Source organism: Medicago sativa, chromosome 7 (assembly GCF_051527215.1).
Source record: "Medicago sativa cultivar Bolivia chromosome 7, Bolivia_mono, whole genome shotgun sequence".
NCBI lineage: Eukaryota > Viridiplantae > Streptophyta > Magnoliopsida > Fabales > Fabaceae > Medicago > Medicago sativa.
This window is the reverse complement of record NC_140755.1, coordinates 63,052,666-63,116,231: the sequence shown is the minus strand read 5'-3', so window position 1 is coordinate 63,116,231 and position 63,566 is coordinate 63,052,666. Positions and strand designations below refer to the sequence as shown.

At 34.1% G+C, this 63,566-nt stretch overlaps 2 protein-coding genes and 1 long non-coding RNA gene across 7 annotated transcripts; 2 read left to right on the top strand and 1 right to left on the bottom strand.

The window, feature by feature from the left end:
- The first annotated feature begins 8,566 nt into the window (after positions 1–8,566).
- On the top strand, positions 8,567–10,943 carry LOC146907532 (DEAD-box ATP-dependent RNA helicase 20-like). 4 transcript variants are annotated; one of them, XR_015020697.1, is made up of 5 exons: positions 8,567–8,825; positions 8,942–9,010; positions 9,466–9,540; positions 9,940–10,101; positions 10,597–10,943. XR_015020697.1 is itself a non-coding variant. In XM_085731076.1 (4 exons), the coding sequence occupies exons 1-4, from the start codon at positions 8,793–8,795 to the stop codon at positions 10,741–10,743; spliced, it is 417 nt and encodes a 138-aa protein (XP_085587202.1). In that variant the 5' UTR covers positions 8,567–8,792; the 3' UTR covers positions 10,744–10,943. The 4 variants fall into 4 exon arrangements, 2 of the variants coding, with proteins under 2 accessions (XP_085587202.1, XP_085587203.1); XR_015020696.1 differs by having other exon boundaries at positions 10,584–10,943; XM_085731076.1 differs by lacking the exon at positions 8,942–9,010.
- Positions 10,944–11,357: 414 nt separating this feature from the next.
- Positions 11,358–29,735, top strand: LOC146907531 (uncharacterized). 2 transcript variants are annotated; one of them, XR_015020695.1, is made up of 2 exons: positions 11,358–11,536; positions 27,498–29,735. It is a non-coding gene; the product is annotated as an uncharacterized LOC146907531 (long non-coding RNA). The 2 variants fall into 2 exon arrangements; XR_015020694.1 differs by lacking the exon at positions 27,498–29,735 and adding an exon at positions 27,266–27,493.
- Positions 29,736–35,408: 5,673 nt separating this feature from the next.
- LOC146907530 (histone H3.2-like) lies at positions 35,409–36,015 on the bottom strand. The gene has a single exon (XM_085726361.1). It carries the CDS (start codon positions 35,956–35,958, stop codon positions 35,518–35,520), a length of 441 nt encoding a protein of 146 aa, XP_085582487.1. The 5' UTR covers positions 35,959–36,015; the 3' UTR covers positions 35,409–35,517.
- Positions 36,016–63,566: the final 27,551 nt, after the last annotated feature.

The following is a 63,566-nucleotide window of genomic DNA, read 5'->3' as shown; positions in this document are numbered from 1 at the left end:
CACTCTCATAATTGGCAAAAAGAGTTGCTTGAATGTCAGGTCTATGCGGGCAGTGTTATTATTATTTGAGGACATTTCTGGTTTAAAGGTGAATTTCAACAAGAGTATGCTGACAGGTGTTAATATATCTGATACTTGGTTAGCGGAGGCGGCTTTAGTGATGCATTGTAGAAGAGGCTCCATTCCTTTTGTTTATTTGTGGCTTCCTATTGGTGGGGATTCACGAAAATTGAGTTTTTGGAAACCCGTGGTTGATAGTATTACGACTCGCCTGTCCTTGTGGCATAATAAATTTTTGTCTATTGGAGGTCGCTTGATATTACTGAAATATGTCCTGTCTTTGCTCCCGGTTTACTTTCTTTCCTTCTTCAGGGCTCCCACAGGTATAATCTCCTCTATTGAATCAATTTTTAAATCATTTTTTTGGGGGGGTGCTGGGGATTGTAGAAAAATTGCTTGGATAAAATGGGATTCTATTTGTGTCCCAAAGGAGGATGGAGGGTTGGGGGTTAGGAGGATGGGTGCTTTTAATTTATCTTTGCTAGGTAAATGTTGTTGGAGAATGTTGTTAGATAAGGAGGGCCTTTGGTACCGCGTTTTAAAGGCCCGTTATGGTGAGGTAGGAGGGCGGCTGCAGGAGGGTGGGAGATGGGGGTCTTCGTGGTGGAGGAATTTGTGTCTGTTGCGTAGTGGGGTGGGTGCTGGAGTGGGTAACTGGTTTGAAGAGAACACTCGCCGTGTTGTTGGTGATGGTCGTACTACTTTATTCTGGCTTGATAGATGGGTTGGGGACAGGCCTTTATGCCTTCAATTTCCTCGGCTCTCTAATCTTGCGGTGAATAAGGATTGTTCGGTGGAGGAAATGGCGACAAGGGGTTGGGAGGATGGAGGGAGTGCCTGCGTGTGGAGGCGGCGTCTATTAGCATGGGAGGAGGATAGTGTGAGGGAGTGTATTTTATTATTACATAACATTGTTTTGCAGGAAAATGTTTCTGATACGTGGAGATGGCAGTTAGATCCTGTTCACGGTTATACAGTTCGTGAAGCATACCGTCTGTTAACTACTAATGATCAAGTAGATAGAAGCATGGTTGATGATGTTTGGCACAGATTCATTCCGACAAAAGTGTCTCTGTTTGTGTGGCGTTTGCTTCTCAACCGTCTCCCCACGAAGGACAATCTGTTGCGGCGAAGAATTGTTCAGGTTGAGGATACTGTGTGTGCTTATGGGTGCGGAGAACCAGAGTCAGCTAGCCATCTATTTTTAGAGTGTCACGTGCCCAATACGGTGTGGTTATATGTGCGTCAATGGATAGGCATACCGACGGTGCTTCCTTGTCAGGTGAGGGAGCATCATACTCAATTCTCGTTATTACCAGGTATTCCTCGAAGCTTTCAGTGTGTCTTCAAAGTAATTTGGTTTGCTTGTGTCTGGGTGATTTGGAAGGATTGTAATGTCCGGGTCTTCAAAAATACGGGGTCACATCCCTCCGTCCTCATTGAGAAAATCAAATTGCATTCTTTTTTGTGGCTGAAAGCTAAATGGCCGTCATTTCATTTATGTTATCATGATTGGTGGCAACACCCGCTTCGTTGTATGGGTGTTAGCTTGTAATTATTTTTTCAGCTTGTAATTTTTTCGTTGGTGTTTTTGCTTTTTTGGCATCATCTTGTTGTAAACTTTTGAGCGTTGCTTTTCCTTAGCACACCTTGTGCGGGGAAGTGTAACGTCTTTGTTAATATATATATCATTTTGATTTGTTCAAAAAAAAATTATTTCCTCGTATGACAACAATCTTTTTGTTTGATTTCTGTTTTTGTAAACTCTACCTAGTTAAATGTTAGCAATGTAGAGTACGTTAGTAAAGACAAGAGGTGTTATGCGCGTAAGTGTGACTTAATTGATATCTACCAATGATATTATATGTAGGAGTTGGAATTTGAACCCTGAATTCTCTATTTCTTCACACTTAATGTGTGAATTTAATCACTATGCTCCTAAAAAAATTAACTGATACACTTGGTCATTTCACACATATTAAAAAAAATTATATAAAGCAAAGAGAAAAAAATTGTATTTTTTTACTAAAGTACTCTTATCAAGTATTGATATCATTGATGTATTGTTCAAGTGGTTCATATAGGTTATTTAATACGATTTGACTCTAGATCGCTCATCGGCTCGAAATATTCTTTGCTTGAAACATAGGTTAAAATTTAAGTGTAACAATTGATGATACTTAGCCTATCTCTACCATATTCCCACAAATCGCAACCACTTAACAAGTTTAACTTTTTATAAGGGAATAAATTATTCTTTTGTTTGATGCATTCCCGACCATCCTTTCTTAACTGATTTTCAATCATCGTCATTGGGTGTAACTGCCATGATTGTGAAAACCATATCTAATGATATCATCTTTACTTGGTCGACATCTACAGATTCCCTTGTTCAGTAAACCATAACTAGATTTTAGGAACAATTAACAAACTAGATCTGTGAATAAAGAAATTAAGTAAAAAAGGAAATAATTTCTTTTTTCTTTTTATAAATGTGATCGGAGGGAGTAAATCATAACTAGTTTTTACGAACAAGTAGTGAACTAATAGATCGGATGGCAAGCCAGCTAGCTAATGAAAAGACAAACAAAGCATAAAACATCCAAGTTCAAGACTACTCAGACGAGTCAGAAATGGGAGACAAAAATCCACGCATAACTGTTGGAGATTATGAAAGACTAGACAACTTATATGAAGTTTTGCTTAGGTACCAACCGGAGAACTCTGTTGTATTTGATATCAAAAACACTGATAAACTCTTTTAAAAGATAATGATTTTCCAGATAATGAGTTGGAAGACTATAACGCTCGTCTCAAACACTTCCTAAATACTATTGCGACACTATCAACACGCCTAGTGTATCCGAGTCTGACAAACGATTATGTTTGTTTGGATACTCTTTAAGGGGACAAGCGAAGGACTGGCTCAATGCACTTCTAGGATGTACGATCACCACTTCAGACCAATAATGAGAGAATAGTTGGATTTCAACTTCCAAACAGCTAAGCGCTTGGGACGAAAAAAGAGAATTTCCAACTTCAAGCAATAAGAAGGTGAAGCACTTTATGACGCATAAAAGAGGTTCAAGCTGCTTCTGATGAGGTGTCCTGGCCATAAGTTTACAGAGATGGACATTGTGCAAGCTTTCACATAGGTTTGAAACCAGATACTCGTATACTGCTAGATGCATCAACCGGAGGGACCATGAAGATTAAGATGGCTAACGAAGCCATAGTGTTGGTGACCAAAAAATATTAAAGGCTTGGAGCTTGACCCTTGTAATGTCAAGTTTGGCCTTGCTGCGGCACTAGTAAGATCGTGGAAGGAGTAGTGGAATATGTGATTATTGAATTAGATAGTTTCACTTCTCCTATAGAGATAGCTGAAAAGGAAACAACAATATTAAAATAATTATGTGGTCAAAGAATAGAATATGAAATTAATTTTATAATAAAAAAATATTTTTTTAGGCTATAAAAGAAAATCACGTTGTCTCTGTGAGCATAGCTCAGTTGGCAAAGACATGAATTGTTATATGCAGAGGTCGGGGTTCGAATCCCGAACACCTCACTTATTCACCTTGAAAAATGTGAATTCTAACCACTAAACTACTTGACAAAAAAAATCAAAAATCACGTTGATGGAAACGATACAGGCACATCTTGTGTACTCTTGGCCTATAATAAATTTGCTGATTTAAAAAAATGGTGTATTTTGCTGCATTACGCGTACGGGTGATGCTTTTGTTTTGTTTCATTTGCCATCTATGTCGCATCTTATGTGGCGCTTTTATCTTCTTTTTTTCCAGTTCAATCCTTTATCTTTTTAAATGTTAACACTCTTATCCTTTTCTTACAAAAATCTAGCAAATTCATAACAAAAACCATTTTTTTAACAAGAAACTCATATCTTCATAAAAAAATTCAGAATCAGATATCTTCTTAAAACCCCCCTTCACCATTTCAACTTTTGTATATCAGATTTGTGCTCTCTATCATTGTTTCATGCTGAAAATGAATCCCAATCTCAACCTCTTATACAAACCTACACCAATTAACCTCTTTAAATGGGAAAAAAATAAGATAAAGGACCAAAACGTTACCCGAAATTATGTTAAGGAACTATTAATGTAATTTTGCCTGCTTTTTTATTATAAGCAAGTTCTTTTTTGTATTCATTGTATTATATATTAATTTTTATCATGTCAATAAATTTTAAGAGAATGCATGAACAAAAATAAAATTAGAAAATGTTGAAATATTAATTTATTTATTTAAATAAAAAATGAAACAAATATTGGGTAAAAGTTATTCTTCTTCTGGAGAAGAAATGGTAGAGAAATATGCATGGTCCGTGCAAATCACAAGCATGACCGTGTGTTTTTGTAACTTGGAATCTGGAAGGTCTAGAACTTGCACAACGTGGAGCATGACCTAACAAGCACGACTGTGCACTATGTGCAGTCAGTAATGGTTGTTGCAAAACTTTTGCAATTCCTAGTTGTAAATCAAATTTAATGCATTGTTTGAGGCCTTAGGCTATAAATAGGCATCCTATTAGAGAAAAGGGATTATCTTTCACACTTGCAAACTTACTACAAAGTAGAAATCAAAGTTCTTAGAATTTCATTAAGTTTCTTGTTCTTTACTTTTTGTTGCACTTTACAGTTTCTTTCTACTACCCTAGTGAATTATTGTTAATGGTGTCACTTTTGATACATCATAAATCCATTTTGCTGTGGTTTTTCCCACATACCCAATTGTGTACAATTGTAGTACGTTGGATAATGTTAACCTTCATAGGACCAAGTTCATATTGAATTATCTAGGAAATATGTATGTATACTGCACATAACTACTCACTATTCTGTTCACCAAAGAAAAATAAAAATACTCATTACTGATATTGATAATTTCACCTCATGGCATAATTAATTGAAAAAACTCAACCTTCATAGATTAAATATATGATTTGAAATGAGTTTATAAGGAGTGACACTCCAATTTGATGTCTTACTAAATGTAATATGAGAGGAATAAATTGTCTATTGAGATGTATGGACACCTGTTCAAGACTTGTATGGTAAAAAATGCAATCGGATTTAGAGTAGTGATATTTGTACAACTATTTGTGACAATTTTTATGACAATCTTCTTGTTCTCTCTTCTTATTGGTCAACAACAATATAGAGAGAAAATTGAAGAGAGAGAATAAGATCATAATGTGAGTATGGGAGAGTGACAATCTTCTTTTTCTCTCTTCTTATTGGTCAACAACAATATAGAGAGAAAATTGAAGAGAGAGAATAAGATCATAATGTGAGTATGGGAGAGAAGATTGTTGAAAAGTTATCATAAAATGGATGTTCAAATATCATTTCTCTAGGATTTAAGTACACTCACAGATGATAAAAATAGAAGAGAATATAATTAATGTATTTATTATTATAACTATTATTAGTATTTTTTTTTGAGGTATAACTATTATTAGTATTGACTTGATAATATTTCATTTTTTTACTTTTAATCATTTATGTCATGTGGCGCCTAAATTTATAACATTTCTTGTGACAACACAAGTTTTGCTCTTAGATGTATTTGGGATAGAGTATCCGAAGAACTCCCTTAATAAAATATTTTCTTATCTATAAAAAGGAGTGTCACCCTTCACTTACAAAATAGTTTTGGAAGGATGAATTATATCATTATAAAAATCTGATAGGATATCAAGATGAATGTTGTTTGCCTCCCCAGGTTGCTCATCTTCAGAAAAATGTTGATTGAAAAGTAGGTTATGAGAGATTTTATCGGTAAAAATGTCGATTGGAGCTTATGTTTCTACATATTTTCTCCATTGAAAACAAACTTCCGATAAATGGATGACTTTTCCAACAAATTCGGAGGATTAAACAACAATTATCTGATAATAGAACTTGTTGATTCAGACCATCAACTATTTGTATCCACGCACCCAGGGTCGGTGCAACAAGGCCATTGGCACAGGGCCACAACCTAAGACAGGTCTTAAAATCTGTTTAAAAAAAAACTTTTACCTACGGACAAATCCATCACTAAATGTCATTTTTCCGTAGGTAAAAGTCTGGAAGACAACAATTTTGCTGTAAATTATAGATTGTCTATAGGTAAATGTCTACTTGTCTAGAAGTAAAAGTCATGTTTGAACCATTGATCATATATGTTTAAGGCTTAAAGATGTTGATAGTCCTTGCAAATAGCGCTCGTTTGAATTTTTGTCCTTATACAATTACTAATCCTTTCAAAATTTCCCTGCAATTCTTCTGTTTTTTTTAAGGACAATTTCTAATCATTTGAATTTTGATCCTAAACCCATTTGATTACGGATGTGGCATTTGATTACTGAGGTGGCAATGATGTGGCATAAGCTCACTGGTAAAAGACCATGATGAATCAACAAATACCACATGAATTTGACCTTTTTGCCCTTAATGGAATCAGAAATCTACTAATTGCCGTCTTCTCTTTAACCTTCTTCTTCTTCGATATCTCGTCCTCTTCTCTATCTGCAACACCACCGTCGCAGCCACCACCGCCTCCGCCAATCGAAAACAACCACATAACACAATGGACTTCGATAATTTACAGAAAATACTATTCAAAATCCAAACCCATTGTAGCAAAATGTTCCAGTATCTCACCATCAACGCCACGAAGGTGAAGGTTTCTCAGCGTCATTTTCTAAAGAGGCTACGTCATGTTTGTCCACAACCTCAAGTGCGTGAAACGAAGATAAAAGAGAGGGAAACAAAAAATCTAAGAATCGTATTCAGTAAAAGGAAGTAAGAGGGAAACAGATAGATCAAAGGGAAGAAGGTCAAAGAGGAACAACAATATACTTTCTTCCCAATTCCCCATTCCCTCTTGTATGGATGCATTAAGGGGAAAATGGTCATTTCAAGTATAAAATGTTGAGTCACCAAGGTCCTGTCCCAATCCCGTTGTGCCACGTCATTGACACGTCAGTAATTACGGGCCACATAAGCATTTAGATGTAATTAGGATCAAAACTCAAGTGATTAGAAATTGCAGAGAAATTTTGGAAGGATTAGTAAGTACAGGGACGAAAATTCAAACGAACCCTATTTGCAAGGACTATAGAAATATTTAAGCCTATATTTAATTACAACCAAGTTTTTTGTCCTTATATGTGGTGTTGGATTTTTTTTCACCGATTCTTTTTAAATGAAACTTGTCAAGATTATAGCAGTGCCTCTTAATTGTCAACGACGGCCCTGCACGTACCAAGCCAACAACAATTTGAATTCTTGTAAAGATGAATTTAATACAACAATATGTTTAACATTTACAAGATGTTAAAATAAAATAGTAGTGTTTTATTTTTAATTACTTATCATTCATTTCTTTGATTTTTTTATCACAGATATTATTTAACAATTATTAGACCTTTGATTTTATAAGTATGCAAGAGTGTTTGTGTTGATTTTTCCCATTTTTGAAAAAAAATTATATTATAAATTATTTAACCGCATCTCAAATGTGGTTTGGTTATTATTTTTGTTTGTGCTGAATGAATGATTATTCAAAGGCAAAAGATTCTTATTCAGAGAATGTTTTATTGTATTAAGAAAAAAAGAGAGAATGTTTTATTGTTGCACTTTTATTTTAAAAAATTGTGTCCATAATCTTTGTTTATCCTGAAATCTTAGTACATTCTTTTTATGCTTTAAATGGGAACGAAAGGTTTTAAATTCACCCTCTTGATTTTGTTTTCTCTCTCTCATTCCAAGAAGTTGCCAAATGTTTCACGTAGAAATCTCACCTTTCTATAGTAAAAATATATATATTGTAGAGGATATTTTTTTAGATTTTTTTGTAAGAATGTCGTTGTAGTAGTTGATTAAAAATTAATTATTAGGATTTAAATTATATTCTTTTATAGTTTTGAGGGGAGATCAAATTAAATTAGTATATTGGCCCAATGGATACTTAAATTAAACATACATATCACTATGTGAGCCAGTTGGCAGTTAATGGTTTGTGCACATCATCATACATCTTTTTAATAATAATAATAATAAATGTGTATATATACAACTTAATTACATAATTATCCTACCTCTTTCAATGTAATTACATGTTGACTTTTCCACTTGTGTTCTCACTCTCATTTATATATACACATTTCACCTCCACCTTCTCTATAATTATTTCCATCTTCAAAATTTCTCACTTGTGAAGTTTGAACTTGTTTATTTCCCAGCTATCACTACAAAAAATGCGCTCGTTTGTGGGGGTTTTTTAGTGGAGGTTTCTCGAAACTCCCACAAATTGAGGGGAAAATTTGCGGAGTGTTAAAAACTTCAGTTAAACTAAAGGGGTTTTAAAACCCCCGAAAATTGGCAAAAAAAACCCCCACAATTATACAAAAATTGAGTTTGATAAAAAAAAAAAAACAAAAATTGAGTGATCACTCGTTACTTTGGTATTCCCTCTGTTTTCGTTTCACACATCTTCAATAAAAGAAAATTAGATATCTCTCTCTCTCTCTCTCTCATGGCTCAACTCTTCAGAGATCTATCCTCATCATCATCTAAAATCATCATCACTTCCAAAATAATCACCTATCGTCGCCGTTCGATTCAGATCTTCGTCGCCTCACTTCGCAAAACTTCCTTGTTCAATCGATCCGAGAAGCTAAATCGGTCTTTCATCTAACCTAAAATTCAAGATTGATGAATCTTCATGTTTATTTTCTTCATTATAAGGTTATATTTTTCACTCTATCAACTGCTACTTCGTTTTTAGGGTTCTTACTTCAAAGTTTGAACCCTAGATCACCGTTCTTACTTTTATGCTTCTTCTGTGCTTGTTTTTGTTTCAGATCCAGCTGAATCTCTACCTGACATATTTGATTCGAAATCTCAACTCAACGAATTCAAAATCTTATTAGGTTTTACTAATTTTTATGCTTGTTAATTTTGTTGCTACGATTTGTTCTAGATTTGGTACGGTTTCGAGATTTGAACGATTTGTTGGAAGAGTCTTGGGGAGTTTAGACATTGTTATTGATAGTTCTGATCATTGTTGGTATTACCTTTGATAGAATTATATTTGTTTTTACTTCATTATTGAATGTCTTCTCCTAATGGGAAAGAGAGTAACTTAAATGTTCTTGCATGGTTAGTGAATCACAATAACCATATGTATACATAAATAATTTGACATGGGTACAAAATTCTTGCTATATTATTTGAATTATCTGCTGTTTAAATTAACATATTTTCTTTTTATGCCTGAAACTATGATTCACACCAATGCATTTCGTTCTATCTTTTTTCCCTTTCTATGAATCATCCCTTTTGATGTTGTTCTTTTAAATATCTATGTTGTTTTGACTTTTGGCAGGTCCAAGCTTTTAGCAGTTCTCTTGAGTCATTTAAAACTGCCATAGTTGTCGGTGGAACTAACATCGAAAAGCAGGTAATTAAATGTAACACAATATTTTTCTTTTCTTGTGATAGCTTGGTCAAAAAACAATGATGTCTATTCCTTGACTTGTTGGCATTACAAAATTCTGTTAAATATGGTCAAAGAGCATCCATGATATAAGTCTTTGTGTGTTAAATATGTTTAAGCTATCGTAAATCCTTGATTTCAATTCTTTGTTGCCTTGGACATGGGATCAATTTGTGTTTTTAGTTTAAAGACAGCTAGTTCTCCCAATAGGCTGATAGTGTTATATGTCCAGCCTAGTTTGTAGACAGATGCTGAACACTGATATTATTTCAACAAGTAAAAGTTTTGGATACAAGGATTTTGTGTATACTTTCTTTCTAGCAACATGATTATGTTTATATTTCTTTCTGGTCTCTATGGCAGAGGTCTGAACTGAGAGCGGGAGTTGAAATAGCAGTTGCCACCCCTGGAAGGTTCATTGACCACTTACAACAAGGCAACACTTCCCTCTCTAGAATTTCTTATGTTGTTCTAGACGAGGAAGATAGAATGCTTGATATGGGTTTTGAACCGCAGATAAGAGAGGTTAGTGTTGGAGTTATTCTCTATTGTGTTGGGGTTTTCCTTTATTTTGAAGACAATTATATTCCTAATTTAATATAAATAATGCAACTTCTTCACTGTAGTTCAACTTCTTTCCCATCTCTTTCTATGTTATGTAGCTCACTGGTGTTAGTATTGGTGGTTTGCATAGAATAATTAGAAATAGATCAGGTTGCCTTATCAATGCTTATATTGAACAGCTGCATGGTATTTTAGTCTTTACTGGGCGCCCAATTCCCAATAGTTTGAGATGGAAATTGTGGATGTGGATTGTGAAATAATGTCTTGCTATTAAAATATATATGCTTTTGTAACCAAAAAAATATATATATGCTTTAGGTGAATTAATGTCTCTTTTGATGGCCCCTGATTCTAGTTTTTATTGTAGTTTAGGTGCACTATAGCCTAACATCTCTTGACTTTCCTGCAATATTTTTGATAGTGATTGTTGGTTCTTTTTCAAGTTTTCTGCAACAGGTTTCCTCTGTTGAGGCATTAAGTTATCTGGTCCGTCGCATGACTGGAAATGGAAGTTTTCTTGGGTGTTGCTGCCTCTGTTTTTCTGCACTAGTTCACTATTGTTCACTTATTCTGGTTAACTTGACTCAGCAGCCAAGGATGTAGTATATTTTCTTTAATGGATGAAATATACACTTTGTTGGATGTCGAAGTCGTTGTTTATGAGGTTGAACAAGAGTAATATTGATTGTTTGTATGTATAGTTGTGATGATTTTCTTTAGAGGAAGACATATTTTATGTAATTATGCATTTTGTGTTGTATTGTTACATTTGATATTATATTATATATGGATATTTTTAACTACATTTATGTTATTATGGTTATTTATTATTATGTAATTTTGAGTGCAATAATATAATTTATCGGATATTTACAATTCCTTTAAATTAGAAGAAGAAAAAGCTTCATCTCAAAAAAAGAAGAAAAAAGTATAAAAAATAAATGTCCACAAAAGTATCAAAATGTTGAATTAAATTAAAAAAAATATTACTACGGAGTTTGAGGAGGTTAAAAACCCCCTCAAAATGGTCCTGACATATTGCGGGGGTTTCTGGAATGCAATACCAGCAGTTGGCCAAAACCCCCACAAATAATTTGTGGGATTAGAATAAACGGGGGTTTTGAAAACTCCCGCAAAACATCTTGTGGAGGTTAAAAACCGCCGCAAAATAACTTAAAAACCCCCGCAAATCATGCGCGTTTTTTGTAGTGTATATCTTTGTTAGAAAAAAAAATGAGCAACATAAGCATGGTTGAGGCAAAGCTACCACCAGAGTTCAGATGTCATGCTAGAGATGAAGAGCTTGTGTGTGATTGCTTGATGAAGGTGACACATAGTGATTCCTTTCTCATGATTGATGTTGTCTTAAACAAATGTGAGCCATTTGATATTCCTGGTTAGTATTAATGCTATGAATCTATAATTTGTCCCATCGTTATCATGCATTCCTTTACATATGGTTATTAGTGCCTCATATATACACACACACACATGACATGTTTCATTGTATACATTGTTGTGAAAGTGACTCAAAATTGGAGTTTGGAGGCCAAAAATTGATGTTTGCTGAAAGTACAAATCGGGGCCCGAATGGCAAAAATCGGGGGCCGATTTTGGCTGTCTTTGGGAGCAGTTTGGTACTGGAAAAATCGGCGCCCGAATGGTAAAAATCGGGGCCCGATTTTGCGTGCTGTTTTTTTTCAGAAACGTATTTTTTGGGCCAGATTTGGTACAATTTTATGGGAGTTTCTTTTACTATAAATATAGGCATTGTATCAGTGTAAACCTTGAGATAGAGGGGGCTGAAACAAGGGTTTAGAAAGGCAACAACAAAACTAGGGTTTGTATAGAGTTTGTCTCTTTGGAACAAACACTAGGTTTTGAGGGTTGATTCACCTTGGGAAACACTATTAGGATTGAGTCTCTTCGTTACGGGAAGAGGCTGGGATTTGGGCAGAATTAGGCGGGAGACTTATTCTTGTAATCCATCTCTTTTGTAACGTTACTCATCATATAGTGGAACGGAGGGCTGCTCTCTCCCCCAGACTAGGTCAATTTGGACCGAACAAGGTAAACAGATTCTTTGTGTTCTCTCTTCTTCTTTTCTCTTGCTGTGTTGTTTTCTACTTTTGGCTTGTGATTATAACTGTTCTATTCACTTTGATTATTGGTTGCTTTATTATCCCTTGCTCCACACATCAAGTTGTTATTGGTGTGAGTTTTTCATCGAATTCCCAACAATTGGCGCCCACCGTGGGGCAAGGTCAAAGGATAATCTAGTACCATGGGTTCGAAGTGGGATATTGAGAAGTTTACCGGAGATAACGATTTTGGGTTATGGAAGGTAAAGATGGAAGCGGTGTTAATACAGCAAAAGTGTGAGAAAGCTTTGAAGGGTGAAGGTGCGTTACCGGTCACCATGTCACGTGCGGAGAAGACCGAGATGGTGGACAAGGCCAGGAGTGCCATTGTCTTGTGCCTCAGAGATAAAGTTTTGAGAGAAGTAGCAAAGGAACCAACCGCGGCATCAATGTGGGCAAAGTTGGAATCTTTGTATATGACAAAGTCTTTGGCTCATCGGCAATTCCTTAAGCAACAACTCTACTCATTCAAGATGGTGGAGTCAAAGGCCATCATGGAGCAACTTACGGAGTTCAACAAAATCCTTGATGACTTGGAGAATATTGAGGTGCAACTTGAGGATGAAGATAAAGCTATACTCTTGTTGTGTGCTCTACCGAAATCTTATGAATCGTTCAAAGATACCATGCTCTATGGCAAATAAGGCACTGTTACCTTGGAAGAAGTTCAATCGGCTTTGAGAACCAAGGAGTTGACCAAGTCCAAGGACTTGAGAGTTCATGAAAACGGTGAAGGCCTAAGTGTCACAAGAGGGAATGGTGGAGGTAGAGGTAACCGGAGAAAGAGTGGTAAAAAGTCAAAATCTGAATGCTTTAACTGTCACAAGATGGGTCACTTCATGAAGGATTGTCCGGAGATTAATGGTAACTCCGCACAAATTGTCACTGAGGGTTATGAGGATGCAGGTGCTCTGATGGTGTGGTGTTGTTTGGAGGATGAAGGTGATGTTGGTCACCTTGGGATTGATGCCTAGTGGAGCGGTGTTCGTCTGGAGAGACGTTAAACACTCAACATCAGCCTGGAGAGGCGGTGGTAAGAATACTCATGATCAGTCTGGAGAGGCGGAGGCAACAATACTCATGATCTACCTGTTGAGGTGGAGTTTCAAGGTTGAAGACATAATGGGATGTACGCATTTGCTAGTTGAGGTAAAGTACGCTCAGCTTGAGGTGGAGTTGAACACACCGGTAATGGTACGGCTATGGAGGACCTTGGGTGCTATGCTCTATGGTGAGCAAGGGATTTCTTCATAAGGTTGAAGAATGTACTGCACAGCTTGCGGGATTACCCTAAAAAAAGGCCAAGGGTGATTGGATGCAAGGAGACTTTCAAGGAAGCGGGAGATGTCCTGTGTTGAAGATGTCATGGTGAATGCTTGTGGGACTACCTAAAATACCTAGCGTAGTTAGACTGCAAGGACCTTCGAGAAGGCGGAAGACATTCCGAGGGCTGAAGGGATGGGAGGTGTATACTTGTGGATTACTCTAAAAGCCAAGGGTGATTGGGAACAAGTAGATCTTCAAGGAAGCGGGAGATGTCTCGTGTTGAAGAGGTTATGGTAAAGGCTTGTGGAACTACCTAAAATTCCTGGCGTAGTTAGACTGCAAGTACCTTCGAGAAGGCGGAAGACATTCCGATGGCTGAAGGGATTAGGGTGTAAACTTGTGGAGCTACTTGGTGTAGTGGGAACAAGGGAAAGAGCAGCAAGGTGTTGATGTTAAATGGGCATCATCACTAATTTGGAGTCAAGGTGGAGATTGTTGTGAAAGTGACTCAAAATTGGAGTTTGGAGGCCAAAAATTGATGTTTGCTGAAAGTACAAATCGGGGCCCGAATGGCAAAAATCGGGGGCCGATTTTGGCTGTCTTTGGGAGCAGTTTGGTACTGGAAAAATCGGCGCCCGAATGGTAAAAATCGGGGCCCGATTTTGCGTGCTGTTATTTTTCAGAAACGTATTTTTTGGGCCAGATTTGGTACAATTTTATGGGAGTTTCTTTTACTATAAATATAGGCATTGTATCAGTGTAAACCTTGAGATAGAGGGGGCTGAAACAAGGGTTTAGAAAGGCAACAACAAAACTAGGGTTTGTATAGAGTTTGTCTCTTTGGAACAAACACTAGGTTTTGAGGGTTGATTCACCTTGGGAAACACTATTAGGATTGAGTCTCTTGGTTACGGGAAGAGGCTGGGATTTGGGTAGAATTAGGCGGGAGACTTATTCTTGTAATCCATCTCTTTTGTAACGTTACTCATCATATAGTGGAACGGAGGGCTGCTCTCTCCCCCAGACTAGGTCAATTTGGACCGAACTGGGTAAACAGATTCTTTGTGTTCTCTCTTCTTCTTTTCTCTTGCTGTGTTGTTTTCTACTTTTGGCTTGTGATTATAACTGTTCTATTCACTTTGATTATTGGTTGCTTTATTATCCCTTGCTCCACACATCAAGTTGTTATTGGTGTGAGTTTTTCATCGAATTCCCAACATACATATTTATTAGAGCTTCGCTTAAATTCTAAGTTCAAATTTTCTCATAAAGAAATAGGATTATGTTGTTAATTGTGTAAGATTCTTTGAATTTATGCTCGATCCATCAATTTTTCAACTTTTTAACAATAAAGAGAACCTTTATCTTTTTCATCGTTTTAAAACCAGGCTTTTCAAAGCATACTTTAAACACCGAAACAGCAGGGAAAAGAATATTTCTTTGATCTCACACTAAAATTGGTACGCTTACAAACAATAAACTGGTATAATCCATTTAGAACTTCCATGCACTTGCCACAATCACATAATGGATTCCACGATTGGTCCACATGAAAACACCTAACAATTCTAGCACAAACAACAGAAAGCCCAGTCTCAAGTGACTTAATAAGCTCGTAAATTGTTTATGAAGGATAAATACAATTGAACTCAAGTTGATCTGCAATGACAAAACTCATTGGATTTTGAGCAACACCTATGTGAAGACAACCACTGCAGAAAACCAACCTGTGGAAATATAATTAACACCACTAAACTATCAAATAGAAACCTTTTACAAATAACGAATACACAAAGAACTAAAATCCTGCAAAATAGCAAACAACTACAACCGGCAAACCTTGATAAGGTTCCTTCAACAGTTCTTTGAATTCGCTAACAAACTTATCTTTGAGTTCGCATTCAAGCCTTCCCCTGCACCATGGAAAACAGAGATATAAAAACATGGAACAAACCAAGCATCGATGAGAATTCACATAGCAGAAAAAAAAGGTACCTTTCATCAGTTAACTCAAGCTTGGCAAACAGTCATCATCCATTCAACATCATCACAAACACACTCATAATGCAAAGCAATCAACAACCCAATAAAATCTACAAAGACATCAAATAAGACGATAAAAAACACAAGTTATATCTACCACGAAGCCAAAAAATTAGACAGGGAGAAAAATAAAAAGACAAACTTAGTTAGTCCAGTCAAGTCTTGGCTTGTTGATCTTATGAGACATAACCAAAGTCAACCCATATTGATGAATAAAAAAGCCATTATCTAACATAACATTTGTATTTAAATGGAATTTTAACCGGTTTTTGTTTCCAGTAGCTATTTAACCACTCATACTCTCCAGGTAGTGATGACATAAACTGAATGCTCAACAAATATATGGCTTAAATGATCAAGACAATAGGAGGGAATCATCGCCTGCATCTTGTTATCCTACAAAGACAAATAAAAACACAACAAAAAAATTGAGAAAAAAAAAAAATCTTAACATAAAAACTAAGAAAATGGTAAAAAATACAACAAATAACATAGACAAAATAAATATGTTGCATGTGTTGCATAAACTTACATCAATATCAAGAAGGATTAGTTCAATGCTATCAAGCATGCCACGAGAAAAACTGATCTCAACATGCCACATTCTAATAACCCTGACCATAACTCTCCAATCAACCTACCAGACATAAAGGATAACAAACTACTCAACGATATTAACATTTTCTTTTCTTTACAAAATATTATAAAACTTTAGAGATAAATATCTTTATAGACATGAAACAAGTTTAAATATAAGTTGATATAAGGAGATGTGATGGTGACAATAAGGATTTAGGAGACATAAAAATAAACAAAAATCTAAAGCTACGACGGATATATATAAGGAGATGTGATGGTGACAATAAGGATTTTGGTGTCTTATAAGAGATGCAATGGGCACATATATAGGGAAAACCAAGATAGATATAGCTACAACGGACTTAAATCTAAAGCTCGGTTCAAGAAAATAACATGATATAATATAATACTAAAGAAAGATACATTGAAGTAAAGTTAAAATGACCGCATTTAATTTACAAACTGTAGCAAGGTAAGGTAAGAAAAAGGAAATGACTCAGATTTATTATGGTTAATATAATTGTGGGGTTAATTGTGGATATAATGGTTGATACATTGAGACATTTTCCTTGCATCATCATCTTTAATTATTATTTTATGTTAATTGATTAAATATAATATCATCGAATATGTTGGTAAGTCCATTTTGAATCCTATATATAATAAAAAATTCATTTTAAATTGTCCAAACATAACAAATAAGCTCTTTAATTATATAACTTTTTTAAACAACTTTTATTTTTATTAATAAAACAGACATAAAAATTAATAAAACAGACAAAAATTTAGAAAACAAGAGTGGAAATATAAAAATTCAAAAAATATACAAAAAATAAGACATTAACAAATTTAACATGGATGAAAAATTATTTTTTAACTTATTGCATCCAATAATGTAAATGAAGAGGTTTATCCAATTATCCATTCCAAATGAACGAAACATTAATGAATGGTCTAATCACTACTTGTAAGAGTAAAAATATATTAAATCTAATAGGCTTTAGTCAATAAAACAAGAGTGAAAATATGTACCTTTGAAAATTATAAAAAAATATACATTAGAAAATTATAAAAAAAAGGCATTTTAACAAATTTAACACATAAGAAAAATTATATTTTAACTTATTGCATCCATTAATGTAAGTGAAAGGGTTCATCCAATTACCCATTCCAAGCGAATGTGACGTTAATGAGTGGTCTAAACACTAGTTGTATGAATAAATGTATATTAAATATTTTTTTTTTGAACAAACCAAAATGAGATATATTAACAAAAAGTTTTGATCCCCAGCACAAGAAGTGTCATAGGGAACAAAACAAGATTACAAAGAGTTCCGATCAAACCACAAAAGACAACAAGGAAAATTTACATCAGCCAATCCCCAAACAAGCAAGGGGACGCTGCCACCACATATGGTAACCAAAATGAAAGCACACATTTTTTGCTCCCAACCATTTAAGAGATGTAATCTTAACCTTCTCAAGTAATTGTGCAGTTGTTTTTGCTGTATTGACAAATAGTCTCTGATTTCTTTCATGCTAAAAGAACCCAAATACCACAAAGCCAAACCAAATTATCCTTTGTTGGCCATCTATTGCGGAAGAGATGCCATCCGAAACGACGTCGTGGTTGTGCATCTCCTGCCGCATGAGCATTTGATACACACAACGAACGGTGTAACCATCACCAGGTCGCCAAAGCCAAACATCTAATTGAGTATCCTGCAATATAACGTTAGGGTGCGTTTGTTTCAAGTTATATTCGTAGATTACCAGAAATAAAAAGATAGAAATATGTATGCATATGTTTGTTACAAGTTTACTAAATTTTATTCACGGGTATAAAACATTCCTGGGAATAGAAAAAAACTTCTCAAAGAAAAGGGTGGGAATAAAGTTCCCATGAAGATGGGAATAATTTCATATGTAATTCCTATTATATTTCCTATTTTTATGGTTCCTGGGAATATTATAATGTTAAACAAACATCTTTTTTCTATAAACCTTGGAATAAAATTCTCATCTTAAAGTTCCAAGGAATGTTGCTCCTAGGAATAAATTTAGTAAACTTGAAACAAACACACCCTTAGTAAGCAAGTTCCTAATCTCCACTACCAACTCCTCCTCCCAAGCAACCAAACGACGTCTCCACCTCCAAGCCTCCCCGTGTTCTTCCCAACCTAATGCGTACATCTCTCCCACTGACAAGTCCTTATGAATCGATAAGTCAAAAAGTCTCCTAAATCTCTCCATAAAAGACTTCGTCCCCACCCAACAATCCGACCAAAAGAAAGAATTTAATCCATTGCCTAAATGTTTTGTAATACTTTCTTCAAACCAACTCCCACCCTCCACACCTATTCCATTTTGAATTTTTACTATCTCCCTCCACCAAGTTGACCCCGTCGCACCACCCTCCCTTAACCGCCCTCTGTGTTCCCCAAAACGGGAATACAACACCTTATACCATAAGCCCTCCCTATCCATTAAACACCTCCAACACTATTTGCCCAGAAGAGCAATTTTAAACTCTTGTAATCTCCTTACCCCTAAACCGCCAACCCCTTTATTCATACAAATAGTGTTCCAGTCTACCCAAGCAATTTTTCTCTGATCCTCACCCCCACCCCAAAAAAATTTAATTAAAATAGATTCAATGCAGGAGATTATACATGCGGGAGCTCTGAAAAAAGAAAGGGCGTAGACAGGCAGTGAATACAGGACAGACTTAAGGAGAATCAAGCGACCACCATAAGACAAGTTTCTACGTTTCCAATCCGACAATCTAGATTTTATGCGCTCTAAAACCAGATTCCAAAAAATCAAGCATCTAGCATCACCACCAATGGGCAGCCCCAGATACATAAAAGCAATTTTACCAATTTTGCAAGACAAAATATGAGTAGCTTCTTGTAACCAGGATTCAGCAATATTAATACCCACAACCAAACTCTTGTGATATTTCACCTTCAAACCAGACATATTCTCAAAAAGAACCAAGATTGCCCTCAAATCACGAACATTTGCCCAACTTTTAACACCTAACAAAAGCGTGTCGTCCGCAAATTGCAAATGGGAAAGCATAGTAGGGTTGTGCGAACCTCATTAGCTATTAGAACACCATCAAGGATTTGTCGATCTTTTACAAATGCTGACAGTGTGTCTGAGATTACCGTTCCCATTACATTACGTAAACGGTTTGCCAACAACTTTGCCAAAATTTTATATAAGCATCCCACCAAAGCAATGGGGCGAAAATCATTTAGACGGTGCGGTTTGTCAATCTTTGGAATGAGAACGATGAAAGTGTTATTGATTCCTTTAGAGAAACGACCGTTGCGATGAAATTCCAACACAAACCGCAGAATATCACCTTTCATATCCTGCCAAAAGTCTTTAATAAAACACAAAGGAATGCCATCCGGACCCAGACTTTTGTAACCATCACAGTCCCACACTGCAGCCTTAACTTCCGCCTCTGAAAACGGGCATGTGAGAGCATTACCTTCCAACACGGATGATTGTCGAAAGTTCATACCATCCACCCTAGGCCTATTCATATTAGACGCCTGATAATGATGATGAAAGTGACTAAAAACTGCTTCCCTGACTTCGGATACACCCTCCATAACATTCCCTTCAACTGAAATAGAAGAGATCGTATTTCTTCGACGTCTGCTAGACATAATTGCATGAAAATATTTAGAATTTGCATCTCCTTCCCGAAGCCATAGTAATCGCGATTGTTGCCACGAGATACTAGTGTTTTCCCTAGACAAAGAATGTAAATCAGTTGACATGTCATATAAGTCCGCCATATCCTCCTCAGACAAGTCGTTCACCTCACCCCTAGCCTCCAAAACGTCAATTTGGGTTTTAAGAGAGAGAATCTTGCCTGCAAGTTGTGTGAATGAGTTAAATGCCAATCCTTAAGAGCAATCTTGACATGTTTCAATTTTTCCTTTAAAACAAAACCTCCCCAACCCTCCAAGTGAAAAGATTGTAACTTCGAACGGACAAATTGATTATACCCAGGAAATTCGGACCAACACTTCAACATGCGCACCAGTTTCTGTTCCTAATTAAAATCGTCAACCGATAACACTAACGGACAATGATCTGACAAACCACGCATACAGGAGACTTGCATACAAGTCGGCCATCTATTACACCACTCTTCTAATAACAAAAAACGATCAATACGACTCATTGAAGTACCATCTCTCTTGTACCAAGTAAAGTTGCGTCCTTGAAGTGGAAGATCCACTAACACATTACAATCGATAAAGTTATTGAAGGGGTCACAATCAAAAGAGCGAATTGCAACCCCTCTCGATTTTCGTTCATCCATACTCCTGACAGCATTAAAATCACCGCATAAACAAATGTTTTTCCCCACCAGCCTTTGGAGATGCTCCGTCAAAGAATTCCCCACAAGGCGCATAAATAGTGAACAGATAAAATTCATCATTCGAATCAATGAAACGCCCATGAATTATTAAAACATGATCCAAACTAAAAGAAGACCACACCTCCACAACCGATGAATCCCACATAATTAATAGACCACCAGACGTCCCGACAGCCGGGCGGAAAGAATGAGAATGAGTCAAAATACCCCACAAAGATGCACAAAAAGTGTCATCAATAACAGCCAATTCCGTCTCCTGAATACAAACAATGGACGAATTCTTTTCAGTTAATAATTTACGCACTTCCGGCCTTTTATCACCACCTCCAAACCCCCTAACATTCCAGGAAAGGATCTTCATTATACCCTCTTCCTCCCCTTCTCAACCCTCCCCCACAACTCACTCCTTCTGCGTCCCCTCATCAACCACCTCCCCACTCTTTTTCTTTTGTTTCCGACCACTTGACAACACTCTAAATTGATTAGCTTTATCATTATAAAATTTTACCCCTAAGGACCTTCCAAAGCAATTGATATCCCCTTTGACAACTTCATCCTTGTCTCGCAATACCACCCAATTCTTCCAGTCGTTATTAACTGAAGCTGAGGAAGAAGACTCTGGCACAAGTGACCCTTTACTGATAGCATCATTCAACGCCTTTGAACTCGTCATCCTTCTGCGCCTATGCACCTTCTTCATAAGTAATTTTAGAACTTGTTTACGGTCATCAACAGGTAGTCGAGCAATTTTCTTTAAATTCCGTGCAGAACGTTTCAACTTGTGACAAGGTGCGGTTTTCTGTGGTAAAGTATCATCCGTCACAATTTTAGACGACTTGGCCTTTGTGTTCAACATGATTTTTGAAGGTTGTTTGGACGAAGATACCACTCCCACGTCCCCATGCACATGATCTTGTAACCACTATATACTCCATGGTCCTGAGTTGATTGAACGTGCTGCACATGGAGGGCAAGAATTTTATCGTCTCCGTCGAACACACTTTTCTTTATTATCACCATCATGCTCAATTTGCAAATGCGGAGCCGATGCTTGCATGGCTGGAACCGAACTTTGCTTTTCTCCCTGAGCATGAATATCTTCTTTATGTGAGACATTGAAATCCGAAATCTGAATAGGTACATGATTCATATCAATTTTAGAAACAACATTCTTGCCACAGACAACTTTGGTCACCTCTTGTATGTTATTCACCAAACATTGATCAACATCTACATCAGTAGCCCAATCATCAACCATACTATCAACAAGATCATCCACATGTTCAACATTTTTCAGGTGCCACGTTATCATAAAATTTATCATGTATTGAAGCCCTAGAGTTAGCATCATCATCCAAGAGACACGCATCCTCCCCAATAGTATAACCCCATTCTTCTACAATTTTTATTTCCACCAACCCTCCATCTATTAAAATGATTTCCGTTAAATTTAGTACTTCTAATGATGACGTTGCCAAGAGAACCCTTGCGTAATCAAACCGGTCTTTTGCAATAGTACTCTCATCCAGCCGTAAAAATCTACCATTTTCAAAGATTGCCAACTTGAAAAGCTCCGTATTCAAAGCATGAATAGGTATACCATAAATATGCACCCAAGCTCCTCGCTCAAATTTAATTACATCCTGAGTCCAGCGTACCGGGTTTGTAAAAAATAAATTGAAAAAATCCTGAGCCTCAGCCATCACCATCATAACATCCGTATTCGACACACACCGGATATAGACTTTATTGGCGCCAACCGGAATAAAATCTAAGTCATCGAAACCTGCGTCCGCAATACGAGTCTAAATTATCGGAATAGCTTCCCCATTTAAAACTGTAGCAATCACACCTTTGCGTGCCCACAATAAATCATCAGCTTTAGATTTATATGACCGCACCAATTTACAACCACTCACATTGTTGTTGATTTCTCCCTTACCACCTTGAACAGCTGCTACAAATGATTTTGGAACCACACACTGCTGTACCCCCTTCAGTCCTATCTCCCTCGGTCTCACTCCCTCAACACCTCTCACACCACCTCCTTGACCTCCTTCTTCCCTCACCTTCACGTTGCCCAACTTCACATCCTTCCTTACCTGATCAACATCTCCCCCACCTTCTTTAATTTTTACCCCATGCTCACTTTTATCTCCCTCACAATCTTTTTTCAACTCCTCCTACTTCTTCCTCAAACCACTCACTCCCCGAACACCCTCATTCCCTCTCGGCTCAATCTGCTCCAAAGGCTTACGATCAAAGTCAGCAAATTTTGCCCATACACAAAACTGACCAAAAGTGATGTTATTCAAAGCTTTTAACAATTTCTCCGCATCCCTAACATTCGCAAATAGAACAAAACCATAAATATGTCCCTGTTTGTTCCTTTTCCTTGACAAAAATAAATTGTCCATAATGCCGCACACCTCAAATGCTTCTTTCGCTATAAAATAAGGCACCATATCGGGCACGTTGGTAAAATAAAATGTTACGTACCGTCAGAATTCTGAAGTTGTGATCATATCATCATGATGCAGAGATACCGCACCTGCACTTGTTTCCTTATTCACATCCAATTGATAGTCCTGATGCATATCAGATGGAAACTCCAACCTTTCCCAAATTGAGTTACGGTCATGATGTGAATTCCGAGCCTGAACACCATAACGAGTCCCACGCTGCATAGGGTTTTCATGAATACCGTACACATCGTTGTCGTGAAACCGCGATGTAGACCTAAACCTAGACTATCGCTCCTGCCCTTCCACAGAACCTCCTTGCCGCTTGAAATCCCGTTGCCTGTCCTGTCCTCAAACCACCTGTCCCTGCGCTTTCCTCTTCCGCACTCTCACCACAGTCCAATCATCCCCATCCCACCCCTTTTCTGGCTCCCTGCTTGGCCCCCTTCCCCTATTTGTCCTCTCCTCCGGCGAAGAATGGCGCCGGTGTGATTGATCGTGGCGATGCCGCGAAAAATTACCTCTCTTGGTCTCTTTGTCGCTCTCTCTCATGCTCTCTCTTGAACAAAAAAATATGTCATCATTATTTATTTATTTAATAGGTCTCATTCATGAAAGGTTCGAATCAGTATTCTTCATTTTGACAGGTTCGAATTAGTATGCTTCATTCAAGAAAGGTTGGAATTTGTATTCTTCATTTTGGCCTCCACCACAAAAAAAATATTTTAAAATTATAAAAAATAATAAGAGATCTTAGCAAATTCAAAACTAATTTATTGATATAACCGGCGTATATTTATAATTGATTGTGTTCTAATTTAATATTAACTCCTCATGCATGTGAATGCAAAAATAATAAATTAACCACTATCTTAGAAGTATTTTGGTTAAAAATAAATTATTGCACCTTGATATTAAAAAAAAAATTAATGAAATGGAACAATTAATTTTTAAAGACGGGACTTATCAAGATGGTCCAAATAAAAATATTTGAAATATTATCATAATCATAGAATAATAAACTAAAATAAGATATAAATCATACCACGAAAGACACAGAACCAAACCAATCGACAACATAGATTAATCTACACATAAGACACATGCAAACAACACTAAAGAATTTTATCATAAACCTAAGACAAGTTTCCCATATGCCTACCCCTTCCAACTTTTTCAATTATAACTAAATCCTGGTCATTGACCTCAATGCATCCTTCAATGTATTTTCTTTTGTCATTGACCTTTGTATCTTGGCAAAAGTTGAGATCATATGGAGAATGAATTATGATATTGACATTTTTAAGATCCTAAAAGTCATTCCTTGCAACCAAACCTCCAAGATAAATTTCAGAAAACACTTTGTAATCTAAAATATACTCCTGCACATAGTAATAAGTTAAAAAAACTTAAAAATAAAAATAAAACAATAAACCCTATCACAAAATCAAACACACATTAATATGACCATGAAGACTATAATCAATGGGACTAAGGACACATCTATCAAACACGGATGGGTAAAAACACGTCGGACCTCATAAGACATAGAACTTAAAGAAAAATCACTCGATATTTTCTCAACCTCAAAAATCATTGGATCAGCAAACAACAAATCATTCTCATCTGGATACAAAGAAGAACCCTCGTGCTACACAAAAACAAAATAAAATTATTGATGCAACAATGAAATTACAAATGAAATTCATAAAAAGACCAAGAAAAAAAAATTCAATCAACAACATACATGTCAAGGAAGCAAGCTTCTTAACAATCATGCATGAGGAGGAAAGCTTCAATGTCGAAACCACTGACACTCACCTGTATCCTAAACCTATAAAAATATTTACATAACTTAACAATCAATAATCCAATATTTTCATCAATTAAATGCATGTTCAATCGCCTAAAACTCGGTAAGATATCGTGAAACAAAATAATTAATTGCCTAGGTTCATCCAACAAGAATTGGTGATCAATCCACTTATCGACACCCTCATCAACACCAAAATAGCAAGAAACCACAATAAACAAAACCTTCATCCTTGGATGAGATAAATTTAAAAAAACTCCTAATATACCTATCACTAACAAATTTATGTAATCCAACAATTTGAGATATTTTAAACATAATTGACCAAAGTAATAAACAAATATGAAGGGGAGAAGACTGAATTTCATTGTGAGTAAAATTTGGTCACTCACAATGAAATTTGGTCATCTCCCCGTCATATTTGTTTATTGATTTGGTCAATTATATCTATAAGATCTCAAATTGTTGGTTTGCATGAATTTGTTGGTGATAGGTCTATTAGGAGTTTTGTTAAATTTATCTCATCCAAGGATGAAGGTTTTTTTATAATGGTTGCTTGCTATTTTGGTGTTGATGAGGGTGTTGACAAGTGGATTGATCACCAATTACCGTTGGATGAGCTTAGGTATTTAATTATTTTGTTTCACGATATCTTCCCGATTTTTCGGTGATTGAACATGCATTTAATTAATGAAAATGTTGGATTATTGATTGTTATGTTATGTAAATTTTTTTATAGGTTTAGGATGTAGGTGAGTGTCAGTGGTTTCGACATTGAGGCTTTCTTCCTTATGTGTGATCAGATTGTTAAGAAGCTTGCACCCTTGACATGCAAGTTGTTGATTGAAATGGTGTTTTTTTTCTTGGTCTCTTTATGGATTTCATTTGTAATTGCATTGTTGCTCCAATAATTTGATTTGGTTTTTGTGTATCACAAGAGTTCTTTATACCTAGATGGGATAGATTCGTTGTATGTCGATCCAATGATTTTTTAGGTTGAGAAAATATCGAATGATTTTTCTTTAAGTTCTGTCTTACAAGGTCCAACATATTTTTATTCATCCTTGTTTGATAGACGTGTTCCTCAAACCCATTGATTATAGTTCTCATGGTCATATTAAGGTGTGTTTGATTATGTGATAGACTTTATAGTTTGTGTGTTCTGATGTTCTTTTAAGTTTTTTTAACTTATTACTGTGTGCAGGAGGATATTTTGGATGACAAAGTGTTTGATCATTATGAAATTGATCATGAAAATATAAATACCATAATTAATTTTCCATCTAATGTAAACTTTTGCCGAGATACAAAAATCAATGACAAAAGAAAATACACTGAAGGATGCGTTGAGGTCAATGACCAGGATTTAATTATAATTGAAAAAGTTGGAAGGGAGGTTTATGATAAAATGGTTTAGTGTTATTTGCATGTGCCTTATGTGTTGATATGTGTTGAGTAATCTATGTTGTCGTTTTCAATCAAATTGAGGAAAATTGAATTCTCAAAGGAAGAAATTGAGAAAAACTCACCATGAGGAAGAAAAGAGGTGAAGTAGCTACAAAACATAAGCTCCGAAGCGGCAGAGGCCTTTTCCGTCATGGTGGCCGCCAACAACGAAGCTCCGGTCGTGATTCTTTTTAGGAGAAAAGATGAGGTTTAAAAAAATCAAACTTTTCCAATCTATCAATAAATTGAGGGCTTTTGAAGAGGAAGATCAGAGAATCAAAATGGTGGTTCTAATGGTGGTTCTATTTTCATTTAAGGTGCTCGGATTTTGCCGAAAACTTAGTGAGAAGGTGGATATGGTGGTGGATTTGGAGAAGCATCGGCTGATACACATTATAGAAGGAGGAAAGAGAAGGAAAGAAACGTGTGGTGCATGTGTTTTGTTCAGCCAAATAAACTATATAATATTATAGGGTTAAAGATATTTCTAGTCCCTACAAAATCACAAGTTTTAATTCTAATCTCTATAAAATTCTAATGGTAATTTTATTCCTTCAAAATTTAATATTTTGTAAGAATAATCCCTATTTTGAAAACTTTTTACCAAAAATGGACACTTTTAGTCCTTTAAAATAGTCCCTATAAAATGCAAATAGGGACTAAAAGAGAATAAAAAATTTGTAGGGACTAAACTTAAAAGCTTGTGATTTTGTAGGGACTAAAAACATGTTTAACTCTGTATAACAACAACAACAACAACAATAATAATAATAAGTGAAAGTTCCTTAAAAAAAATAATAAGTGAAAGTTATTTATAGTTTCTATTTTTTTTTTTGACAATTTTATAATTTCAATATGTAAAATGGTTTTCATCTTAATTTTAAGCCTCTAATGCCAAAAACCAACAGTTTCTTCTGGGGAGGAAAGCTAGGAGATAAATTTTTGTCTTTATAACAATTTGCAGGAGACACGTCAAGAAAAGCCAATGACCATCATGAATCATCATAAACAATAACTCAAAGTTCAAACCATCATACTTCCCTAATGTCAAAGATCTATAAGTTAAAATTAATATATATGATTGTGGCTTGTACCAACTTAATTGCAACTTATAGGTTACATACTGATTTTCTCTAGAAAATGGTTTATAATACTTATTGGGTTGCTAGTAACTTACTACTTTTTTCCATCAGCAGAGGTACCTACATTCAAATATAACCATAATAGTACTACATGAAAAAAAAAGAGAGAAAGCTTACCAATCTCCTCTGCGATTCCACCAGATATATTGTTTGGAGGTGAGAATCTCCTTTAGCTGAAGCGCAGTAGAGACGACCCCATTAGTTGAAGCGCAGATGTGCCTTTTAGTTGTATCCCATTCCTCGACGGCCTCCACAATTCAAGTCCCTGCGAATGCAGACGAGGAGTTATGTTACTGCTTATGGTCAGAATAATCTTACTTATTAGAAGCTAACCACATTTCAAAAACTTTAAGGTAATTATTGTTTACAATTATTTATCAAAATGGCAGCAAGTAAAAGAAATAACTTACACCAGGCAAACAAAGGTACCAATGCAAATAAAAGCAACAATTTATGCTAACAACAACAATCAATGTGTATGTTCTTTAGAAAATACACAAGAATGTTACATAGCAGCAAGATGTTTTGCTCATCATTAACAGTTACCCAAATGTTATAGATAGAGACCAAGTAATAAGAATGTATAGTTACTCCACTGCTAAATAATCATTTATTTCATAGAAACTTCATTGTTGAATATATCAAAACAAAGAACAAAAAGCAATCAAGAAAATGATTGAAGACGTTGATTACTCTAGAATAGGAATTTGAAAAAAGTTACATACATTCAACAACCAAATTCTGCGAGTTTTAACAAATTGAAGATGACATTGATCATAATAGAAAACAAAAAGGAAAATTAACGAGAAAATGAAAATTGAAATCAGAAATTGAAGCATGAGAGAATAAAAATTACATATCATTGATTGAATTGGTTGATATGCACAAATGTGTTAACTCAAACCACTGTTAAGAACCAAATCATTATCCTTCAAGGTAGAGTAAAAACGAAGAAGGTGAAACTATGATTTAGGGTTTGGAAGTGGGGCTTGGGATTAGAGATCACTCAAAAATGCATTTCCTACTGATGATTCCAATGGTATTCACTCCTAAAATGCGTCAATCAATCAGAGATTGAGGAGGATGTGATTGACGGAAGAGGGAAGAGAATGTGATCCACCAGAGGGTGATGTGGTTTGATGCGGTTGATCGGAGAATAAGGAGGATCGACAGAAGACGGAGAAGAATGCGATAGATCGGAGACAGAGAGAACGTTCGATCGGAGATGGAGGAAGACACGAGATTGTGAATCTTTCAAAGTAAAAAGTAAATAAATAAATTATTAGAAAAATGCTATTTAAAGCAAAAATAACCTTCCCGACTATTTCATGACACATGTGGCAATGTGGCATGTATGCCACTCATCCACTTTTTCAAGATTTCCATATTTTTCTCCCCCACCTCCCGTGATATCTACTAAAAGCTGCTTTTTGATTGGCTTTTTTCATTTTTGATAATTATTTGTCGCTGTAAATAGAATGGCTGAAATTATTATAATTATTTTTTGAATGTAAATTATTATAATTATAATTATTAAAACCAAAAGATAACAATCCGTATTTCTTTCCCTCAAAAAAAAATCGTATTTCTTATTTATTTTTTTGAAAAAGCTAAATTAACCCACCTAAATTGACATTAACCCACCTAAATTGACACCGGTGAGAATCAAACCTGAGACCTCAAGGAGGAGCACACTGCCAGGTCCCAAACCAATACCACTAGGCCAACCCAAGTGGGTTAATAATCCGTATAAATTTTTTTGTAGCAATTAGCGTATTTTCTTGTAGTGGAAATTTATTAAAAAAAACATGAAAGATATTTATAATTATATTTTCTATATATTTGTATATTTAAAAAAAATTGTCAACAAATGTTTTAGAGTCGGATAAGCCGACGCTATAACTTTTAGAGATGTGTAACATTGTGTAGGTTAGGCTAATGCTAGGTCGACGCTATATATTAGCATCAGTAGGGCTGGATAAAGATAACTCATTTGTAAAATGACCAAAGGGTACAACTTGTAGTGGTAGGCCTTAAGGACAACGTAACCATGTGTTGGTGTCAAGGGTCTGAAATTTTGTTATTGAATTGGATATGCCAGGTTTCAGCTAGGGTTAGCGGCTTTAGAGTACTCACTCCATCTCATCTTCTCCGTAGATGAGCATGGGTGCTAGATTCTAGAAGTTTGGAGTTAGATTACTTGGTGATGGTTTTAACTCTCCATTTTCCTTCAAGGATTGTAATCTTGTACTAGCTTTGTTTAATCTATCAAATTTTCTTTTCATGTTTTCATGTATGTTTTCTTTTATCATCATTTCTAAGGTTCAGCTCACCATGAGCTAAACCCCTCTTATGGTTTAGACATGGTGAGGTTATAAACATCTTTACTTGGGATATATAAAGTATTAACACATGAATAAAATGAAGCAAAGGTGAGCCCACTAGTTTCTCTTCAGCTAGTAAAGATTCTAGGTGGTTGACTGCTATGCAGGCAGAAATAGAGGCACTCAATGCTAATCATACTTGGGTTTTTGCTGACCTTCCCCGAGATGCCAAACCTATAGGTAACAAATGGGTGTATAAGATAAAGAGACATGCAGATGGTACTATAGAATGTTTCAAAGCACGTTTAGTTGCACAGGGATTCAGTCAAACTGAAGGACTGGACTATTTTGAGATTTTTTCACCTGTTGCAAAGTTATCCACCATCAGAGTACTGCTTGCTCTAGCCTCCATTCATGGTTGGTATTTACATCAACTTGATGTAAACAACGCTTTCCTACATGGAGATTTACATGAAGCAATGTATATGAAGGTACCTCAAGGTGTATCTTCTCCCAAACCTGGTCAAGTTTGTAAGCTGCTAAAATCACTCTATGGAATTAAACAGGCCAGTAGGCAATGGTTTGAGAAACTTACACAGTTTTTGTATGCTCAGGGATTCATTCAAGCCACTGTTGATCACACATTGTTCACTAAGATCACTACTACTTCATACACTGTGATTTTAGTATATGTGGATGATATAATTTTAGCATGAACATGTCTCAAAGAGTTTGATTCATTGAAACAGGCTCTTCATAGGGGAACTCAAATTCTTCTTAGGATTAGAGGTAGCACGTTCTTCTAGAGGCATCTTTCTTTGTCAACGCAAGTATTGTTTAGAGTTGCTTGATGAAGCAGGTTTAACTGATTGTAAACCAGCTTCCACTCCTCTTGACCCTTCCATACGTTTGTCACAAGATACCAGCTCTCCTTACACTGACATTACTGGCTATAGGCGTTTGGTTGGAAGATTGTTGTATCTTACTACTTCACGTCCAGATATAGGTTTTGCAGCCCACAACTAAGCCAGTACATGGCTTCTCCTACTGAGTTTCACTACAAAGCAGCACTTAGAGTTTTACGCTACTTGAAACATTCTCCAGGCAAGAGTCTGTTCTTTCCTCATTCATCTGAACTTCAATTGCTTGGCTTCAGTGATGCAGATTGGGGTGGATGTGTGGATACTCATCATTCTATATCAGGGTATTGTTTCTTCATTGGACACTCTCTGGTTTCCTGGAAATCAAAGAAACAGCCAACAGTCTCATATTCATCTGCTGAAGCAGAATATAGAGCCTTGGCTTCTGCAACCAGAGAACTGCAATGGCTTTGTTTTCTCCTTCATGATGTGAGACAAGCCCCTTCCCGTTTGCCTGTGCTCTATTGTGACAATCAGAGTGCGTTGCATATCTCAGCTAATCTGGTTTTTCATGAGCGTACCAAGCATTTGGATATAGATTGTCATTTGGTGCATGAGAAAATTCGAGCTGGAGTCATGCGCTTGCTACCAGTTACCTCCCACCATGAAACAGCTGACATATTCACCAAGGCCTCTGGTCCCAGGCAATTTCATGAATGTATGCTCAAACTAGGGATGGTAGATATCTACCAACCTCCAGTTTGCGAGGGGGTATAACACATGAAGAAAATGAAGCAAAAGAAGATAACTTGGCGCGCAAGACAACTAGTTAAAATTCATTTGTATTTTACAATTTCATTTACTTGTACTTTCATGTGCATTTAGTTAGTTAGAGTTATCATGAGCTGGCACTATTGCCTATATAAACTGTTTGTAACAACCTTTCACAATAAATGAAATCAGTTTTATCTTTTCTCTTTCTCTGAAGCTTCTTCTTCCACCTTCAATGGCGGTTTATTCTTCTTACATAAAGCTATATCGCTGAGGCTCTTTCAAACATTCTGTTTTAACTTAAAATCTTTAGATTCGAGAATTGATCACGTTTACTTCTAATGTTATAACTCCCTGAACTTGACCATGTAAGGGTAGTGGAAATTTTTTGTTTGATATGAATTTGTTCTTAAGCATCGAATGGTGAAGGGATCAAGAGAGATTGCTTGAACGTTAACTAAATCTTGGAATAAGGATATACTCTGGGATTTAGATAGGACTATTGTCATAGGCCAAAGGCTCAACCAAAGTAACACTTTAGTGGCAAAGGTTGAGATCCTAACCTAGCAAAGTTGCGTGTTAAGTTCTGCGTGATTGAACTCCGAACGGTGTGTCTTCACGACTTTAACATGAAGGCCTTTTGCAAAACAATCCCAGTGACCACCAGTTTGCCAGGAAGTCGTAGAAAGCTATATCTTGTAAATCTTAGTAAAGCTCTGTCATAACTAGAGCTGGCAATGAACCGAACCAACTCGAAAATAACTCGATACTCGATTCGATAATTGATTCGTTGAACTTGGTTCATGAACCAAATGAGTCGAACTTGAGTTAAAAATTAAGCTCTTTAAATAAACGAGTTGAACTTGAGAGTATAGTTTGACTCGTTTAGTTCATGATATATATATATATATATATATATATATATATATATATATATATATATATATATATATATATATATATATATATAGGGCATATCAAGTGAGAGGAGTCTTTATAATGAGAGATGAGAGGAACAAGTATTGACCATTAGATTAAATTGAATGCATCAGATTAAGCTATGCACACTTTCCTTTGTTTTAGACAACCAATATCTTCATCCCTACCCCTTCGTTTCCTCTCTCTGAACGCTTTCCATTTCTCAATTACAGAATCATAATTCTTCAAATCCAGATCCAACTAAAAATAACTTAGCCACTAGAAAGCAATAGATTTTTAATAGAGTAAAACAATAACAATGAATGAACATAGTAATTTTGTTACAATTTTTATGGCCTTAAATTGGTCAAATTTTAATAGAGGACTGAGCTTAAAACCCTTTTATTGAGAGGACGTAAATATAGAATTGTAACAAAATGAAAGGAAATTTATCAAAGCTTATTCCTCGTTGGTCGCCTCATCCTCAGATAAAGTAGATTTCAAAATTGGAAACATAAATGCATTAATTTAATAATTTAAAACATAAATGTTAGTGTTGTTTTATCAAATCTATAGTTGTCAATCTCATATCATGTAAAGTAGAGGTTTGATCAAATTCTGCTATATGCAATAATTTAGACATATAATTTAAGGCCTTTGCGACAATAATTTGACAATTCTTCAAACCTTCAAAGGTTATTGTTGAAAAATTGCCTTCAAATTTGTGATGCTGGGAAAATCCCAATCGTGACACGATTTATGAAGCGTGTCACAATTTTCTTGGCAGGAAGCATGTTTTTCTGGGTGTTCAATCGTGACACGGTTTTTCACATACGACACGTTTTCAGGATAAGGTTGGTCGTACCTTGGGTCGTATGCATCAATCGTGACACGATTTGGCCAATCGTGACTGCTATATAAGTGTTTCTGTTCAGATTTTTGAAGGAGCTTGAAAAGAGAGAAACTTGGATTACAAAGGAGGTAACTTTAGGGTTGAGTGTCTTTGTAGTGAGGTTCTCTTGGGTTGGAAAACATTGTAAACACCTTTGGTAGTGAGATTTCACCATTGGTATGATCAAAAAACTTCCTTTTGTGTTCTCTCTTAGGATTCATTGTGAGTGTGGGTGACATGAAAAATGGGTAGAAATTAAGTCTTGTTCTTTTGTGAGCTTTTAAGCTAATTTCTTGTAACTCATTTGTATCACTTTCATCTTAGTGGATTGGAGGGCTGCTCTCTCCCCCAGAGTAAGTCATATTGGACCGAACTGGGTTACCATCTTGAATGTGTTTGTTTTCTTTCTTGCTTTCTTATCTTGTTTTCTTTGATTATGCTTGTGGTGATACTTTACGCTTAGTTTTAGGACTGTTTGTTGTTGTTGTTGCTTGAAGATACTTTATCCGTTGATTACTACTTCCTTTACTCCACACATCATTGTTTTTCATTGGTGTGATTTTGTCCGAATTCACAACAGTTATGGATTCACCTAAGACATTAAGGGTGGTAACCAGAGAATAGTGTTAATCACTAAGACATTGGAGTAGACACTAAATAGGAAATTGTAGACGCTAGACCCAATTACCAAGTTTTTTTTTTTTTAAGCAAAGAAAAGATTATATAAAATAAAAAGAACCAGATACAAAGACTGGGGGGACATTAAACCTGACCCAAGATTAACCCAAATGGGAATACATCGTGTAATTACAAAGTAAGCGGACCCACCCTAATCTATTCTAACACAAAATCACTAATCACAGGTGCAACCTAGCGAACCCACGCACGGGCACGAAACTAAGTTACAAAAAAAATATGAAGAGTGAAAATGTGCAAGCAACAGTGAGGGTTTAAAAATGGCGAATGGACTGACCGTCAACACGGTAACAAATCCAATTACCAAGTTGTGAACTAGAGCACATGACATAATCATCGTTTTATTTGGTTTTGCTCGTTGAAGTAAATCAACCATTCCCAAGTACAACCCCTAAGTAACATTAACCTAATCACACGCATAGTACTATTTTCTTTGTATAACCAAACGGTTTGAGTATGTGGAAATCGTATAAGTTCGGTTGCAAATCATTCACTCAGACAAAGCAAGATCAACTATCATGAGCATTGGTCAACTAATACAATTTTCTTGAATTGAAAGATTTACGATCACTCCTTCAAAACCTACATAGTTTTTTTTTTTATAGTGAAAACTCATATCTTTAAAAATAAAAATAAAAAGTGGTATTATTAGAAAAATATATCCAGAATCAATTGGGTTTTGCCAGAAATGGGGACATCCTCCATCCAAATCTGACTCGGCTTTAGACGGGCTATTGTAGCCATGATATCTTCTAGTTTATTTCCAGTCGCTTTAACCTATACAAATTCGAGAGAGATAAAGCTATTCATCTTCTTCCTAATCTGAGCAACATATCTTCCCAAATTCATTGTGATACAAGATCTGCCATTGATCACCAAAATAAGCTTTTCACAATCGGCTTCAAACCTAGCCCAGGTGAAACAACAATCACAAACCAAGATCTGCTTCCCCTCCAACACGCCACGTAGCAGCTGATAGAGCTTCGCCATTTAATCTATAGCAATCGCGCACACGCCCTAGAACCCATCATTTCCAGGTATCCATCTGTGTTAACCTTAACGGTATTAGGTTGAGAAGGATCTCATTTAGCTTGAATATGAGGATCTCATATCTAATCTAAAATCATTGCATGTGGTTTATTATCTCTCTTATTTTTTTTATACATTGCATTATAATTTCTTTTAATTTTTTTAATATTTTTAAGAGAATACGTGAACAAAATTAAAATTAGGAGATGGTGAAAATATTATTTAATTTAATTTATTTAAAAAAGAGAGCAAGAACTTTGTATTCAATTCGAAAATGACCTAAACATTGTTTATTAGGAACAACCTTTTTCTTTATTTCTTGAAATTAGATTCAATGTGAGTGAAAAAGGACTCATAGGAGGTTTGGGAATTACTGATTTAAGGTCTCATCTTAAACGTTCGTCTCTCCTATATTTAGGACTGTGAAATATCCCAGTTTTTTTTTTTTTTTAAAATTAGCCTCAAAGAACAGATAGCAGAGAGAACAAAAGATATTTTATTCGATTGATAAAGTTTTAAGCAAGATTACAATATTAGATAATTTGACACAAACAATACATGATGAAACCCTAACAACAAGAAAGTCAAGCACGCTCGCCTCTAATGCGCCTAGCAAGTTGAATATCCTTGGGTGTGATAGTTACACGCTTAGCATGAATGGCGCAGAGGTTAGTGTCCTCAAAGAGACCAACCAGATATGCCTCAGCCGCTTCTTGTAGCACTGACACGGCAGAGCTTTGGAAACGGAGGCCAGACTTGAAACCTTGAGCGATCTCACGAACAAGACGCTGGAAAGGAAGTTTCTGGATCAAGAGTTCAGTGCTCTTCTGAAACCTCCAAATTTGACGGAGTGCAACCGTTCCTGGTCTGAAACGGTGAGGGTTCCGGATTGTCCCGGTGGACTGAGCACTCATACGAATGAGATTTGTTGGCATGCGAGCGGCAAACCAAGCAGTCGTGCGAGCGACTTTTCTTGGTGCCCTGCCACCGGTCGATTTGTAGGCAGTTTGCTTGCTACGTGCCATTGTTGACAGATTTGAGAGAGATGAGATAAAAGGGGTGGATTATATATTGACAATTTATTTGCTGATGCTCAAATCTAATTTACATTTTGAGAGAGAAACAAATAAATAGAATTTTGAGATAGAGAGAAACAAGAAAGTCAAATTTAATTTAAATAAATATGAAATGGAAGGATATAATAAATTTTAGTCAAAAGGTCCCCTAAAAAATAGTCAAAAGGTATTCAGTTTTTTAAAGAAATTATTTAGTTTTTCAATAACAATTATAACTATTCTTTAAAAAAATATAACAAATAAACATATTAATTTATTGCTTATTTTTTAAGACTTAATTTTTTTCTTTTGTATCTTTAAATAAAATATGAAGATAATAGCATTAAAAATATATTTGACCGTAATTAATAATAAATCTTTAAAGTAATCATTAAATCTATTTGTACGCAATTAATAATGTTTTTTAATTTTGTCTATTTTGTCTCCGTTACATATCTCAGTTGGTATAGACAATGTATCATAGTGGCCGAAGTTTGAACCCTGAGTTTCTAACTTATTGACTTTAAAAGGTGGAATTTTAATCACTAAATTATTTCACAAAAATATAATAAAATAAATATCTTAAACAAAACAACCCTTATATTCAAAAAATTCATAATGGAAAGTGATATGTCCGGTAGAAACGGATGAAAGCAACGATAACGATGCGATGCTCAGGCACAACCGTAATGCGGACTTCGCAGTGGAACGAAGGGTGTTCCTGCAAGCACGTTACTCTAAAGCTCAAGTCAGTGTAGAAAATGAGATGGAATGTGTGAAATTGTGTGGGAAATGAATCGTACCTCGAGGGTGACGCTAAATCACATCCTTATATAGAGGAAGGAGACGCGAACGACTTCCGTGAAATGTGGCGCCTTATCAGGGAGCTGTTGGTGGCCAAGTGTACGGTGCAGGGAGTGGAGAGGCGTGATCTGGTGCTATGGCACACATTGTTACAGGCATGCTCTCTCAGGACACCGCCCCTTTGGTCCAAAGGGTTTGATCAAAATGTCGTCATAGGATTGGCGTTCTGGCCGGGCCAGAACAAAAAAGTAAAATAGTAAAAAAGGAAACACAAATATTTAATTAACTTACCAGTCAAAAAAAGAAAATTAAATTATTTTTGTAAATAAAGAATGTTCTTGAATCGAGGCTATAAAAGAAAAAGGGTTTATACCGATTTTGGTCCTTGTAATATTAAGCAAATACGGTTCTAGTCCCTACTAAAAAAGAAGTTTAGATTTTATCCCTATCATTTCATATTCATCCACTTTATCCTTCATTTTGCCTTGTCAGTTGAATATGCAGTCATAGCACAATGACAGTTTATTTTTTTAATTTTACAATTTAATAACTTTCCACATGGATTTTCTTTAATTGATTCTTACTAAAACAAAAAGTTGACATATTTATAGGGACAAAAACATATTTAACCCAAAAAATTATTGAAAAGGATTAATGGATTATATATAACTCAGATTAAAAAAAAACATATTTAACCCAAAAAATTATTGAAAAGGATTAATAGATTATATATAATTCAGATTAAAAAAACATATTTAACATAAAATATTATTGAAAAGGATTAATGGATTATATATAACTCAGATTAAAAAAACATATTTAACCCAAAAAATTATTTAAAAGGATTAATGGATTATATATAACTCAGATTAAAAAATTAAATAAATAAAAAATGTTATGAAATTAATCTAAAGTATTGCAAGATATTGTACAACATAGAAAAGTAGAGAGAAAAGGATAAAAGAAGAACAAGAGAGTATATTGTATTTCTTTTCAAGTGTGTTCTTTACAATACAACTTGAGTCCTATTTATAGGATACAAATAATAAGTGAATGATGAAATGTAAGTAAACATCACTAACAATCCATTTACTAATGGGAGTTATAAGAATGTGGAAGATCAAGGAAATGGAAATCCAATAATATTCATAACACTCTCTCTTGGATGCCCATCGACGATATGCTCATTAAAACCTTACTAGAGAAAAACCCGATGGGAAAAAAATTCTAGTGAAGGAAAAAGAGTACAACATCCTTTTGTGTCATAATCTGACTCGTTAGAAACCTTACCAGGAAAACCCAATGGGATAAAACCATGATTAAGCGAAAAAGAGTGCATAACACATTTGAATCTCCCCCTCTAAAGACAATTATATATGAGATGAAGAATGTTAAATAATCTTTTATGCTAGTTACCAAAATCTTTACTTGACGATGACTATATAGAAAGATATGATATATGTCCATGCTCTTCTCCAAATTAGCAGTTCTTGAGATATTGTCTTCATATGGAGTTGTAGAAAGAGTCTCCTTATAAAATTAGAAAATCACAAGTTTCTTATAAGTGTGAAATCATAATCCTTAACAAAAAGCATTCTCCACTTGCTAATATTTTCAAAAGATCGGATGATACTGTTGTTTCTTTAAGATACAAATTGTATGCTTGACTTTACTGCAATATTTGTATTTACTAACATTGACAAAAATAAAATACCACGATATATATAATAAGAAAAATACATTAGTATCCTTACCTGACCAATTCAAATTGTTTATAATTTTCTTGAGGACGTGATCTTTACTCACATCAAGTGACGTCACAGTCATTTTATTAAATAATCAATTAGATTTGTTCATATCGACATTTATATAACAAATTTTAGAATCTCATCAGGATTTAATATTTATACGATTATCACAACATTGATTATAAGAAATTAATTTCCATATCCTTAAAATGGACAATTGATCTCATCTTTTCAATAACTTTGATAGTATTTCTTACGCAAATGAAATCCTTCAGGAAGTTTAATATAATCATCACTATCAAGTGAGCCAAATAAATTATAACACATCTTAAATATAATTTGAGTCTTTCATGTACTACTAAACTTAATCAAGTATGAAAAACTTCTTGAATTCACTTCAGGTGAGTATTTCTCTAAACAAAATATGCCTCTTAAAAATAAATGGTAGATATTTATCAATTCAATTCAGATGAACATATCAAACTCTATATATGTATTAAACCATACTAATTCACTTTTTGCGCGAAAAATCATATATATCCATTTAACTTCACACCTTCGAGTGTGCGGACTACAAGTCCAAACAAATTCTACTTTATGAAGCGAATTTGATTTCACTAGAATTGTCTCTTTTCATTTGTAAATATTTTAATTATCTATAACTTTAATAGACTTTAACTCATGATCCTCATTATTACTTATCACATATAGTGCTATATTATATGCAAAAACACGTGAACGTTGACTTTATTTTGGTTCCATCTCATTCCATTGAGATCTTTCATTCATGACATAATTTATTAATATTTCATAAGTTTCAGGTACCTGATAAGTTCTTCTGCAACTGGAAAATCAATTATGTCAGAAAACTCTTTTAGAGTTTCTATATCCTCGTTTGGGTTATCATTCCTTTAAGCTCCTTTTCTTATTCAAGGCTTTTTATATTTGCAACTGATTTATCTACCATGCTTCAGGCACGGTTGAGACTCATTTGCATAGTAGATTATCCTACAAGGACATCTATTTCATTTGGAGCATCAGCAGCTGATGTTTGATTTATTTAACTTTGAAAACGAGATATATCCTGAGGATCAAGATGAGACAATAATATTTCATTTCAAATAATTTATTTAAACTTCACGTTCACATTTTCAACTACCTATTATCTCCCCCTAATATTGGGAAAATTAATTCATAAATTGATATTCATCCTACTGGGCTATAAATAAGTTGGCTCAACATAATTAATGATAGATGGAGTTTCATATCAAATATATTTTCCCAATATTCTTTCAAGATTTATCTTAGTGCATTATATTGAAGCAATTGTGATATATGTTTTATCTTGGTTTTCGGGTGTCAAACATTGATTACGTTTGAACCTTTTTAACCGGTGATATCTTATTTTTTCTTGGGAAGGGAAAAAGTAAGCAAAACCCTTGAGAATCGAGGTCCGGGAGTTGTTTTCGCTACGGGAAGGTGTTAGGCACCCATAACGACTATAGTAACCTATAGGAACCGTCTTTAATTTCTACGCGCGCGCTTTATTTTTAAATGCTATTTGAAAATATTTATTTAAACCTAAGGGTTTTCTAAATGAAGAATTGGAGGGAGAAGAATGTTTTTGGATTTTTATTTTATTTGAATTGAAGGAATTTTGTTCCTTGCCTACGTACCCGATTAAGGGATCAAATCCACCGTAGTTCTCTCTCAAAAAATGTTTTTGTTTTTGTTGGTTGATTTTAAATTTGAAAATGAATTTGAAGAATGGAAAGAGGCCTCAAGGGCATGAGATTGTAAAAAGTGGGGTTGGATTAGTCATTTGCAAAAGAAGTCAAAGTTTGATTATTTTTCATTGAAGTTTGATTAAGAAAATAAAAGGAAAATTCAATGGGGTTTTGACCCCAAGGTTTATTTGGAAAATGATTTGAGTGAAGTTTGTTCATATTTTTTTTGGAAAAGTGATTTTTCTAAGTATGAAGCCTAAACATACATCTAAACATACAATCCTAAACATACATCTAAACATGCATATTCTAACTATATAGTGATGTGTGTGCATGTGTCGGTGCTTGTGTCGGTGTACATCATTAGAGTCCATTGTCCTTTACATCATACCCTAGATACATTCTATGGCCTCTTTGCCAAGAAAATTAAAAGTGCATAAAGGAAGAATATTACAAAACCCCTAAGTGTTTACATTCTATCCTTGGTACAAATTAAATTGCAAGAAAGAAATAGAGATGAATATGGGATGAAATGGAGATGCTTATGAAATGATGAAACATGAAATGAAAAGAGTTAGTAGCACATGACAATATCAAAGGAAGTAAAGCAAGAGAAACACTAGAACATAAAGGATAGAAAGTGAGTGCAAATATGGTTAAAATTTGTTCCTAGAGTGCAAGAACCATATGACCTATAATTCTCACATTCCAATACATTTTAAAGGTTTAGAATCAGGTCTTGGAATGAGAATTAAGGCAACATGATTTACTTGGCAACTTAAAGCAGATTTTAAGCATATTTGCATTATTTAACTACACAATGCCTTGCAAGCTAAGTAACTAATCAAGATTCACATGCATGCAGTAAAATCAAACACAAACAGTAGCAATAAACCCACAAAATCATCTAACATGTATCACAAACAATTATCAAGAATTTGAAATAGAATTTGGACAAAATTTTCATGAATTTTCAAACAATTAAGGAAATAAAGCAAGAAAATGCAATAATATTTTTCATCAAGATTTTCAGTAAACAAAATGCATAAAAACACCACAAAAATTAACAAGAACATGTACAAAAATTTATAGAATTTTCCAAGTAATTTTGATCATGAACAGAGGTGTAAAAAGCAAAACAGTGTTAGGAAATAGCAAAGATGCATGAGGGAAACGAAATCTGCAGCAACACAAGCCCAGGCCCAAAGTCTTGATGGATCTTGGACTATCCAAACGCCTCAGAAGCGTTGGATTGATCCAACTCCATCAAAACCCTAGATCCAAGGGCTAGGAGCGTGCAGCGCATGGTAAGCTGAGAGGGACACACAACAATAGCAAATCAGGACCACACATGCAAATCAAAACCAGATCCAACGGACAGGACGAAGGCTCAGGGATGAACCAGACTGGTTCAGGTGAACCGGTCTGGTTCAATCCCTCTATATATTCCAAGAGGCCGGTCCAAGCCTCATTCGTCCCATTCTTTTCTCTCTCTAACTCTCAGACTCTCTCTTCTCTCTCTAAGACTCTGACCTGGCCGGAAACTGGGGAGGACGGCGGAGGACGGCGGAGGAAGATGAAGATTCCGATGAATCTTCATCTTCTCCGACGATCTGATGCTACTTTTTCAAACTTTTTATACAGAAACATTCGTCTTCCTCCCCTGTTTACGGATCTACGGTTATTTTCATGAAATTGTGATGAAAACGGAATAGATCGGACTTTGAACTTACGGCACTTAGGGTTTTCAAACTTTTTCAGATCTTCTTGAAACTAAACCCTAACTTGTCTTATTTTCTACGCTGGTGACGAAATTAAGCTTTGATTCGAAAAATAAACGGTGAACCTTCGTGATTTCACATTTTAGGGTTTCGTTTCAAACTTTTCGAATCTTTTTGGAGTTCTCACTTTGATTCACCGTTTACTTTCACTTTTAATCCTTCGATGATGATTTGAAGCAAGAACGAGAAGGATTTGGACGTTTACCTGATTTTGTTTGGAGATTCGAACAATTAGATCCTGCGAAGCTTCTGGTAAGTCTCGAACTGAAAATAAATCAGTTATTCTTTTTCTTTCTGCTTCACTGGTTCAGAATTCGCTTCGATCTTCTCTTCTTCTCACTCTTTATGCCTCGCTTCTGTGATCGTTCAGGTTTGTCACCTAGGTGATGAACTTGAGCTTCGAATTGCAGAAGCAAGAGTTCGATGATGAAGATTCTTCAATGAATCTCTGAGAACTGCTTCAAATTCATCGCCATTGATAGAAATTAGGGTTTGTGTTCTTCGGTGTTCTTGAGTTTTTGGAGGTTTTGATCGTAACAGAATAGAGAGAGAAAATGATGATTTGTTTCTGAGACTTTTTGATGAGTTGGCGTTGAATGATTGATTCTGCACTGTACTGGGTGATGTGGCCTATTTATAGGCTGCCAAGTGTGATATTGGACCAATGAATTGTTGACATGTGGACTTTTGGCTTAGCTGGCTTCGGCTTTACTGTGTTTTGGACTCAGGGATCATCCTGCAATTTTGAGAATTAAAGGGACCAACTTGCAAAATAAAAAAAACTTAAGAAAAAAAAGATGACCTGGACAAAAATGGACTTTCTTGCAATATTTGGAACTTTGGGGATTAAAGTGTAATTGACCAAAAAAGGACTTAGACGAAATTTGACCTAAGAAAGTTTAACATAAAATAACATAAAGGACCAAAGTGTAATTTTAGGAACTTTAGGACTTAGAAAAAAAACTAAAAATAAAATTGGAATAAAAAAATGGTAATTTGACTAAACGTAAAGTGGAACGTCTAAAATTTGACAAAACGGACTAAAACGAACCAATGGCCTAAATGAGGTACTTTAAAGTACCTCTCTGCCGAAATTTCGTGTGAAATGAACGAAATGCCCCTGGGGCTGAAAACGACTAAAAATGACTCAGATGCAGTTGAAAAATGGATTTTTGACAGAGATTGAATCAAAGACTCATACAAGCAAAAATAAAAAGGCTCAGAGACAATTTTTAGGATTTAAACAGGGTTTTAACGCATGAAAAGACTAAAATGCCCCTAGGGGCAAGACTGACTCAAAATGACTTCAAATGCAATTTTTGGAAAGGGTTTTGACATAGAATGAAACAAAGACTTATTCAAACTACTTGAAAAGACTCAAACAAAATTTTAAAAGACTGAAAGAACTTTTGACATAGGAAATGACTAAAATGCCCTTTTTCATGAATTTTGCAAATAACATTGAAATAAAATGCAGAGAAAGATGCAATTGATCAGAGACATATCAAATGACTTATAATGCAAGAAAAGAAGAATTGAACAAGTATTTTTAGGTCCAAAATTAGGGTATAACAATATACACAACACATCCAAAATCCACTTTGATAAGAAATATTAGGTTGTTAACCTAAAACCAATGATAGATTAAGGGGAGGACTTATATATAGTAATGTGTTGGCTTGATGCAAATCAGTATATCTACATACAAGTTTATTGATTTCCAAAATAGAGTTTATAAGATATGGTCTTATAACGAAAATAGAGTATATAAAGTATGGTCTCATAAGTATCAATTATACAACGAACTTTATGAGCATATATGCTACCAATTGTTCAATATCAATTGACAAATGATACTTATCAAATGCTTTCTGAAAAGTTCAGAAAATAAACTCTTGGTCAAATTTGTTGACATAATAATCTCACAAACTTCTGGTTGTGGATATACATGTGATTATTTAGTTTATGCGACGATTCAAATCATAAAATATCCAAGTGATTCACATGATCAGTGTATTAATTTAAATATCATCTTATATAAGTTAGAGACTCATTCTTTTAAATTGCCAACTTTCTCTGGGAGCTAGTAACACACGATAGTTACTAGATTGAAGAATCTTCTGACTCTTCAATATATATCCATTTTTTCCAACTAGTTTCAACATTGTAATAAATCCGGGATAACCCAACCGGTCTTGCCACTGATTTATATACTTCTGGTTTACAATAATATGTGCTTTCATTGCAGTAATAATATAATATGTAAACTTTAAGTTTAAAATAATATGTGATTCCATTGCACTAATATAAGTGTAGTATAAATCAGAGATAATTTTTTTTTTCACTGCACTTATTTTCTTCAGAGTATATCTCGTAATATGGAGATATTTAACATTTTTTTCTTTTCAATATGATATCAAATTAGAATGATATCCTTGAAACGTAATAAATTACTATAAAATTAGTTTCATATAATGCTCTTCTGAATATCATATAATGTATTCTCAATGTGTAATTCTATTACTCCATATAACAATATATTTTCTCTTCTAGAGCCTTCAATATTTTTTATCTATTTTTTACCATCAAATGTAATAATAAAATTAGTTTCTTTGTATCACTCATCTAAACATTTTTATAATCTTCTGCATAAGAAATCTTTCATTTACAAACAATACCAAAAAAAATACACATAAAATTATTGTGCTCCTTAGTGAATCCAAGTTCTAGGAGCAATACTTGCATGAAACCTCAAAATAGTGTATTCATACTTTTTAGAAGGAATCAATAATACAAATCTAATTTATAGTTATTCTGTCAACTAACTAGAATTCCATTTCAAAACACTATAGTTCGTAAATCTTAATTGTTTCCAAAGTAGCAATAATATCAAATTCATAAGCGTAATACCTACTATCTTTTTTTTTTTGACTATAAAGACAATTTCATTATAATGAAAGTCTGGCAATAAATCAAATGCCAAGACTGCAGAAATACCTACTATCTAATATCAAATAGGCGGAGCACAAATTATACGAGAAAAATAGTATGGATGATACAATCTAAAAATAAAGTTCAATTTATCATGTGAGACTTCATTTCAATCAATGATTGTACTCATACGTTCAATCACAAGTGTGATTTATCATTCAAAATTTTCTTGGTATTGTTTTCTCAATGTTGCTACTTCAGGAGAACATTCAAGAGGCATAAGTAATTTTTTTTTTAATTCTTTTGATAGAACTTATACTAAGATCAAATAGATCTTATATATTTGAATTATGGTTAAGAACTCCCCAAACCTCTATGAATAATAAGCAAGTAAAATCACAATTTTGCAATCAGTCAAGGATGATTTAATATTAAATTTTAGTTCTTGAGGAGCTATATTCCAAATCTTCATAAACAATGATCAAGAAACTTCTTTATTTGATCAAGGATCCTTAAAATAACAAATTAATTACTCGAGAACTAAATTACATTCGCAACGTGTAACTCTTCAAAAATTTTTTTTTTAAATAATACAAAGATAAAATAGATCTAATTTTCACCCATAAATCTATCAACATCAAGGAAGATCATGATTTTTTCCATCCTTCGAGGATGCTTGATGTTAAATATTTAATTCTTCAAGAACTATATATATATATCTCAAACCTTCATAAACAATGATAAAAAATTTATTGTTTGCAATCCTTCAGGGACAATTCATTTGATCTTCATATATATTTAGTTCTTCAGGAATTATATTACACATGATCTTCATAATGATCAAGAACAATTCTTTTGCGCAATCCTTTAGGGACACTCAATGTTAACTTATTCAAAAATTTATCAAGAATATCACACATGCTAATGTGTTAATTGAATAAAATTCAATAGAAAAAATTATTAAAAATATAAATTCAGTAGATGTTAACAAAGATCTAGTTCTTCAACAACTCACCACAAACCTCTATCGAGAATAACAAAGGAAATCACAATATTTTTATTTTGCAATCTTTTATGAATGTTTGATGTTAAATTATTCGTTCTTTTAGAACTATATTTCAAATCAATGAAAAAATATACATTCGTTCTTTGAGCAATCCTCCAGGGATGCTTTAATATTAAAAGGGAAATTAGTTCTTTGAGAACTATATCATAAAATATCTTCATTGTGAACTATCCTTCAGGGAAGATTCGTTGTTGAATTCTTCTGAAATTTTACAAAAATAAAGAGAAAAAAATATATGATAATTATAAGTTAAGAACTTTTTCAACAAAATTTATGTGCAAAATAAAATAAAATGATTATTGGCATGACTATCCCTTGCCTGATTATCGTAGCCTATACACTGAGAAATTGAAAATTTATAGATAATTCACTCAAACAAATTCGAAACAAAATGAGAAATTAAGAATATAGAGATGTAATGAACTATTAGTAAACCTGAATCATTGGTTAGTTGTTACGTAACCAAAAAAAAAAAAAAAACCTGAATCATTGGTTAGAACTATCTCAGATTGTTATAGCTTCGTGCTGATAACATGTTATGAAATTAATCTAAAGTATTGCATGATATTGTACAACATATAAAAGTATATAGAAAAGGATAAAGGGAGAACAAGAGAGTATATTGTATTACTTCTCAAGTGTGTTCTTTACATTACATCTTAAGTCCTATTTATAGGATACAAATAGTAATTGAATGATCAAATGTAATTAAACATCAATAACAATCCATTCACTAGTGGGAGTTATAAGAATGTGGAAGATAAAGGATATGGACATCCACTAATATTCTAAACAAAAAACAAAAAGAAATTTGTTGTTCACACTTGGCTGAAAGCTAAACACACCTGGAAACAACCCTAATACTCTTCGGCAGTTAACTGCCGCCGATTAGCAATTCCTCAGCAATTAGTTGCCGCCAGTAATTTAATTCCTCGACGGTTAATTGACGATACGCTCTTAGATATCTGATTGCAGCAACCTACTTCCTCTACTCACTATTTCATCAACTTATCTTTCCCTCTTCAATCTATACACCCAAATCAAATAATTTTTTCCACAATCTTTGTTTAAAATCATTGAAGCATCAATCCTAGGAGGTTTCAACACACTTTTGACGTCAAAAAACAAGTATTGGTTATTTTAATCGGTTTATTTTTGTGTATTTTCTGTTAGTTTTTGCAAAATGACTAACATGCACGTAACGACACTTAAGTGCCAAAGTTTGGGGCATCAGCAGTTAACTGCTGATGGAATTCGGTAGTTAACTACCAATGCGATGGCTCAAAAATGGCATGCTACTGCCTATTTTTTATTTTATTTTTATTTTTTTAATTCATTATGCAATTGATTTTTTTGCAATAGTTAGTTATTTATTTATAGTTATGGTTGAGAACGCGGATGATGATCCTGGTTAGACAAAACCAATTTTTGTCAAAAATTTCGAAGTTGTCAAACTGCCTAAGGATGAAGCCAAACCAAATATTGATGGAGCTTTCGTCCATGTTGAAGCTTCATTATATGTTGACTCTGGTGCCGTCCCACCTGATGCCAACGAAGTTGAAACGACTCATTTTTTTTCTTCGAATAAGTTAAATGGAAGGATAGGATGAGTTGCTTAATTGGGTATGTCGTCAAGCAATTAGTGTGATCACAAAGTGCTAACGTGCCTGCATACACTTTTAATTCCACCGCAGAGACTCTTCGCCGCCGTACCGGAAGCCGTTACCGATTCATCAGAGCATTCTCTGCCACCGTTGCAACTCAACCATTCTCACCAGACAGATCAAAATGGTCCAAGAGTGATCCATTTAGATACATATAATTGTTATTTAATCAATCATTGTACATCACTAATATTTTGATGTAGGAGGGTTTCCTTAGTAATTTTATAGTGTTGTTTCAATTTGTTATTTTCGCCCAACTTTATTAATTTTTAGTTTTGTTTCAGTTTGTTATTTTCTGCCCATTAGGGTTTTGTTCTTTTCCTATAAGCGTAACAGTTTTAGCCTAAGAAGGATAACTTTTATTCATTCAATAATATTTTAGAAAGTTTTCTCCATTTCTGGTGGATTCAAGAACCCTATTTTTACTAGTTTGTCGCTTGAGAACTTGTCTCTTTTCAATCTAGGTTTAGCGATTGTTAGCCTACGCTTCTAACGGCGTCATATTTGATAGGCACCAACATGGATGACATAAAAAGTAAGTACCCAAAATTATATGCACATAGAATTCAGCAGAGACTTTTGTTATATTAAAATAACAATTACTATCTTCGTCCTTATATATAAGACCAATTTGTCGAAATCACAAGAATTAAGAAAGCTGATAATTGTATTAATGTTGTTTGTAATCAATATTGTTTTTACAATTTTATCCTTTAAGAGAGAGTTAGTTTATGTTTTCATCATACTATTTATTGTTGATTGAAGAAAAAGATGTATAATAAATAGGGGTAGGTATGTAAAGAAATAACTAATATAGTTGAAAATAGCAAAAGAGTCTTATAAAAAGGAATAAAAAAATTCTCATAAGAGTCTTGTAATTAGAGATGGAGGAAGTATTTTATAGAAAGACTACAATAAAAAATTTGTTATAAATTACTATGATTACTTTTTATTATAAACAAATGCATTATTTGTATTCATTGTATTATCAATTACTTTTGATTATTTCAATATTTTTTTAGGAGAATACATGAACAAAAATAAAATTAGAAAATAATGAAAATATTAATTTATAGATTTAAATAAGAAAAGATAGCAAATACTTGGTCAAAGTTTTTTTTTTTTTTTAATTAAACTTGTCAAATTTCTTTTCAGATTTAATGTGTATAACATTTTTTAGTCAAAAGGTATTCAATTAAGTCAAAGAATAATTTATAGTTGGGGCTATAAATAAAAGCCTATTGATAGAAAATGGCAAACATTTTGAACACTGCAATTCAATGGCAAGGTTCCTCTACTCTCTCAATTATTTCATTCAACATAAAAAATTATGTTAATTTTTTCTATTTGTATGCAAGGTGTCACTTTAGAATCATGAAATTTCATTCTTTTTTTTTTCAGGAAAAAACTTTATCATATCATTTTTAAAATATGATCCATCTCCAATCCCAGATCAAGATTCTGTGTTCAATTCACTAACAGGTATGGTGGTTATATCTGCAAGTACATTTTTTCTCTATATTTTCATTATTCATCTTCATCAATCGACAATTTTTTCCGCAATTTGTATATTATTCCTCAAAATATTTGTAAATTTGTCATCTTTTATGCTTTCTACAATTATTCAAATTTTCTTCCTAATCTACATCTCTAATACTACTACTTCCTTATTTTTGTTCTCCAAAGTCATCTTTTTTCATCTCTATTTTTATTTTGGTCTCTGTTTATTCTCTACTCTTTTTCCTTTTAATGGGCATGATCAACTACTCCAATTTAAAGTGTTTCAATTTTTATATGAAGCTACAGTACTTGACTATTGCTACCTTTCAGAGTAATAATTAAGGAGACAATATCAAGAATCATTCATAACAAAGTAGAATCAATAGATTATAGAAGAAAACTAATTTATGAGCAAATATTGAAAATCACCTCATACTAGAAATCTTTATTAATACAATCTGCCACAAAATTCAAAAGCACAAAAATTGATAATCTTATTTACATTTCCTTTCGAATAAATATCTTCATCTGTCTTGTAATTGTAATTGTAAATTGGTTTTGGCATTTATGGATGTCCTCAGCTGCAAATAGAATGATGTGAGAAATCCTACCATCATCATGATCAAAAACAACATTTTAACCAAACGGATTAGGAGAACAACTATGATTGATAAATCTTGCCACAATACCATGGTTTTCCAACCATAGTTGTCCTCCTATTTTGTTTTTTCAAATTGTCGTTTTTGATCAGGATGATGGTAGAATTTCACACATCATGCTATATGCCGTTGATGACATACCATAAATGCATGAACTATCTTGCAATTACCACTACAAGATTGATGAGGTTATTGATTCGAATGGAAATGTAAATATAATAATTTCAATTGTAATTCTTCAAAATGTTGTGGCAGATTGTATTAATATGATTTCTTGCAAGAGACAATTCTCTTTTCTCGTTTTTTTTCCCTTCTCATTCAATCTTTGTGAGTGCCTCTTGATATTGTTCCCTTAATTATTACTCAACTAGGTTGCGATATTCAAGTCTTACAGTTTTATCTTTCAAATTATCTATAGGAAGGAAAAATACTCGTGGAAACAATTAGCCTTCCATATATGATATCATTCTAATTGAGAAGTACTATTTTACATAGATTTTAGTTTCGTTTCAATTACAATGATAAGAACAATAGATTGGTTATATACATGTAATTACTTTAGACATACATTTTTGTTAGATGAATTTTAACATGTCTTATTTAAATTGAGGCTGTTATATGATTTTTAGGCTTTTGAGCTATATACTGGAATTTTAAAAGTTAGCTTTTGAACTATGATTCTAACTTTAAAGATCTATGTTAGAACTTACAATTGCTACATAATAATTTCTGTTCAAATGCAGGTGGGAGTGTCAAACTCAACCTCTAAATGACTTCTTGGATTCTGATTCTGAGCCTCATTATGATAAGTGTAGTTACTTCTTCTTGCACCAACATAGGTACCAAGTTCAACTCCTCTTGTGTTACCCTGCAAATTTGTAGCTATAGCTGACTCATTCATGTGAGTTAAATTCTCTTTTTTTCTACTTTATGAAACTTGTTAGGTCTCTTCCTTTAATTTGAGAATGCTTGAGTAACTGGAATATGTGTAATTTTGGTAACTACCTTAATTATGTTCCTTAGACCACTCTTTGTGGCAGAAGGTGGATTTGGAACATGAGTAATTGGAATATGTGTCGGTTGAGAAACTTTAACTGGACACACATTGATATTCCTTGAAGATGTGGTTTTGGGAAATCATTACTCCAAGTAACGCCTTGATGAGTTGGTGAGAACATCGGTGATGTTCGTGGTGCAGGAACATATTCCAACTACTCATGTTCCAAATCCACCTTTTGCCACAAAGAGTGGTCATAGGAACATATTTAAGGCAGCTACCAAAATTACACATATACTAGTTACTCAAGCATTCTCAAATTAAAGGATGAGACCTAACAAGTTTCTTAAATTATAAAAACAAGAGAATTTAACTCACATGAACGAGTCAGCTATAGCTACAAATTTGCAAGGTAACACAAGAGAAGTTAAACTTGCATGGTATGTCTGTTGGTGCAAGAAGAGGTAACTACTTTTATCATAATGAGGTTGATTCTATGCCTACTGCACTACTTTTATCTCTGTTAGATTTTTATATGATCTTTCATTTAAGATTTAGTATAGTATCGAAGTTGTGACATATTTGTTGGTTTTGCAGTATTAAACTATAATTAGTTGTTTGTGTTAAAAAATCTTTCCATAAAACATCTTAATAGATTTTGAAATTTAAATATTAGAGTTTTATGATTCAATGTTATTGAATTTAGTAATTATTTTATTTCAACAAGTAACACTAAATAGTAAAATAGTTATTGTTTTATTGTTGTATTTTTAAATGGTAGTACCTTTCTTTATTGAAAGTTACATTTATTGGTGTTTTTGCCTTTACTACCCTGAATCTAGTAAAAATAATAAATTTAAAGATACGTCTTTTTTCGTGGCTTTGCCTTTACTCAACTTTGTTGTTCCCAAATTTTAAAATGTAGTATTCAGTGTTTAACCCACAGTAATGAAAGTTGAGTGAGATTTGGTCAGTGTTGTTAAATAGAGGCTATAGCATGGCAGAGTTTGATGGAATCTATATTGCGCCAAGATATGCTATCTAGTACAAAATGTTGTAAAATAACATTATCGCGTAGCAAATTTTGATAATGGTAGTACGAAAATGTTTTTTTTAACCGTATTTTAGGGAGAAGATGCACTTGGTATCATGCAAACGGAGTAGCAATGAGCCATCCAAATAGAGTGCTTGTTTTTGAAAATTGGTGTCGTACTTTGTGGGGAGCATCCCTCTGGGTGTTACCAAGAGATGTTTCCGATCATTTCCCTTTTGTTCTCAAATTTGGAGGTTGGGATTGGGGGCCAAAGCCTTTTAGGTTCACTAATCAATGGCTCAAAAATTGTTCCCTTATACAAGTTGTGGATGAGGTGTGGAGAGGGCAAAATGTGCATGGGTATGGGTTTTGTGTTGAAGGAAAAATTAAAGGAGGTGAAGATGAGAGTGAAGGAATAAAGGAAGTAGGAGGGTTAGAGGAGAGATTGGTGGTTTTGGTATTTGAGATATGTGATTTTAGATGTTAGAGGCGAGAATGGGCAGCTTAATGCGGAATAAGTTGTGATTCGAAAAAATAAATTTGGGGAGTTAAGAAAACTCCTTAAATTTAAAGAGCTGGCAACCTATCAATGGTCTTGATTCAAATGGCTTCGGGAGGGTGATACTAATTCAAGCAAGAACTTGACGAAATGGTATAACGGCTTTAAAGGCGGAGGGGAATCAGTTTCAAAACCCAGTTCAAATTAGAGCAATGGTAGTTGACCATTTTAGAACACATGTGCCGTCCTCTTTTTGGGAGCGGCCAAAGTTGGTTGGATTATTTTTCCACAGTTGTCGGAGGAGGAAAACACGGATTTAACACTCCCATTTTCTATAAACGCGATTGAGCTTGTGGTCATAGAAAGTAATGGTGATACAAGTCCTGCAAACCAATTCGCGGAGGTTAAAACCGCCTGCAAAATAGCTTAAAAACCCCTGCAATCTGGGTGCGTTTTTTGTAGTGAATGTTTCCTCTTATACTTTGTTACATTGATCCCCAAGGTGTTAGCTCCTTTTACTGTCTCGGATTTTAGACCAATTTCCTTGTTGGGATGTTTGTACAAGTTGTTAGCAAAAGTGTTGACGGCTAGACTTTCAAAGGTGATGACTTCAATAGTTGCTTCAACACAGTCATCATTTCTTAAAGGTAGGACTTTGGTAGATGGCGTGGTGGTGGTAAATGAGGTCTTGGATTTGGTTAGGAAGTTCGGGAGAAAATGTATGGTGTTGAAAGTGGATTTTGGTAGAGCTTATGAATCAGTGGATTGGGGTTTCTTAGAATATATGCTTAGGACGGTTGGTTTTAATGAAAAATGGAATGTGTGTATGAAAGCTTGTGTGTTTTATGAAGAGATGTTAGTCTTAGTGAATGGTAGTCTAACGGAGGAAATCTCAATTCAAAAGGGATTGAAACAAGGGGATCCGCTGGCCCCTTTTTTTATTCTTTTGGTTGCGGGGGCTTTGGAGGGTTGATGAAGAGTGAAGTGGAGAGAGACCGTTTCACAGGTTTCAATGTGGGTACTCAAAGAATTAATATTTCTCACCTTGAATAAGCGAACGACACTTTGTCTATTGGGGAACCATCGATGGAGAATCTTTGGATGTTGACAATTTTAAGACGTTTTGTGATGGTATTGGGTTTAAAAGTCAACTTTTGGAAAAGGTCGTTGTTGGGGATAAATATTGAAAGAAAGTTTATGTAAATGACATGTAACTTTTTGAGTTGTAATGATGGCACAATTCCTTTTTATGTATTTGGGATTACCGGTTGGGGCAAATCCTAAAAAATATCAACTTCGGAACCGATGTTGGAGAATCTGTCGAGGTGTTTGAGTTCGTGGAAAAATAGATATATTAGCCTTGGGATTACCATTTTTTACCTTTCTTTCATGAGAATGCTAGTGAAATTTTTGAGGAGGGTGGTGAGAATTCAAAGGAAATTTCTTCGGGGTGGAGAAAAGGGTGTGGAAAGATAAGTTGGGTGAAGTGGAGGAAAGTGTGTCATCCAAAAATTAAAGGAGGTTTGGGTGTGAAAGTGGCATTGGGCATGCGATAGAGTGAAAGTGGCACCTTGTTTACAATATGAATGGTGTTGGGATCCAGGGGGTTGCTCAAAAGATAATCTTGTAGGCTTTCACATATCTGCTGAAGCGTTGGGGGTGAACTGGTTTTATGCAACTGTTGTGCACATGTTGTGGCCGTTTGGTCTTAGATGTTGGTAATTTCTTTGTTTTGGTTTTTGTTTGATGGGAGGGTTGTGAACTGTGTTCTGTTGGGCTTATTATTAGGAGTTTGTGGATTTTTAGGTGTATTTTGATTTATGTGATGTCTTTCGGTTTGTTATGTGAGCTATTGTATTTTGCCACTTCTTTGGCCCCTGATTGATTTTGTTGTAATGTTGCACGTTCATCTCATAGTCTGTGAGATGTGTTGTATTATAATAAAATTGGATGATTAAAAACAATAAAAATATCCAAGGATCCAATATTATAATAACAAAATTTTGTTTAACAAAAAAACTATAACATTAATTTGTTTTATAGAAAAGGATTAAGTCAGAGTAATTGAGGAATGATATAATTAACAAATTATACCCATAAATTTTACTAAAATAAAATAAAATTATACTCATAAATTATTAAAACCAGAGTTAAATAGAAAACAAAATCCAAACTCAGTCAAAGCCATAAATTAGTTTTATTGGAAAAAACGTAACACAGTCAAAGCCACGCGCGCGTATAACGTTTTTCCAGGAACGCGTGCAACACACGAACCAAAAACGTGGAAAGCAAATGAACAACCATCACATCTCCAATGTTCCGCCTAAAGCATTGAATGCCAACTACTCCCACTAACTCACAGTCAGGCGCCACCCATTCGAGGGCGGAATCAAAGTTACTGACGAAACATATCAAAGGTCGTCCGGTTTAGACCATCAACAGATGCCAACTCTTTGCGGGCTAGCTTAAGTTCCCTAAAAAAACTCATCAAGGGCCGCCGAACTAAGCCGTCGATGAGTGCCTTTGATTGAACGCCTCTTGTTGTTGCTAAAGCCGTTGAGCCATAAAGGCATCAATGGCTTGGGGGGGAACTATTCTGGACCCGTCACAAGACCACTCACACGTTTACACGTGGCCTAACTTGCACCGCCTTAGGCTCCACACTCAAAGGAGCATGCCAGATTGCCTGCACCGTGCCACACAGGAGCACGCCTCCACGAAGGGATCACGGTACACAAGTCCCATAACTTCCCTAATCATACGCCGCATCTCACGGAGACGGTTATGCTTAAGGCGCGCCTATATAAGGGTGAAATTGCTTCACCCTCAAGGTACACATCACTTTTCACAACACTTCTTACACACTCTTTTTCAGTTCCATTACTGACTTGAGCGTTGGAGTGCAAATGTGCTTGCAGACACCTTTCATTCCACCGCAAAGACTCTTCGCTGCCGTAACGGAAGTCGTTAATGATTCATCGGAGCATTCTCTACCACCGTTACGAATCAACCGTTCTCACCGGACAGATCAAAATGGTCTAAGAGCGATCCATTTAGATACATATAAATGTAATTTAATGAATCAATGTACGACACTAATATTTTGATGTAGGAGGGCTTCCTTAGTTATTATATTTTATTTTTATTTTCGCCTAATTTTAGTAATTTTTAGTTTTGTTTCAGTTTGTTATTTTCGGTCCTCGTGAGCTTAGCTCAGTTGGTATGGACAATGCATAAAATATGCAAGGTCCAGGGTTCAAACCCTAACCACCACCAAAAAAAGTTTGCTATTTTCGGCCCATTAGGGTTTTGTTATTTTTCTATAAGCTTAACAGTTTTAGCCTAAGAAGCATAACTTTTATTCATTCAATAATATTTCAGAGAGTTTTTCTCAATTCCTGGTGGATTCAAGAACCCTATTTTTACAAGTTTGTCGTTTGCGAACTTATCTCTTTTCAATCTAGGTTTAGCACTTGCTAGCCTACGCTTCTAACTGCGTCATATTTGATAGGCACCAACATGGATGAGATAAAAAGTCAGTACCTAAAATTATATGCACATAGAATTCACCAGAGACCTTTTTCATATTAAAAAAACAATTACTACCTTCGTCCCTATATATAAGACCAAGTTGTCAAAATCACAAGAATTAAGAAAGCTGATAATTGTATTGATGTAGTTTGTAATCAATATTGTTTTTACAATTTTATCCTTTAAGAGAGCGAGTTAGTTTATGTTTTCATCATGCTATTTATTGTTGATTGAAGAAAAAGATGTATAATAAATAGGGATAGGTATGTAAAGAAATAATTAATATAGTTGGAAATAGAAAAAGGGTCTTATAAAAAGGAACAAAAAAATTCTCATAAGAGTCTTATAATTAGAGATGGATGAAGTATTTTATAGAAAGACTACAATAAAAAAAATGTTATAAATTACTATGATTACTTTTTATTATAAACAAATTCATTATTTGTATTCATTGTATTATCAATTACGTTTGATTATTTCAATATTTTTTTAGGAGAATACATGAAGAAAAATAAAATTAGAAAATAATGAAAACATTAATTTATAGATTTAAATAAGAAAGAAAGCAAATACTTGGTCAAAGTTTTATTTTATTTTTAATAAAACTGGTCAAATTTCTTTTCAGATTTAATGTGTATAAAACATTTTTTAGTCAAAAAGTATTTATTGTTGTCAAAAAATAGTCAAAAGGTATTCAATTAAGTCAAAAGAATAATTTGTAGTTGGGGCTATAAATAAAAACCTATTGATAGGGGAAAATGGCAAACATTTTGAACACTGCAATTCAATGGCAAGGTTCCTATACTCTCTCAATTATTTCATTCAACATATAAATATTATGTTAATTTTTTTTATTTGTATGTAAGGTGTCACTTTAGAATCATGAAATTTCATTCTTTTTTTTTCAGGAAAAGACTTTATCATATCATTTTTAAAATATGATCCATCTCCAATCTCAGATCAAAATTTTCTATTCAATTCACTAACAGGTATGCATATATTTGAAAGGACATTTTTTCTCTCTGTTTTCATTATTCAGTGAACAATTTTTTACACAATTTATATATTATTCCTCAAAATATTTGTAAATTTGTGATCTTTTATGCTTTCTACAATTATTCATATTATCTTCCTTGTTTTTGTTCTCCAAAGTCATCTTTTTTCATCTCTACTTTTATTTTGGTCTCTGTTCAATCTCTACTCTCTTTCCTTTTAATGGGCATGATAAACTACTCCAATATTGTTAGAACACTCATTTCAAGTGTTTCACTATTTATATGATAGAGGTATTTTGCCCTCCTATAGTGCAACCGAAAGATGAAGCTACAATAGTTTACTATTGCCACCTTTTAGAGTAATATTTAAGGAGACAATATCAAGACTCATTCATAACAAAGTAGAATCAATAGCTTAAAGAAGAAAACTAATTTATGAACAAAGATTGAATGAGAAGGCAAAAAAGAAACTAGAAATGAAAATCACCTCATACTAGAAATCATTATTAATACAATCTGCCACAAAATTCAAAAGCACAAAAATTGATAATCTTATTTACATTTCCTTTCGAATAAATATCTTCATCTATCTTGTAATTGTAATTGTAAATCGGTTTTGGCATTTATGGATGTCCTCAGCTGCAAATAGAATGATGTGAGAAATCCTACCATCATCGTGATCAAAAACAACATTTTAACCAAACGGATTAGGAGAACAACTATGATTGATAAATCTTGCCACAATACCATGGTTTACCAACCATAGTTGTCCTTATAATTTGTTTTTTCAAATTGTCGTTTTTGATCAGGATGATGGTAGAATTTCACACATCATGCTATATGCCGTTGATGACATACCATAAATGCATGAACTATCTTGCAATTACCACTACAAGATTGATGAGGTTATCGATTCGAATGGAAATGTAAATATAATAATTTCAATTGTAATTCTTCAAAATGTTATCTTGCAATTACCATTGCAAGATTGTATTAATATGATTTCTTGCAAAAGACAATTCTCTTTTCTCGTTTTTTTCCCTTCTCATTCAGTCTTTGTGAGTGCCTCTTGATATTGTTCCCTTAATTATTACTCAACTAGGTGGCGATATTCAAGTCTTACAGTTTGGTCTTTCAATTTATCAATATGAAGGAAAAAAATTAGCCTTCCATGTATGACATCATTCTACTTGAGAAGTACTATTTTACCTAGTTTTTAGTTTCGTTTCAATTGCAATGATAAGAACAATAGATTGGTTATACATCAGTGTAATTACTTTAGACATACATTTTTGTTAGATGAAGTTTAACATGTCTTATTTAAATTGAGGCTGTTATATGATTTTTAGGCTTAATTTGAGCTATATACTCGAATTTTAAAAGTTAGCTTTTGAACTATGATTCTAACTTTAAAGATCTATGTTAGGACTTACAACTGCTACATAATAATTTCTGTTCAAATGCAGGTGGGAGTGTCAAATTCAACCTCTAAATGACTTCTTGGATTCAGATTCTGAGCCTCATTATGATAAGTGTATTTACTTCTTCTTGCACCAACATAGGTACCAAGTTCAACTCCTCATGTGTTACCCTGCAAATTTGTAGCTCTAGCTGACTCATTCATGTGAGTTAAATTCTCTTTTTTTCTACTTTAGGAAACTTGTTAGGTCTCTCCCTTTAATTTGAGAATGCTTGAGTAACTGGAATATGTGTAATTTTGGTAACTACCTTAATTATGTTCCTTAGACCACTCTTTGTGGCAGAAGGTGGATTTGGAACATGAGTAATTGGAATATGTGTCCGTTGAGGAACTTTAACTGGACACACATTGATATTCCTTGAAGATGTGGTTTTGGGAAATCATTACTCCAAGTAACGCCTTGATGAGTTGGTGAGAACATCGGTGATGTTCGTGGTGCACGAACATCACGGATGTTCTCACCAACTCATCAAGGGCCTACTTGGAGTTAGGGGTGTTCAAAACCGAACCAACCCAATAGAAAAACCGCAAACCAAACCAATCCAAACCGAAACCGCAAAAAACCGCACTTGGTTCGGATGAATTCGGATGACTTTTGCACTGAACCGTGCGGTTCGGTTTGGTTTGCGGTTTGCATCTCAGCAACCGAACCAAACCAAACCAAACCGCAAGAATAATGAATATTACTTAAATATGTACTAGCCCAATTACATAGCTCAAGAATAATCTCTTTTGATTCGATTTTTCCATCGTTGCACCATCAGGTTCGATTATAATTCCTTTCCATCTCTTTCGATTCATTTCCAGTGATGAATTTGTTTTCTTTACTTCCCAATAATTTGTTTCATGCTTATTTTTCTTCTTAATTTTACCTATTTTGATATAAGTTTTACCTAATATTTTATCATATAAACATCAAAACAAAATGTCCTATGTTTATTTTGTAACAAGTTGGCAATATTAGAGTTAATGCAATATTTTTTTATCTCGCGATAAACAGCACAAACCGAACCAATCCAAACCGCATTGGTTTGGTTTGGTTTGGATGACTTTTTAAAAATCAACCGAACCAAACCAAACCGCATGCTTTTTTATTTCGCGGTTTGGATGACTTTTTTGCTCAAAACCGAACCAAACTGCACCGCGAACACCCCTACTTGAAGTAATGATTTCCCTAAACCATTTGCAAGGAATACCAATGTGTGTCCTGTTAATGTTTCTCAACCGAAACATATTCCAATTACTCATGTTCCAAATCCACCTTCTGCCACAAAGAGTGGTCATAGGAACATAATTAAGGCAGCTACCAAAATTACACATATACTAGTTACTCAAGTATTCTCAAATTAAAGGATGAGACCTAACAAGTTTCTTAAATTATAAAAACAAGAGAATTTAACTCACATGAACGAGTCAGCTATAGCTACAAATTTGCAAGGTAACACAAGAGAAGTTAAACTTGCATGGTATGTCTGTTGGTGCAAGAAGAGGTAACTACTTTTATCATAATGAGGTTGATTCTATGCCTACTGCACTACTTTCATCTCTGTTGGATTTTTATATGATCTTTCATTTAAGATTTAGTATAGTATCGAAGTTGTGACATATTTGTAGGTTCTACTTAGTTAGCGTATTAAACTATAATTAGTTGTTTGTGTTAAAAAATCTTTCCATAAAACATCTTAATAGATTTTGAAATTTAAATATTAGAGTTTTATGATTCAATGTTATTGAATTTAGTAATTAATTTATTTCAACAAGTAACACTAGATAGTAAAATAGTTATTTTTTTTTTGACAAATTGTAAAATAGTTATTGTTTTATTGTTGTATTTTTAAATGGTAGTACCTTTCTTTATTGAAAGTTACATTTATTGGTGTTTTTGCCTTTACTACCCTGAATCTAGTAAAAATAATAAATTTAAAGATACGTCTTTTTTCGTGGCTTTGCCTTTACTCATTTTTGTTGTTCCCAAATTTTAAAATTTATTATTCAGTGTTTAACCCACACTAATGAAAGTTGAGTGAGATTTGGTCGGTGTTTGTGGAATCTATATTGCGCTGAGATATGCTATCTAGTGCAAAATGTTGTCAAATAACATTATAGCGTAGAACTTTGATAATAGTAGTACATAAATGTCTCTTTTTAACCGTTGTTTAGTAAGAAGATACACTTGGTATCATGCAAACGGATTAGCAATGAGTCGTCCAAATAGAATGCTTGTTTCCAAAACTTGGTGTCGTACTTTAGGGGAGCAAGCATCCCTTTGGGTATTGCCAAGAGATGTGTTCGATCATTGCCCTTTGGTTCTCAAATTTGGAGGTTAAGATTAGGGGCTAAAGCCATTTAGGTTCACTAATCAATGGCTAAAAAATTGTTCCCTTATGCAAGTTGTAGATGACGTCTGGAGAGGGCACAATGTGCATGGGTATGGGTTTTCTGTTGAAGGAAAAATTAAAGTAGGTGAAGGTGAGTGTGAAGGAATAAAGGAAGGAGGAGTATGGAGGGTTATAGGAGAGATTGGTTGTTTTGGTATTTGAGATATGTGAGTTGGAAGTTATATGCGAGAATCCAAGAGATTGATTTTTTATAGCAAGAATCCAAGAGAATCAAAGAGAATTCACTGAGGTGAGTAGTGAATTGCTTATTTGTATAGCAAGCTTAAATCCAAGAGATTCATTTTTTGCATTTGACAAGGAGAAGTTGGTTAATTTGGCTCGATTTTATCCATCAGAATTTTCTTCTTTGGAGCTTATGGGAATAGACAATCAACTTGAAAGTTATATCATGGATGTTCGGTTCATGGGAACAGTTTTATAATTTAGATGGGATTAGCGATCTTTCAAGAATGATGGTGGAAACTAGAAAACATATTGCTTATCCAATGGTGTTCTTACTTTTGAAGTTATCATTACTCTGTGGCTACCGCAATTATTGAAAGGAGTTTCTCTGCTATGACTTTTGTGAAGAATCAAATGCGCCACCGCATCGGAGATGAGTTTTTGAATGATTGTTTGGTAACATACATTGAGAGTGATATATTTGATAGTGTTGAAAATGAAAAAAATCTTACAACACTTTCAAAATATGATGTCACGAAGAGGACAATTGTAATTCTTCGTGTCTTTAGTTTTTTGATATACAATCATATACTTTTTGTAATCTTCATTGTTTTGCTTAATGGTAATGACTTCATCATTATAATGGTTATGGTTTTCTATATTTTTGTATAAATATTTATGATAAACGAGCTTGACCCCACTTTCTAAAATTTCTAGATCTATCCCTGCGTGTTGACACTAATCTGGAAAAGTATTACTCAAGTCGTGAGAAAAACTACAATAGGCATGCAACACAACAAAATTATGTAAATCTGATCACAAAGTATGCATGCAGTTTTGATTAAGGGTAAAGTTACAAATGGATCTAAAAATGTTGGGTAACATTTGTAGTCTCCCTATTTGCATGCAGTCAAGATAATTATGTAAAATTTTATTTATAGTACTCATTTTGTAGAACCTATTTTCAACCTCTTGACGTCTCTCTTTTAGGTTTATTTGGAAACATTTGTAGCACCTTTCTTCTTTATGTTGTATAGGTATGTGTAAATCTTTGACTTTAAATAATTAAGTTAACTTATATGCATAACCATGGGCATACTAGTATATTGTTGTTGCTACACATGATCCAATTAATAATAATTATCTTTAATTTTAGGTTTTTTCTAGATTACCCTCTCTTATTTAGAGGGTATTTACCCCCTCATGATATCAACCAATCAAAATGCAATATACATTGGCAACATTAAATGTCAAATAAATGAGTAAATTTTTTCTATAAAAAAAAATCAATTTTAGGTAACTTTTAATACTTTTAATTTTTATTTAATTAAAGACAAGATTATATTATAGGTCCTTTATCTTATTTATTTGTAACACTTTGGTCCTTTATCTTTATTTTTTTCGGTTTAGGTCTTTTATATCTCATAAAAGCACATATACATCCTTTTTCTCATTTTTTTATTGAAAAAATACATAATTTTTTTAAAAAAAATATATTTTTATTAAAAATGAAAAAAAAAATCCAGAATAATGATGAAGATGTTCATCATCTCCATCTTCTTTCTTTGAATCTTCATCATCTTCATTGAATCAGAAAAAATTCTACACAAATATATCTCCAAATATCATGAATTAATGTTATGTTCACCTCAAATCTTCTTTTAAACACAAAAATCAAAACCCTATTGAAAAGAGATTTAGTTTCATCACAAAAAAAAAAATTAGTTATATAAATTATCACATATTATTATTATTTTCTAACTCAATATTCAAACCCGGCATAAAAATAACCCCAAAGTTGATAGCAGCTTTGCACATCAATTTTGTTGTTTCCAGAACAATCTTAACTTTTGTAAAGCCTAACTCTTCCGCCAGTGACTAAGCCTCCACCATCCGCCTTGCAACATTTGTGAAATTAAGGTTTTGATTTTTGTGTTTAAAAGAAGATTTGAGGTGAATATAACATTAATTCATGATATTTGTAGATATATTTTAGTAGAATTTTTTTATTTAAAGAAGATGATGAAGATTCAAAGGAAGAAGATGAAGATGATGAATATCTTCATCATATTTCTGGATTTTTTTTTCATTTTTAATAAAAATATATTTTTAGAAATAAAATTATGTATTTTTTAATAAAAATGAGAAAAAAGATGTATATGTGCTTTTAAGAGAGATAAAGGACCTAAACGGGAAAAAATAAAGATAAATGACCAAATTGTTACAAAAAAAATAAGATAAAGGACCCCAAATGTAATCTTGCCTTAATTATATTTAGTTGTTCAATCTTAATTAGACGACAAGACTGGATTAGAACAATTAAAATTTCACATCAAATTTCTTTAATCTGAATGTCCTTAAATTTATCCGTTACATTCATAAAATTTCTTCTTCCCATTTTGATTGTTCAATTTTGTCGTTCTAAACCGCCATATTTTTTCAATTTTCGTGAGAATCGTCGTCGTTCGTTTGATTCCAAATATCGTGAGAATTACCGTTATTTCCAGAAGCACGTCAGATATGGTGAGTTGATTTTTCTTTTTGATTTGATTTTTCTTGGTTGTGAGGTAGTTAATTATAACAATTGAGTAAGTCATCCGTT

Excerpts from the sequence above, each read along its gene's own strand:
- LOC146907532 (XM_085731076.1), top strand. The coding sequence starts at position 8,793 with ATGAATCTTCATGTTTATTTTCTTCATTATAAG. Across the intron at positions 9,541-9,939 it reads GAACTAACATCGAAAAGCAG|AGGTCTGAACTGAGAGCGGG; the intron begins GTAATTAAATGT and ends TCTCTATGGCAG. Across the intron at positions 10,102-10,596 it reads TTGAACCGCAGATAAGAGAG|GTTTCCTCTGTTGAGGCATT; the intron begins GTTAGTGTTGGA and ends TTTCTGCAACAG.
- LOC146907530 (XM_085726361.1), bottom strand. The coding sequence starts at position 35,958 with ATGGCACGTAGCAAGCAAACTGCCTACAAATCGACCGGTGGCAGGGCA.